General features: G+C 36.8%; 4 protein-coding genes across 4 annotated transcripts; 1 reads left to right on the top strand and 3 right to left on the bottom strand.

Moving 5' to 3' along the window:
- The first annotated feature begins 10,995 nt into the window (after nucleotides 1-10,995).
- LOC122444092 (olfactory receptor 4F3/4F16/4F29) lies at nucleotides 10,996-11,963 on the top strand. Its single transcript, XM_043472894.1, has one exon. The coding sequence runs from the start codon at nucleotides 11,009-11,011 to the stop codon at nucleotides 11,945-11,947; it is 939 nt and encodes a 312-aa protein (XP_043328829.1). The 5' UTR covers nucleotides 10,996-11,008; the 3' UTR covers nucleotides 11,948-11,963.
- Nucleotides 11,964-41,173: 29,210 nt separating this feature from the next.
- On the bottom strand, nucleotides 41,174-44,702 carry LOC122444271 (olfactory receptor 4F17-like). Its single transcript, XM_043473005.1, has 2 exons — nucleotides 44,664-44,702; nucleotides 41,174-42,242 (listed from the first exon to the last, which is right to left on the bottom strand). Exons 1-2 carry the CDS (start codon nucleotides 44,700-44,702, stop codon nucleotides 41,271-41,273), a joined length of 1,011 nt encoding a protein of 336 aa, XP_043328940.1. The 3' UTR covers nucleotides 41,174-41,270.
- Nucleotides 44,703-47,259: 2,557 nt separating this feature from the next.
- LOC122444341 (olfactory receptor 4F6-like) lies at nucleotides 47,260-48,198 on the bottom strand. The gene has a single exon (XM_043473044.1). The coding sequence runs from the start codon at nucleotides 48,196-48,198 to the stop codon at nucleotides 47,260-47,262; it is 939 nt and encodes a 312-aa protein (XP_043328979.1).
- Nucleotides 48,199-63,943: 15,745 nt separating this feature from the next.
- On the bottom strand, nucleotides 63,944-64,882 carry LOC122444091 (olfactory receptor 4F15-like). Its single transcript, XM_043472893.1, has one exon. It carries the CDS (start codon nucleotides 64,880-64,882, stop codon nucleotides 63,944-63,946), a length of 939 nt encoding a protein of 312 aa, XP_043328828.1.
- Between the last annotated feature and the right edge of the window lie 7,207 nt (nucleotides 64,883-72,089).

Raw genomic sequence — 72,089 nt, 5'->3', positions numbered from 1 at the left:
TGGACTGTATAGCCTGCCGGGCTCCTCTGTTCATGGGATTCTCCAGGCAAGAATACTGAAGTGGATTGCCATGCCCTCCTCCAGGGGATCTTCTTGACCCAGGGACTGAACCCACGTTTCTTAAGTCCTGCATTGGCAGACAGGTTCTTTACCACTAGAACCATGTGGAAAGCCCCAACATCCAGTCCAGATTCCTTCAAATCTGCTCTGTACACAGGGACCCAAGTGATAGTCATAAATATCTAGTCTGTTCATGTCATCCTCCTTGGAGGAAGATTTTAAATTTTCCTTGTCTTCTCATTCTCCTAGAAACAGTATCCCACTACTTATTTCAGCCTTATCCTATATAAATCTCCCCTCATTTTCTCTCAATGTATTTCCAGGTTTCACTTCCAGTGCTCACTCTGGCCTCAAGGGGAAGCACAGATTGTTCCCCCTTCAGGGATCTTTTGTCTTCCATTCATAGTCAACATCTATTTATCATTTAGATTTTAGTTCCAGTTCCTTCTTCAGGAAATCTTTACTGACTTTGTTGCTTACATCAAATCCTTCTATTACAACATGACAGTGTAATTTTCATGTTTGCAATTTTGCATTTCTTTCTGTGGTTGTTTAACTAATATCTGCCTCTGTCTCTAGTATATAAAACCTCAAGATGAGGGAACTATCAATCATTTGCACTGGGCACACTTCTGGCAATGGGGTAGTCAATAAATATTAGGATAAGTAAATGAATTAATTTTATGCATCCTTTTGAATACTTTTAGTGTATTAAAATTTCTCTCTATATGATGTTTTATTTCTTTGTGTGTGTGTTTTCTTTTAATAACTTTGAAGGTTTATACTGAGTTTTAATTACTCATTATATATAACATAGGTAATGCTGTGACTTCATGTTACCTCAAAGATAGTACCCATTGACTCCTCACTGTGGGCTTTTGTGCCTCAGATTGTAAAGAATCTACCTGCAATGCCAGAGACCCAGGTTCAATCACTGGGTTGGAAAGAAGGAAATGGAGAAGGAAATGGCTTCTCACTATAGTAGAAATTAGTATACATGCCTTTCATCTTTTACCCACCCCCCTATCCGTTTCCCCTTCATCACTCAATTTTATTTGATTTCTTAATTCTTAGTTCTTTTAATCATTACCCCTATACTTTAAAATAATAATTAATCACCCTTAAAGTAATTTTGAATCCCTCCTACTATGAAAGATAAAGAAATCAGAATATTTCAGTAGAAATATTTTTGTTTTTAATTTTTGTTACTAATATAATTATTTTTTCAAAATATATTTTCCAGTTTTATTACTATATAACTGACATGTAACTAATTACTCTTCATACTGTCATAGTTTGTGACATTTGTATTCTGTTCTTTAACCATAGTCCCCAGGATTCCCAGGACTGTTTAATATTAAACTTCTTAATTTACTATTACCATATCTGTTCATTTTTTGAATAGTGAAGTTTAGTCTCTATTTTATTCAGTAAGGCCTCATGAGAACTCTGTTTCCTAAGCTTTCTTTTTTTTTTTTTTAAGTTTCTTTATTTTGTGCACACGAGGTTTGATAACCAGTTGGATTTGCCTTGATGTGACCCATGCAATATTCCCCCCCCCTCCCTGGTTTCTGATAAGCCATTTAGTCTGTAAATTCAATGTTTCTTTTGTTTTGGAGAAGTGTTCTTTTGCTTTTATTTTAAATAATTTCTATAATAAACATGAACTCTTTAAGAAACACTAATTTTTAATTTGTTGGATATTATTTTAATCTATATTTTCTTTAATTCTTTTAAACTCTATTCTTTTTAGAATATTTAAGCTCCCACTTTTTTCTTCTGTTAGTGATCTTCATTTCTTTCACACTTTCATTTTGTTATTTACTTTTTGAAATTTCCAGTTTATTTTTCATCACTTCATACTTTCTGTCATTTATTTAATTTGACTCATATTTTCTAAATGTCATTTCAGAAAGAAGATATCTTTACATTTTCATTGAAAATTTACTTATAATTTTCACTAGTTCATGGCATAACCTTCTATTATGTGTTTGCTGTATATCTTATGTCATTTTCCCTTTTCTTTCTTATTGAAGTATATTCATACAGGTCATCATTATTTTATAATAGAATCATTATGCTATGAAATATAATTTTTATCATCATTAATCTATTAATATACTAGATATTTGAAAGGATATCATGAAGGAGGAGGTGGGAGTGATTGTGATATATGATAGAAGGCAATTGAGTTTTGGAATGTTGTTTTCAAAATACCTCTCATTTGTTAGTATGACTCAAGCCTGGGCTGCTGGTCTAACTACTGACTCAGAGTGGTCATATTTGTTAATATTTATCATATATCTTATGATTTGTCTGTTTCTTCTCATTATATAATGGCAATTGCCAATGTCTGGATGCTTTCCCCCACTTCTTGCCATGCTATACACATGGCCTAACTATTTCAAAGGTGCTGTATCTGTATCTTTCTCTTTAAGTTCCATTACCCCATCACTTTCTAATGTGAGGGTTCACACATTCTGATACTCCTGTTCAAAGTGATGATCACTGGTTTTATTCTCAACATAGCTACCTCTTTTTGAGACTACTGAACTTCCTGACTGATTCAAGATCTTTAGAGGCATGCATTTTCTTTGGTGTTCATTCTTGTCCTATTTCAATTTTTATGGCATGTGGTTTTACTTTACATGTCATGCCTTGGAATTGTAGGTAGATTTCCTGGTTTTTGTAAGAATGGAGTTCACATTTATATTTCATCTCATTATTTAAAGAAAGAGAGGGAGAAGCATCTCAAGACTGGAATCTTAGACTGAAACTCTGAATTTATTTACATAATTGAGGTTGACCTACAGTTTTATCTGTTATGCATGCCTAAAATTTGGATTCAAGATCCTGTGCTTCATGAATGTGTTGGGTAATGTCGACTTTTTTATAATTTAAGAAAGAAAGAGAAGAAAAATTAAGAAAGTCCTAACTTCATATATAGCTCAAGCTTATAATATCTATATAGTATCAATAATTTTTCTGAGATTATGTGGTAACAGTTATATCTACTTCACAATATGGTTCTGGGGCTTCAATAGAATATGTATTAAAGTATTATTTTTGAAGTCAATTTAAATCTCATTTCCTTATATATTCTCTTCACTTTCTTTTTCATGGAATATTGTGTGGTTTTATTGCTGTGTAATATTCTTCATACTTAATATATTCTGTGTTTAAGTTGAATATTATTGTGGTAATCAACATTTTAAAGGACAAATTAAAATGTTACTCTGGAATTCAACTTTAACCATCATAAAGTAAATATTTAAAGTAGCTTTAAAAGATGGTCAGTACTTGTTTGTCATAAGAAACCTGAAGGTCTCATTTCTCGTCATTAACAGCTTCTCTGCTTGGCTACAGTGGGAAATCAAAACGACCATAGGTGATAATTCGCAGATCTCTGCAGCACCACTTGGTCACTAACCCCTGGGGTTGTAATTAGCTGTTGCTCTGACTGTTTATATAACTATTTTTGTGTGTCTGTAATGATACTGCATAGGATCTGGTTGATTTTGGGAGAACTATATCTATGTGACTTCTTAATGATGCTGTTCTCTTAGTTCCCTTGACAAAACAGGTAGGTGGGAAGGACAAAAATAAAATCCATAGTGAGAAAACTACTGAGCCAAGGTTCTTGTTCCAGGAATGCAAAAACTGAGTTTTCCTCAGCTTGTGGTGATGTTAACCTTCTCTGTGGCAGTTTTCTGCTGGCGCTAGAGAAGGAGAGTGGATCGGGAATTAGGCTCATGAAGAAGACTCACGTGTATGGACAGTTAGGGTATGAGTAAGAGGAAGTACACAGCAACACTTCAAAGAATGATAATAAAGCCATACAAGAATACCATGGAAGACTCAATTTATTGTATGACTACAAGTTTCCCAAGTGATGGTCCTCATTTTAAAATATTTATTTTTTTGGTCTCATGTGCTTTTCTTTCTGGCCTGTGGTTTATGGTCAGGCTTGACTGTCTGGTGGTACTGTCCAGTGACCAGAAACCTTTTACACCTTTGTAACCTCCTTCTTCACTTGCCATTTCACTTCTCAGCCCTTTTCACCCTAATAGTTAAAGTGTTTTTTTGGTTGATTTCAAGCTGCTGAGCATTGCTGGTGTGTGTTAAAACAGAGTAGTTTGTAAGTTCTCTGCAATCTTTGTTATCCAGCCCCTAATGGGTACCTTTAATTAACTCTATCTTAAACAACTCTACCTCATCTATTCTATTGTTCACACCTTAATGAACCCATTTGATGTTTATAATGTGTACCTATGATATACCAGGCTGAAATCACCCAGTTGCAAAGTAGAAACTTATGTCAGATGATATCTCAGTTTTCTTATATTACTTCTCTTTTTATCATCCCCCTTTCTTCACTGTTATAGCATTTCTCTACTCCCTCCTTTTGTTCTGTTTTCATCCTTCGTTCTTGATTCACTGTTGCATTTTGGCTTCTCTGGCTCACAGCTAATTGTCCTCCTGTCTCCTTGACTGTTCTGCCTAACTCATTGGCTCCTTTGCTTCCTTCAGACTGTCAGTGTGATGTTTTACATGGTGGGATCTTTACTTTATTTCCTTTTTATTTTTTTCCTCTATACTCTTTCCCTCAAAAAATGTACTCACTCTTATACATACATTTATTACACTTACATGGATTACTATGCAGTTATGTCTTGAATCTATGCTTGTTTCCATGTATCCTGTCTGATATTTCCACCTGGACATCTCACTAACAGCATTTTTTGACTCTCTCCTTTTGCTCTCTGTTTTCATCCTTTGTTCTTGATTCACTGTTTTGGCTTCTCTGGCTCACAGCCAGTTGTCCTCCTCTCTCCATGAATGTTCTGCCTAACTCATTGGCTCCTTTGCTTCCTTTCACACTGTCAGTGTGGCTTGCTTAATGTAAATGTCACTTGCTTAATGTAAATGTGATAATCTCTTTTCTCCATCATCACAAATCCATGTCCAACTATCTTCTTTTTAAAAATGAATCCATGACTATTCTATTCATGCATACATCTTGGTGTCATCTTTGACTTCTCTCTCTTTCATGTTCACATCAACTTTAATCAGTCACCAATTCCTTTGGGTTTTTACTTACCAGTATTTCTGTCTTCTGTACTTATATTCGTATAGATAAAAGTATAGTCCTGATGCTTCTCCATGGCCTCCCTGATCTGTTTATTTCATCATTTTCTTAAGGGATTCCCTACTTCCATTGTTTTTTTTTTTTTGTTTGTTTGTTTTGTTTTGTTTTTACCTCCAATTGACCTATTCCAGTTATGGTTGGAGTATTTTCCCTAATGACTGACCTAATCATCAGTTCCTTGCTCCCAATCCTTCATTGTCTCCCTACTTAATAATTCTTAAATAGATTAGTTCTCAGTGTCAGGCAGAAACTAATCTTTACCAGTTTTCTCCTCTTCTCCAAAGCAACATTTATGCTGTAGACAAACTGCATGCTTCACTGTTAACTCAATGAATACCAAACTTACCTGCTTTTAATATTTTGTTGTTGTTGTTCAGTTGCTAAGTTGTGTTTGACTCTTGCCACCCTATGTACCATAGCATATCAAGCTTCCCTGTCCTTTAGTATCTCCTGGAGTTTGCTCAAATCCATGTCCATTGAGTTGGTGATGCTATCTAACCATCTCATTGTCTGCCACCCTCTTCTTTTGACTTCAATCTTTCAGCATCAAGGTCTTTTTCAGTGAGTCATCTCTGAATCAAGTGATCAAAGTATTGGAGCTTCAGCATCAGTCCTTCCAATGAATATCCAGGGTTGATTTCCTTTAGGATTGACTGGTTTGATCTTGCAATCCAAGGGACCATCTTCTTTAAATGAAATTTTAGTTCCTATGTTTGTGTATTATAATATTTACCATCTCTAAAGCTATACACAAATGTCACATTTGCTGTGCTGCCTTTTCTCATCACTGTAGTTACTTTCCCCACTCTTCTCATATATTAGAGAATCTGTTCATGTCTGTGACCTCCTCACACAATGATGTATATTTATATACATATTAGATAAGGATCGAAGTTGTACAACATTGGCCTTTCTTGAGACCTGGCACATAGAAAGCAAATCCATTTTAAATTAGCAAATAAATAAGTGAGAAATTAAGAATGAGAATAGAATATAAGACTTTGGTCTTAAGTAAGCATCTGACTTTATAATGCACCTAAACGACCTATGTTTTCTCAAATTGCATAGTTAAATTGGAGGTCAAAACTAAAGAATTCAATATGCCTATTGAAAAAGGCAGTTTGGAGAATATTGTATTCTCCTGAACAACTGGTACTGTATAGTTTGGCTTCCTTGCCTCAGCTCAATACATATCTGCTTTGTATAGACACAGACTTTAGAAATGCCTCAAAGCACCTGCCCTTCTTCTTTCTTCCTTCTGACTCACTTTTATCCTTAAACATTAAAGAAATAGCCAGTATTGTCTGAAGCGGTCAGGAAAAATTTAACTTTTTTAATGTGAGGAATTGAAATTTATGACTTTGGATTATGGGGATGGCAGTAGTGAAAGGGTCACAGCCTGAGCAGAGCACTGAGCTTCTTCCTGCATCCTTCGGGCTAATATTGGTTAACATCTCGCCTGGAAAGTACAGTTATTTGGGAAATATACTTAAGTGATTGAGTACAAGTGTAGACATAAAAATTTATAAAACAAGGTCTAGGTTCAATACGTTAGAATAATGAATGATTCAGATACTCGGTAATGTTGTCGATCCTTGAAAGCCACGATGTGACTAGTCCTTACTATACAATAAGTACTATTTATCGTGTCATGCTGTGTGCTAGGTACTGAGGCAGGTATGTTTACATACATATATCATTTACTTCCCACAACACCCTGCTAGGGAGGTATTATTATCTCTATGCTAATAATGACAAAACTGAAGCTCAGAGAGGTCAGATAACTTTATCATTCTCACACAGCAAGTGAGCAGCTGAGCCTCAATGAAAGAAAAAAAAAAAACCCTGGTTGACGTCAGAGCCCAAGCCATTAACTCTTCTACTGTAAGGCATGAAAGGAAATATGTGAAGTTTTGTATTTTTGGGACTGAAGAAGATAGAGGTGAAAATCTGGAAATTGTTTCTGGATTTTTGATATGAGCATGTATCCATGTGATAAATCCATGTTATAGAAGAACCACGTGTTGAAAACAACTGTACTCTAACCTGCAGTAGTAGAAGCTGACAGGGCAGAGAGCCCTCCCGGGATAGTAGAATGTACAGAAAATGTACTTAGGGGAGAATTTCATATATCTGCTGCGTATTGTCCTGTACACCTTTTTCTGCTTAATATTTGCTAGACTCCTCAAGTCATAATAAGAGCTGAATTTCTACTGTGAGTTACATGTGTGTATCATTGTGCAGCATAAAAGGCAACCTGTCCATCCATTATCAAGTGTGATTTTCATAGAAACTTTGTGAGCCTGACAGGGCAGGTGATAGAAGCATCTGCCTTCCTTAAATGCAATCCACTGTTGCAAAGTCAGGAGCAGCCCTGAATCAGTGAATTAAAGGTGAGAGGGTGATATTCTCCTTAACTGAACTGGGTTCTCAGAAATACAGGCTACGGTATTTTGTACTCTCTGAACTCTGATGTGCTCTTTCTCTTTTCTCCTCTTGCTTCTTTTTTGTCATTTTACACATCTTTTCTAATTTCCCCTCTATCCAACTTTAAGATATTTTAAATATTTTAAATTTATTCATTCTCCTATTTTACTTTTCTGTACATCTCAGATTATTCCATATACTTCTGAAAATAAGTTGAGTGCTGACTCTAGATATGGAGATGAAATGTTAGCTAATCCAAATGAGAAAAATGTTGTAAAGCCTTCTCACTGGGAGACTACTCGTCATGACTCCTATAAGTTTTTAAATGAGAAACTTTCCCTTAAGCATGTTGAAACTATTGAAAAAGATGGCAGAGAGAATCAAGAATAAAACAAAAAGAATAATAAAGATCATTGACCTGTAGTCATGGCTTTAATAAGGCTGTTGTTAATATAACCTCACAGTTGAGAACTATTTGTTGACTTCTGTAATGCATCTGGGTATATTATATGAGCTATATACACATGAATAATGGTAGGTAATATTAAAAGGCACCTTGATATTATGTTATTCAAGGTATTCCTTTCTCTTTCTATTTAGCTTTCACTAATTCTTATAGAGTCAAATCAATATCTATACCCTGGGGGCAGCCTTCCCCACCTGCTATTGCTGACACTAGTAATCTTCTATTATTGAATGTCTAAAACACATTCCAGATATTTATCTTGCTATTCACTTGACATGTGTTATATCCACATTAGACAGGATTTGTTATGTGTTCAATTCATGTTTTTTCAACTGTTTTTCCCAGCTCTTTGATTTATAGGAATTGGTAAAAAACAAACAAACAAAAAAAAAAACAAACCAAGCTCTTATGAACAAAATTGTCAATAATAGCTAGTATGTTTACATTATAGCTAGTGAGTTTAATTGACCTTTTTTAAGGATAATAAAATTTAGGAAGACTAAAAGAAAGGTCTCCTTAGAGACAACAACTTAAGTGTTTTACAGTTGTAATGACCAGTTGCATAACCAGCAAAAAAGACACATCAGTACAGAAATATATTAGCAGTGAATAATCACTTTCTCAAATATAATTTTCTATTTTACTAGTCAAATGATCTTTAGCTAGGCAGTCACTTTATATATTTTATTTATGATTACACTAATTATATAATTTAATGTTAATAATGGACATTGTATGGAAATAGTGTTTTGTGGATTTTTATCCTGCTTGATTATTTTCTCCAGAGTCTATCTTTCTCAGAATAAAGAGTCAAGAGCTCTTGGTTCTGGTCCCCAATTCTAGTTGTGTGAACCTGGTTGGAGTCTCATGTTTTTCATGTGATTGATAATCAACTTGGGCAAAATGGCCCATAAATAATTCCATGAAAACTTTCCATCCACACTGAGTGCATATTCTTTTCCTCACCAAAGCTTTGAAGGTTTTTCAACAATTACTAAGCTTCTTGCCCCCATCCTGCCCCCACCATGCCTCCATTACTTTCCCATGTATGTCCATCCTATCAGTCCTCTCCCCTGCTGATTCTCTCTGCTCTGATGAGCAGGAGATAGTGGGTATTCCCTGCCTACTACTGCAAGCCTCAGGTTTATGGCAACACTGTGCACCTTGAGACTGTGGACCACTGGACTGGGATGCGATAGCATAGTCAGTGTATGTAGATGAGAGTAGGAAAGACATTCATGCCGGTGGTGGTGACCCAGAATTGGGGTCCAACATAGTGACAGCTTCTGTCATGTTTGCAGACTGGGATGAATGAGGGCATCAGTCAGATGGCCCTTTGAATGAGAAGGTCTGGAGCTGTACTTCAAAAAATGGATATAAGTATAGCTGTTCTATTGCTTTTCATTAGGTCTGAAAATAATTAACCTCTAGTAGGTGTTTTCAGGGACTACTTTCTACTATAGGGAGTGATTGACATGGGTGTCTGGACACAGAGAAACACAAAACTATTGTCTGCTCACTCTCCACCTCACATATAAATACTATAAGTATTAAAGAACTAAATTCTGTGTCATGTTTATATAGTATGCTGCTGCTGCTGCTGCTAAATTGCTTCAGTGGTGTCAGACCCTGTGCAACCCCATAGACAGCAGCCCACCAGGCTCCTCTGTCCCTGGGATTCTCCAGACAAGAATACTGGAGTGGGTTGCCATTTCTTTCTCCTTATATATAGTATGATTTAAGATCAAAAAGAAATCTTATTTGCCCTCCTAAAATGTGACTTATATTTGATATTCCTATTTTATAATTGTAGATCAAAAGTATGAAATACAAATTGCCTTTAAGATTAAATAACTGAACAGATCCCCAAGCCAAGTAAGCAGGATAATATCAGCTATTAGAAGAGGTAACCATGCAGGCAGTGCTGAGTACTTTTAAGGATAGAGGGTTCTCAGTGGACTTAAAGGTAACAACAAACTGAGGCACTGATGAATTACAACTTAATATCTTAACTGTTTCAAGTGCTGACATTAGTACCTTCACATGTATGGACAGAAAGCAAATGTTTTCAGAGATATTTTATGTCATCTGTGACTTTAGGAATATACCTTATTAGAAACTGCAGAAATCACTCAAATACAAATTTATTAGGCCTGGAGAAAGCCTTTCACACTTAGCTGCTGTATGCTCCATTATGAAAGCCTTACTGAGTACTGAGTCCAGTTTAGGGATTTGTAGTCATAAAAAATTATGTGGAAACTAGAGGCACCCAGAATAGCCATGAATATGATAAAATGTGATGCAAAACTGTGTTTGTTTTATTTACTAGACTCTGAATACATTTCCTGTCCTGTTGTACTTTCAGGGCCTCCATTTTTACATATCCTAGTATTTTTATTTATTTAGTCTTAATCTACAGTCTATCCTAATTCAGTGTCTATGCATGTCTTATGTCCCGTTCACTCCAGGTGACAATTGACCAGTCAATGTTTTCCTCTCATCACCACTTTTTGTGAATTGTGAGAAAAGTGGATTATGAGAATATACATAAAAGCATGATGGGATATTTTGGAAATGTGGAATAATCAGTATCAGAAGAGATTTAAACAGCTCTGATGAAGTCATGGACACACATGAATTTTTGTTCTTGTCTAATGTGTTAATTTGAGAGCAGAGCATTGAAGTGTGAGTATTGATGATGTTTGAAGTATGTTGCAGCCCACACTTTGTGATGCTATAATGTTAATTATTATTTTTGTTTGTATATTTGATGAACTGGATAATTACATACTTTTCATTCATTATGAGAACATTGAAAAATCAGAAATCATCTTCTCCATAATCACACTTTCGTCCTCATTTTCATAGTTATCAGTATTTCAGCGGCAGCCCTGTTGGCTGGATCGATGGATGGAGGGAATCACTCGGTGGTGTCTGAGTTTGTGTTTCTGGGACTCACTCACTCATGGGGGATCCAGCTGCTCCTCCTGGTCTTTTCCTCTGTGCTCTATGCGGCAAGCATGACTGGGAACATCCTCATTGTGTTTTCTGTGACCACCGATCCTCACTTACATTCCCCCATGTACTTCCTACTGGCCAACCTCTCCTTCATTGACTTGGGAGCCTGCTCTGTCACTTCTCCCAAGATGATCTGTGACCTTTTCAGAAAGCGTAAAGTCATTTCCTCTGGAGGCTGCATTGCTCAGATCTTCTTCATCCATGTCATTGGTGGGGTGGAGATGGTGCTGCTCATCGCCATGGCCTTTGACAGATATGTTGCCATATGTAAGCCTCTCCACTATCTGAGCATCATGAGCCCAAGGATGTGCATTTTGTTTTTGGCTGCTGCCTGGGCCCTTGGTGTCAGCCACTCACTGTTCCAACTAGCATTTATTGTTAATTTGCCCTTCTGTGGTCCTAATGTATTGGACAGCTTTTACTGTGATCTCCCTCGGCTCCTCAGACTTGCCTGTACAGATACTTACAGACTTCAGTTCATGGTCACTGTCAATAGTGGGTTTATCTGTGTTAGTTCCTTCTTTATACTCCTCATCTCCTATATCTTCATCCTGTTAACTGTTTGGAAACGCTCCTCAGGTGGTTTATCCAAGGCCCTCTCCACTTTGTCAGCTCACATCACTGTGGTTATTTTGTTCTTTGGTCCAACCATGTTTGTCTATACATGGCCACACCCCAATTCCCAAATGGACAAGTTTCTTGCTATTTTTGATGCGATTCTCACTCCTTTCTTGAATCCAGTTATTTATACACTCAGGAATAAAGAGATGAAAGCAGCAATGAAGAGAGTATGCAAAAAGCTAGTGATTTATGGGACGATTTCATAAATGACGTGATAAAGTCTTCTCACTTACCCTAAGGTAGCTTTATGTTTCTGTCTTTGGTATTTTAGATCAGGAAATTGAAGCATCAAATTTTGCTTTTTGAGTGTTGTCAGATCTGTAACATATTTCTAAAATGATAAATGATAAATATATTTATTCCTGTGAGCCATTAAACACTATACCTCTGTATCTATGTAAGTCTCATTTAATTACTTTCAGCAGTGTTTTCAGTTTTTGGTGAATAAGACTTGCATATCTTATTTTGAGATTCATCCTAAAATTTCCATATTTTTGATATGGTTATAAATTTTACTTTTGGGGTTTAATGTAGAATTATTTGTTGTTAACATATAGAAACACAGCAGACTTTTGTTCATTAACATTATGTCCTACACATTTGCAAAACATTACTTCTATTAGTTTTTTACAGATTAAGCAGGATTTTCTTCATAGATGATCATTTCATTAGCAAATAAAGACATTTTTCATCTTTTATTCTGGTGTGGATTTAATTTATTCATTTTTCTTGCCTTATTACACTTAGCAAAGTCAAATGGTACAGTGTTAAATAGAAGTGGTTGCATTGGACATCATTGACTTGTTCTTACTCTTTTGAAAAAAGCCTTCAGTCTTTCATCATTAAATATGATGCCAGTTGTTGGTTTTTAGATGCGCTGTTGATATGATTTTTTTCTTAAAAATATTTTATAGAATTTACCCAATGAAGTCATTTGGGGTAGGAGTTTTCTCTGGAGAAATATTTTCAACTAGAAATTTGATTTTTGGTAGTTTGTCTCTTCTAAGAAACTTTTACGTTCATCTTGTGTTTTCAGATTTTTTTTGGAATAAGTTCTTTATAATATTTTCTTACTATCTAATTAAAATATCTGTAAGATTTGCAATGTTTTTCTCTCTCACTGTGTATATTGGTAGCTTGTATTTTTATTCTTTTTTAAAAAAATGTTTTCTAAATTGTCTTTCCTCTTTTTTTATCTTATCAGCATGGCTAGAAGTTTTTCATCTTTCGTGATGTTCTTCCATTTTCATTTCACTGATTTTTCTCTATTGTTTTGTTTTCTCTTTTCTTAATTTTCATTTTTATTGTTTATATTCTCCTTTATTTTTCTAGTTTAGGGGGAAACCATAGTCATTCATAATGAGACCTTTCTTCTTTTCTAATACATGATTGTAATTGTTTTAATTTCCCTCTAAGCCACTGCTTTAACTGTTTCACATAATTTTTTACATATCTTGTTTCCTGTCATTCAGTTCAAAATACTTTCTAATTTTTAATTTGAAACACATGAGTTATAATTTCCATGGAAAATTTCCAGATATCATTCCATTATTGAGTTTAATTCATTTGCCTTTTAGTCAGTAACCTAGTTTGCATGATTTGAATATTTTTAAATTTATGGAGACTTGTCTTATGGTGCATAGGACAGCAGGTTCCTATCTTTCCTCATATTGAGTGCTGAACAACCTACAGAGCCTGGTCTTTTGGGACAGCTCAGAACCTAAGAAAGGGGAGGGCATTCACTTACAGCTGGTGCTGCCCTGTGAGACTGGAGATAAACATAGAACTGAAATTTTTACTCCAGGAAGGAGAAAAGGAAGCAAAGGGAGCCTAATTCTTAGAAATTCAGAGTGTCTTCTGGGTGAAGCGAACAACAGAGGATGAGATGGTTGGTGGCACCACCAACTCAATGGACACTGAGTAAACTCCAGGAGTTGGTGATGGACAGGGAGGCCTGGTGTGCTGCAGTCCATGGGGTCGCAGAGTCGGGCACGACTGAGTGACTGAAATGAACTGAATATCTATTTTGCTCACACTAAGTGCTAAGATACTGGAAGAGCTCAGTCTTCTGGACCAGCTAATAAGAAAGAAAAGGGGTGAATGTCATCCAACAGCTGGCATTGTTCTGTGAAATTGGAAAAAAGCAGAAAACTGTGGCTTTTCCTCCAGGGGACTAGGCAGGAACTAATGGGAACGTCGTCCTCAAGCTTAAAGCACACAATCTAAGGAATTGGTCTCTGCTGGGAGCCAGAACACGAGATCCCACCCATGACAAGGTCATGAGGAGAAGACCTGACAAGCAAGGCAGATCAGGACCTCAGGGATTTCGAAAAGCTGCCAGGGCGCTCACCTTAAAGATGATCTCTGTCTTTCTGATGCTTGCTATATTAGACTACTCCCTAATTTCTGTGACACAGGTAGAAGGCCTTCCCCGATCTCTCTCCAAACAGAATCAACTTAGAACTTTAATCAATATGTCCCCCGGATGGTGGTATCCTATAAGATTATCCAGGATGAAAGGAGTGTTTCAGTTTAGACCCCTTTGCTGGCATTCTAGCCTGCTTGGCAAATGCGTACTAATGCACATGACTGCTCACAACACCTTAATCATGAACAGCATAAAGAACCCACATAAAGGCCCTAATGGTCACAGAGCCCTTCGGGGGTGAGGAAGCCCTATTAGAGAACATAAAAATATTATTCTAAAAGTGGTTATAGTTAAAGATTTAGAAAAATAAGAGTTTAGAATTGTTAATTTTAACCAGGAATGCTAAACAGGGGCTGCCTCACCAGAGTTGCAGAGTCTTTGTGTTGTAAACCTTTTAGATAAATTTAACTGATAACTCCTGCAAAAGGACTGACCTTTGTGTTCATTAAAGAATAGATTACAGGAAAACAGCTTTGCATTCACCTAGGTCATAAAATGTCAATAGGCCCCGAGGCCAGAAGATAATGTATAAGACTCTCACAAAGAAGTTGCAGGAAACACCCTGGTTTCGTGAAGGACAAGCTGATGTAATATTAAACTATCTTCCCCTTAAAAATGTACTAACTTAGAATATAAAATCTACGGTAAAAAAATAAAGATTTGCCAGACTCTGCTGCACCCCCCGTCTGGTCACTCTCTCTCTCTCTGTCATTCTCTCTCTCTCTCTTTCTCTCACCTACGCCGTTCATCCTGAGGGTACCCCTGGATCCTGCCGAGGCTGGACCCCAGCAGGTCTCTATCTTCATATTGAGTGCTTCTGACTCTATGGGCTAGCTGAAACAATCCCATAAAGCCTGGGAGAGAAAGCTGTTTCTTCAAATGATTAAATAACAAAGTGAATCTACAAGGGAACATAAAGAATCATGAAACATGATACAATTCAAGGAAGAAAACAAACTTCTAGCAACTCGTTTCAAAGAAATGGATATTTGTGAATTGCTGACAAATAATTCAAAATAATCATCCTAAATAAACTTAGTGAACTATAAGAGAACATGGTAGACAACCAAATGAAATTAAGAAAGCAATACATAAATAGAATATCAACAGAGATAGATGTAATAGAGAAAAGGACCAAACAGAAATACTGGTGCTAAAGAATACAGTAACTAAAAGGAAAAATTCCTAGAGAGGTTCAAACACAGATTTGATCAAGCAGAGAAAAGGATCAGTAAATTTGAAAATAGGTCATTTGAACTTATTCTGACAGAGAAACAAAAATTAAAAGAATAAAAAGAGCGAAGAAGGCCAAATGGACTATGAGACTACATCAGAAGAAGCGGTATAACACTGTGAGATACCCAGCAGGAGTAGAAAGAAAAAGGGGCAGAAAGCATATTTAAATAAATAATGGCTGAAAACTTCCCAAATGTGTGGAAGAAAATGGACATCCAGAATCATGGGACCCAAAGGGATACAAATAGGTTAAAAGTAAAAAGATTTACACTAAGGTTTACATTAGAAGCATCTTGTTAAATGTCAAGGACAAAAAGAAAACTTTGAAAGCAGAGTTAGGAACTTGGCTTATCTCAGTCAAGGAAGCCTCCGTAGGACTGTTGATGGATTTTTCAGTAGAACATTTGCAGGCCAGGAGAAAAGGGAATGAGTATATTCCAGGCACTAAAGATTAAAACTGCCAAATGAAAATACTACACTTGATAAAGCTGTCCTTCAAAAATGAAGAGATAGACTATCTCAGATAAAACAAAGTAGAGAGAGTTCATCACCACTAGATTTGCCTTACAAGAAATGCTAAAGAGAGTTCTTTAAGGTGAAACAAAGGAATTATTTAGCAAGATGAAAAATGTGAAAGTGTAAAACTCACTGGTAAAAGTAAATATATAGTCAAGTACAGAATATGCTAATACTGTACGGTGATGCATAAATAGTTTTCAACTCTATCATGAAAATTAAAAGGTGAAAGCAATAAACATAACTAACTATAGTAACTTAATGGATACTCTTAATATAAAAATATTTGTGAAACTGATAACATAAAGTATGTCAGCTGGAAGGTGGAAGTAAAAGTGAAGAACTTTTGTATGTAATCAAAGTTGTCATCAACGTAAAATAGACTGTTACAACTGTAAGATGTGTTTTGAAAGCCTCATAGTGGGGATTTAATTGCTCAGTCGTGTCCAACTCTTTGTGACCCCATGGACTGTAGCCTGCCAGGCTCCTCTGTCCATGGGATTTTCCAGGCAAGAATATTGGAGTGGGTTGCCATTTCCTTCTCTAAAGCCTCATAGTAAACAGAGATTTAAAAAAAAAAAAAAAAACTGTAGGGGATACACAAAGTATGAAGAGAAGAGAATCAAAGCACACTGCTACAAAAGAGATCAAATCACGAAGGAACATAGTAGTAGAAGAGGAAGCAAAGGAACTACAAAACAGTCAGAAAAAATGAAAAAAAAAAGGCAATAATAAGTCCTTGTGCATGCATGCTTATTCACTTCAGTCATGTCTGACTCTTTGCAACCCTATGGACCATAGCCCACCAGTTTCCTCTGTCTATGGGATTCTCCAGACAAGAATTCTGGAGTGGGTTGCCATTTTCCCCTCCAGGAGATCTTCCTGACCCATAGATTGAACCAGAGTCTCCTGTATCTCTTGCATTGCAGGCAGATTCTTTACTATTGAGCCACCAGGGAAGCCCTAATAAATCCTCACTTAGCTACAACTACTTTATATGTAAATGGATTAAATTCTTCAATTAAAAGATACAGAGTGACTGAATGGATATAAAGCAAGATACACCTCTGTGCTGCTATAGGTGACTCATTTGAACTTTGAGGACACGACATAGGTTGAAAGTGAGGAGTGGAAAAACATAGTCCTTAAAAGTATAACCAAAACAGCATAGGAGGGGCTAATCTTATATCAGACAAAATAGACTTAAATTAAAAAAACTGTCACAATAAAGAAGGCTATTATACTATAATTAAGGAGTCAATTCATTAAGAGGATATAACAAATATAGTTCTATATGTATCCTACATCAGAAAATCTAGAGGCACATAGCATATATAGAAAGATCTGAAGGGGAAAAGAACAATAGAATAGTAGTAGGGGTCTTCAATATCCCACTCTCAACAATGGATGGATCATTCAGATATAAATCAATACGGAAATAAAGGAGTTGCACAATACCATGGAACAAATGGGCTTAACAGACATATACAGAGAATTTCATTCAACAATAGCAGAGGATACATTCTTCTCAAGTGCAAACAGGACATTCTCCAGGACAAGATCATACATTAACCTTCAAAACAATTCTTAGAAAATTTAATAATATTGAATTTGTTTCAAGTATGCTTTCTGACAAAAATAGTATGAAACTTTGAATAAAAGAAGGAAAATTCCCACAAATATATGGCAATTAAACAACACATTCCTAAACAACCAATGGGTCAAAAAAATAATCAAAAGGGAAATAAAATCATAAGCTGAGACCAAAGAAAAAGGAAAAAGACATTCAACAGGCCAAAACTTATAAATTGCAACATAAGCAGTTCTAAGAAGGAATTTATATGATAAACGCCTACCTTGAAAAAAGAAAGATCTCAAATCACAATTTAACTTTACACCTTGAGGAATTGTAAAAAAAGAACAGAGTGCAAAGTTAGCACAAAGGAGGAAATAACAAAGATGATTGGAAATAAATGAGAGAACAGAAAAATAATAGACAAAAAATCAAACAAATTAAGAGCTAGTTCTTTTTAAAAAAAGATGAACAAAGCTGGCTTTTAGCTAGAATTACCAAGAAAAAGAGAGGGGGCTCAAATAAAATTATCAATGAAAAACAGACATTACAAATGATACCACAGAAATACAAAGGATCTTAGTTATTACTATGATAAAATATATGCCAACAAATTGCATAACCTACAAGAAATGGATAAATTCCTAGAAACATGACCTATCAAGAATGAATCATGAAGAATAAAAATCTGAACAGGTTAATAATGAGTCAGAAGATTAAATCAACAATTAAAAATTTTTGAATAAAGAGAAACCCAGGATTGAAAACTTCTTGAGCCATTCAATTATACTAAACATTTAATGAAGGATTAATATGAAAAAAAGAAAGAGCATCATAAGTAGATGATTATAATGAAAAATATGGGAGAATTAGAAATACTAGTAGCTAGAAGCATTAAAAATTAAAAATAATAAAGAAGGATTAATATCAGCCCTTCTCAAACTTCTCCAAAAAACTGAAGATGGGTAAACACTCCTAGAATTATTTTATGAGGGCAGTGTTACTGGGTGTTAATGGATGGGTGGTTCAACACACAGTTAATAAATGTGACCTATTACAATAACAGAATGAAGGATAAAAACAACATGCTCACCTTAGAAACAAAAAGCATTTGACATAATATAATATCCTTTCCTGATAAAAACTCTCAACAAGTTAGGGGGATTTTTAAGGCAGTGAAACTATTCTGTATGATACTATAAAGATCATTATATTAATACATGTTAGCCCATAGAATGTACAACCCCAGGAGTAAACCTAAATATAACCTATGCACTTTGGTTCATAATGGTGTCAGTGTTCTTCACTGAGTGCAACAAAGCATAGCACAAAGATGTGAATGCTTGGGAAATGTGTGTGTGTGTATTTAGGAGTTATGTGGAAACTACTTTCTGCCCACTTTTGATGTGATCTAAAAGTGTAAAAACATAAAGTCTATTGATTAAAAAAATAGAAACCAGTAACTCAGTTGGTAAACAATGCTCAAGCTCATGGTAGGAAGTATCACTAGATGTTTGGACAGATACACAGAGGCAGTTCAAGCATGACCTAAACTGGGTCTTGCATTGTTCTTGTTCTACAGGTGACCAATGAAAAGGACTTTCTGGTTAGGTTTCAAAATAAGACGGCCCAGAATTTAGCCATATTTCACTAGAAGTAGGAGAAGGGGATGACAGAGGATGAGATGGCTGGATGGCATCACCGGCTCGATGGACATGGGTTTGGGTGAACTCTGCGAGTTGGTGATGGACAGGGAGACCTGGCATAATGCAGTTCATGGGGTCGCAAAGAGTCGGACACAACTGGGCGACTGAACTGAATATTTATTTGGAGAGAGTACTTAAATATATAGCTATATATTTGCTTGTTACCATTGCTCAGTAGTTTAGTCATTTCCGACTCTTTGTGACCCCATGGACTATAGGCTGCCAGACTCTCTTCTTCATGGAATTTCCCAGGCAAGCATATTGGAGTTAGTTGCCATTTCCTTCTCCAGGGGATCTTCCTGACCAAGGCATTAAACGTGCATCTTCTGCATTGGCAGGCGGGTTCTTTACCACTGAGCCACCAGGGAAGGAGGCAAACATGACTAAGCTACTGAGCATGCACGCTTACGACCACTTCTTGTTGTTCAGTCTCTCAGTCATGTCTGGCTCTTTGCAACCCCATGGAGTGCAGCATGCCAGGCTTCCCTGTCCTTCACCATCTCCCGGAGCATGTTCAAACTCATGTGCATTGAGTCAGTGATGCCATCCAACGATCTCGTTCTCTGTCGTCCCCTTCTCCTCCCGCCTTCTTTCCCAGCGTCTTTCGCAGCATCAGGGTCTTTTCTAATGAGTCGCCTCTTCACATTGGGTAGCCAAAGTATTGGAGCTTCAGCTTCAGTATCAGCATCAGTCCTTCCAATGACCATTAAGTGAAAATCGCTCAGTTGTGTCTGACTCTTTATGACTATACAGTCCATGGTATTCTCCAGGCCAGAATACTGAAGTGGTCAGTCTTTCCCTTCTCAAGGGGATCTTCCCAACCCATAGATCAAACCCAGGTCTCCTGCATTCTGGGCAGATTCTTAACCCGCTAAGCCACCAAGGAAGCCCAAGAATACTGGAGTGGGTAGTCTATCCTTTCTCCAGTGGATCTTCCTGAGCCAGGAATTGAGTCTGGGTCTCCTGCTTTGCAGGCAGATTCTTTACCAGCTGAGGTACCAGGGAATCCCCCAGTGACCCTAAGTGAAAGTGAAAGTGAAGTCACTCAGTCGTGTCCGACTCTTTGTGACCCTATGGACTGTAGCCCACCAGGTTCCTCCGTCCATGGAATTTTCTAGGCAAGAGTATTGGAGTGGTTGCCATTTCCTTCTCCAGGGGATCTTCCCGACCCGGGGATCGAACCCGGGTCTCCCACATTGCGGGCAGACGCTTTACTGTCTGAGCCAGCAGGGAATCAGCAAACCTCAATAACTTGACTGGGTAACTCTGAGAAGTGTAGTCTGCCCCTTGGTGGTGGCATATGGGTGCTTGATTATTCTAACACTAGGACTGGGATCTTGTAGGATAATGCCAGTGCCAGTGTCTTTCAGTGGTATGTAAAGAATGCTTTGTGAGAGTACATAACTTCTGTTAGACTTTGCCTGGTGGGAAAAAAAAAAAGTTAGTGGGACACTAACAAATATGGTTAGTGAAAGAGCTAATATTGTTTTATTAGGATATAATCTTTCTTTTTTTTTTTTTTTAGGATATAATCTTTCTTAAATTTGTTTTCAGTTGTCAAGATGTTTTCAGTTGTAAGAATGACAACCAACAAATACTACTGGTATTTGTACTGAGACCAAGAGATGTTAGATATTTTGATGGTGGATAAAAGGGACAGTTCAATGAAACAAAGAAGTCATTGTGTAGTAAATGCCCAAGTACTTACTAACTATGATGAATCATCTACAAAAAAGTCCCATTTATTTTTTCTTTCTCTATCAGCTGCTTCAGAGAAAACTCTCTGTAAAGTTTTAGGTGCGGTTACAGAGAGAAAGTAATGTGGTAGGAGTTTGTGTCCTGGGCATTTAGATAATTTTCTCAGGAACCTATGTTTTCAAGATGTGTTCAGCCATAGTCTTGAATGGATGCTGCTGTGCACATCCAGCTCTATAGCTTGGCGGGTTGCACTGCTGAGTTCATGAGGGGAAGCTCAGATTACATAGCATCTTGGTTACACTTGTTCAAGTGTGCAGTTTCTATGGAGGCCCAGAAGAAAGCCAGAAGTTCTTACTTGAAAGTAGATTTAGTGTCTACAGAATATAGCATATGTGTGCTCCCAAAGCCTAAAGATATGGGATTGTGATTTCACCTTTAAGAACTTACCAAATGTATTCTTTAGTGTTCCTATATATAATAGATGGTTTATAATATTTTCTGGATCATTGTCAGAGGAGCTTTTAAAGCAAATTGGAGCAGTTGTAGAAGCATCTGTGATCTAGGCCTTATTCAAGCTGGAAATGTTTTGGGTTACTTAATTCTTAGAATGGAATATCATGCCAAAATGAGGTATATGTTACCTCCAAAATATTAAGTGACACAGAAAATTGTGTCTAGTTCCTAGTGGTAGACACAATAGTACAAAATGTGGCAAATTGTCCACTTTGTATATCTTGATCTGCCCAGACCACTCTACCTTTAGAAACTACTGAAGTGTCAGCTCCCTGAATATTTTTGAGATTTCTTTTCCACCCATGACTTACGGGCTTCCCTGATAGCTCAGTTGGTAAAGAATCTGCCTGCAATGTGGGAGACCTGGGTTTGATCCCTCAGTTGGGAACATCCCCTGGAGAAGGGAAAGGCTACCCACTCTAGTATTCTGGCCTGGAGAATTCCATGGACTGTATAGTTTATGGAGTTGCAAAGAATCAGACACGACTGAGCGACTTTCACTTCACTATGACTTACATATATTTCTTACCAAGGTATCTAGAGTAGTTACTATTGAAACTTTCTGCTTAGCAAGTTCAATTGACATATTAACAATATAATGAGGTATTGTGATGGTTTTTGGAATAGAAAAGCAATGAAGCTCCTTGTGGATTAGATAATAACATAGGACTTGGATTGTTGGTATACCTTGAAATAGGATAGTGAAGGTTTATTTGGCTCTGGCTGTTAAAAGCAAATTGGTTATGATGATTTTGCTAAAAAGGTATAGAAAAAAAATTGCTGGATTAATGGCTGCATACTAGATCAAGGCAGTTAAATGCAATTGGAACAGACGCTGTAATTAAGTCATCACTTGATTAATGTCTTTCTCCAAGATCCTCTTGTCTTCTTCCAGGGCAAATGGGTGATCTGAGTAAGAATATTATAGAAATCACCATCTCTGCCTTCTTTCAAGTCTGTGATGGTGTCATCTCAAAATTTGCTCTAGGAATTTGGTAATGTTTCTACTTTAATCTTTTGGTATGTAGAGATAGTTCTAGTGGCTTATATTAGGTCACTGATACTATAATAGCTCATATCCCATGTAGTGGAGAACCAACATAAAGATTCTTCCATTTATTGAGTATGTTCTTTCAATGATGAACTCTTGAGCTCTTGAAATAACCACAGAATGAGGTGGGAACCACTGAGTCATTTCTGAGACAGATCTGAGCAAACTTTTGTTCACCATTTGATCTCTATCAGGCCCTTCTCTGACTGGTGTACCATAGTAGTAGTCTTCAAGAATTAGTGTAAATCCAAAGCCAGTGTCCAGTAATTCTCTAAAAGTCTGGTTATTTTTCCTTCCTCGGTGTACAATCATCTTGGTAAATGATTGTAACTTCAAAGAAAGCTATGAGAAATATTTATAGTATACTCCCCCCTCATCCCCAGTACTAAGCTTCTTGTTTAAGGAGACCCAGTCTGCTCTTTATTCAGTGGGCTTTGTTTTTGTAACTGGCTTGTCTGAAAACTTGTTGAAATGCTGTGAATCTCTGTCTCTATTGTTCTCATTTGAGTCAAATTTATGTTCATCTGACTTACAGATTTTCTGCTCATACAAATCAAGTAAGACTTTAATAGGCTACTTACCTATTTAAGCTCTAGAGACACCATGGTTAATTATCCAATGCCAAAGGTTTTGTCAGGTCATACTATTTTAATTTCTGCTTTTATTCTGTTGCCTATTTCAGTCCTTATACACACTTTATGTCTGGCATTTATGGCCACTGTCCCCATAGTACCTCATCATCCACATTGAATTCAGGGACTGACGTTCAAAGGCAGCATTATCCTTCCTAGCCTACAGCAAATAGCAGTCATAGAGCTTTTCCAAAATGCTAGGACTCCTTTCACAAATTTATTTCTTAACAGCCTTGATAAAGGGCATTTCATCTGGGTTCTTATGGGGAACATGGTTGGAGATGAGTGAGCAGCATTGTAATCTCTGTCAGACTCTGAATACCTTCTTTTATAGTAAACTAAAAAGTTTCTGCTGATCAACCCGATTCTATATATGGTAGCTTTGGGTAAACTAAATAAAGAAAACCATTTAAAGTCTCTTTAACAAACGATACTGGAAAAACTGGAGAACCATTCAAAAATATGCAGAAATATGATATTGGACCCCTGTCTTATACCACTTACTGAAATTAGCTCAAAATTAAAGACTTAAACTATAAAATTATTAGAAGAGAACAAAGAGTAGAAGATTCTTGACATTGGTCTTGGCAGCAGTTTTCTGGATAGGACACAAACAATACAAGCAACAAAAGCAAAATTAAATGGAACTACATCAAACTAAAAATCTTCTTTACAGGAAAAGAAAAGCATTGAAAAAATAAACTCTGGAATGGGAGAAAATGTTTGTAATTTATGTAACTGACAAGATGTTAATGTCTTAAATATGTAAAGAACTCACAAAATTCAGTAGCAAAACCCAAACAATCTAATTAAAACTGAGCAGAGGATCTGAACAGACATTTTTCCAAAGGAGACACCCAGATGGCTAATAAATACTTGAAAATGTGCTCAGCATCAGTAATCAAGGAAAAGCAAATCAACCCATAATGAGATTACCTTACATCTGTTAGAGTAGCTATCATCAAAAAGTCAAGAGATGGTGGAAATGTGGATAAATGGGAATGTTTGTGTATTTTTGGTGGGAAAGTAAATTGGTTCAGCCACTGTAGAAAGCAGTGTAGAGGTTCCTTAGAAGCTTTAAAATAGAACTATCATGTAATCCAGCAATTCTACTTCTGGGTATTTATTCAAAGGAAATAAAAACTTTAAAATAATTCAAAAAGATATGTGCACAATTTACAGTAGCTAAGATATTAAAGCAACCTAAGTATCCACTGATAGATGTCTGGATAAAGAAAATATGGCATACACACACACAATGGAAAGTTATTCAGCCATAAAAAGGAAATCTTGCCATTTGTGATAACTTGGATGGACCTTGAGGACATTATGCTAGGTGAACTAAGACAATGAAAGAGAATGAAAGAACTAAGACAGTGAAACACAATATAATCTCACTTATATGTGGGATCTAAAAACAACACCCCCAAACAACAGCAAGAACAAAATCTAAACCCAGAACAAACTCATAGATACAGAAAACAAATTGCTGATTCCCAGAGGCAGAGAGTAGGCAAAATGGGTGACAGTCATCAAAAATATGAACTTTCTAATTTTCAAAATTTTTACAAAGTCTTTCGCAGAAATGCATTAACTGATACACTAACAAGTGTTAAAGTAGTTCCTGTCTTTCCCAAAAGGACTATAAAAACTGCAAGGTTTTTAGGATTTAAGGCATGGATAGAAATACTCAACCCAAGTGTTTCTAAGTCACCTTCCACTGTCTCAAATGATGCTGTACTTGAACAGCTCAGGCAAAAGGTCTTAGAATGTCATCTGTGTTTGTATCAAGTTATGTTACATCCAGAGTAAATGCATAAAATAAAAAAATATGAAGAATAGCATGGTGACTATAGTTAATGATGTTGTATAATTGTAAGTCGCTAAGAGAGTAGACCTCAAAAGTTCTCAGAAGAAAAAAAATTGTGGACTTCCCTGGTGGTCCAGTGGTTAAGTATTCTCCTGCCCATGGGGACATGGGTTCGATCCCTGGTCTGGGAGAATTTCACACACTGCAGAGCAACTAAGCCCGTGCTACTGAGCCGCAGCTGCTGAAACCTACTCACTCTAGAGCCAATGCAAAGCAACCACTGAGGCTGGGTGCCGTAGCTACAGAAGCCCACACACCCTGGAGTCTGTGCTCTGCCACTGCAGAGCAGTGAAGAAAACCCACTGCAGTGAGAAGCCCACACACCACTGCTAGAGAAAGCCTTTGTGTGGCAATGAAAGCCCAGTGCAGCTGTAAATAAATAAATAAAAATTTTTAAAAAAGAAGAAAAGTACATAGTGGTGGATGTTAAAATGTATTGTGGTGATCATTTTGCAGTATATGCAAATATGGAATCATCATGTTCTGTACCTGAGACTAATAGAATGTTATATGTCTGTTATATCTTAAAGAAGAATGTATTATCTATATTGGTTTTGTGTTATCTGAAATTAGTTTTCTGATTAGATTAGATTTAAAAGTATTGCTGAACCTGTTGTCAGCAGTTAAAGGGGATACTGATAGTCCTTAGCATACAGTGGCAAAAGAGTTACATCAGTTTTCACATGTAGTCACTTGCAGTCAGGTGTGCATTGAGAACAAGGCTTTGGATGATCAACTAATTGCTGTTGCAGAATAGTTTAGTAAAAATAAGGAGCATAATGAATTTTTAAGTGTACTGGATATCTTGGGGAAAGAAAATAATGAGTTTAAGGCTTTAAATTCCCATCTCAAGACCAAGTAAAGAACCAGAAAGCCTCTGCTCAGTCACTTCAGTCAACGTCTGACTTTTTGCAACCCCATGGATTGTAGCTCACCAGGCTCTTCTGTCCTTGGGATTATCCTGGCAACAGTATGGGGTGGGTTGCCATTTCCTCCTTCAGAGGATCTTTCTGACCCAGGGATCAAAGCTGCATCTCCTGCATTAGCAGCAGATTCTTTACCCCTGAGCCACCTGGGAAGTCCCAGAAAGTCTCTATGACTGATCTAAAATAAACTTATCTTTTGTAGCTGCATTTTCATGTCATCTAAGGGAAAAATTTAACTTAAAGGCAAATGAATTCAAAACCTCATACTGTCTCTTATTAAGGTTATGGAGTCGGCTGAGAAGAGGTAAAGTCTTGAAAATCAAGATGGGAGATAATGGTAAATCCCAATAAATTAGGAAAACTGAATTCTTAAGTTCTCCCAGTCTTTACCATATGTATATCAATAGAAACTGGATCATATGTATGGGAATGGATCCTAAGGGTGTTGGAACAGGATGAAAGTAATATAATTTTGAATCAGGTTACATATAGTGGTATTACTGCACTATGTAATGATTCTGTATTCAAAGAGTTAGTTCAGATGGCTGAAGATCACTGTAATAGTTTACTTTATTTGATTGACCACAAACTTAGACTCAACTCTAGCAAAATGAGGTTGACCTGCCAAAAAACCTCCTTCAGTTCAGTTCAGTTCAGTCGCTCAGTCGTGTCCGACTCTTTGCAACCCCATGAAACCTCCTTAGCTTACTGTAAACAAAGGCATCCAAAGGTTTAGAATTAGTGGTGTAATTGTTGATGCAATTTTCCTTCCCTATTGTTTTTATTCAATTACTGTTCAAGGGCTGTCTTTGGCTCCATGACCAGAAGAAAAAAAAAATCCTAGTAAGGCAAGGGAATAGTAATTTACAGAAAGAGATGTCAGTCCCAAGTGACCCATTAACCACTTTTCCCCTTAATTACCCTGGGAAAACCAAAATGATTCTGGGAGACAGTTCTCATAATAGACTGATTTCTGGACGGCAATACCAAATCTCTGAAGTTCTACTTGGTCACTTCCCAAGCACAATTAGTGCTTTAATTAGCTGCCTTTACCATGGTAGCATTTTATGTCACTCTTTGCACAGGGGAGAATTATGCAACAGCTTTCTGAGTAGTTCTGACTCCCTGAAGATAAAGTTGCCTTATGAACTGCAACAGCGGAAAAAAATTTCCCATGCTTATTGTGTTTCAGTATTAAAAATATACATAAACTCACTAGAGTCAATGGTAGTTGAAGATAGGTCTCCAGACAAAGTTGGTTAGGTTTTGTGCTGTCACTCATTCACCTTGCTTCAATTTTTGATTTTATTCACTATGAGTTTCAAAATAAAGCAATGCAGAGAATGGCACAAAACAAGTTTATTGCTTAATCAATTTTTATAAAGTAATCATCACTCAAGTCAGAATATAGAACTCCCAGCTACCCCATCTCAGAAATCTTCTCTATGACTCATAAAAATTACAACCATCTTTCCCCTCAAAAGGAACCATGGTAATGTTAGGCTCCCATACATTTTTTATAGCTTTATCTTTGAAATGTGCTCGCGTTCTATTTGTGTTGCCCAGGTTTTTTCACTTGACATGTCACTTGACATGTGTTCCTAATATCTTCTAATAGATTGCCCACCAATCTTTTCCTCTTCCTTATGCTTTATTTGGTGAAATACTTGACCTTTCTGACACTTAATCTACTGCATTCTGTGCCTTATTTGTTATCAGTTAATTGATCATAGGCACATAGGTTTATTTCTGAGTCCTCTATGCTATTTCCTTGATCTGTGTGTCTGTTTTTGTACTGATAACCATGTTGTTTTGATTACTGTAAATGTGTAGTATAGCTTGAAGTCAAGAGTGTGATACCTCCAGTTTTTTTCCCCTCAAGATTGCTTTGGCAATTGGGGTATTTTGTGATTCCATATAAATTTAAGAATTATTTATTCTAATTCAGTGAAAAATGTCTTGGGTATTTTGATAGGGGTTGCATTAAATCTGTAGATTTCTTTTCATAGTATGGACTTTTAACAATCTTATTCTTTCAGTCGAAGAGCATGGGGTATTTTTTCATTTTTTTGTATCATTTTCAATATCCTTCACTAGTGTTTCATAGTTTTCAGAGTATAGATCTTTCACTGCCTTGGTTAAGTTTATTCCTAGGTATGTTATTCTTTTTGATGCAATATAAAATGGGATTATTTTTGTTTTCTCTTTCTGATAGTTCATTATTAGTGTATAGGAAAGCAACAGATTTCTGTATATTAATCTTGTATCCTGAAAACTTTCTGAATTTATTTATTAGGTCTAATAGGTTTTTGGTGGAGACTTTGGGTTTTATATAAATAGTATGATATCTGCAAAGAGTGACAGTTTAACTTTTCCTTTCCATTTTGGACACCTCTTATTTGTTTTCTAATTGCCGTGGCTAGGACTTCCAATATTATATTGAATAAAAGTGGTGAGAATTGGTATTCTTGCCTAGATCCTGATCTTAGAGGAAATACTTTCATTTTTTATCATTGAGTATGATGTTGGCTGTAGGTTTGTCATGTTCTGTACTGTGCATAGTCGCTTAGTTGTGTCCAACTCTTTGTGAACCCATGGACTGTAGCCTGCCAGGCTTCTCTGTCCGTGGGGATTCTCCAGGCAAGAATACTGGAGTGGGTGGCCATGCCCTCCTCCAGGGGATCTTTCCAACCCAGGGATAGAACCCAGGTCTCCCACAGTGCAGGCAGATTCTTTACCATCTGAGCCACCAGGGAAGCCCAAGAATACTGAAGTGGGTAGCCTATACCTTCTCCAGGGTATTTTCCTGACCCAGGAATTGAACCAGTGTCTCCTGCATTGCAGGCTACCAGGGAAGCCCATGGTGTGTCATATATGGCCTTTATTATGTTGAAATGTGTTGCCTCATTACATACTTCATTGAGAGATTTTTATTATACTAGATGTTGAATTTTGTCAAAACTTCTGTCTGTCTCTATCGGGATATTCATGTGATCTTTATCCTTCAGTTTCTTAATGTGGCGTGTCCTACTAATTTGTAAGTAATGATGCATTCTTGCATCTGTGGAGTAAGCCCACATGGCTATGGCATATGATCCTTTTAATTTTTGTAGAATTCAGTTTGCTAATAGTCTCAGTTTGCTGAGGAGTTTATGTCTATTTTCATGAGAGATATTGGCTTGCATTTTCTTTTTTTATATTATCTTTGGTTTTGGTATCAGAGTGATGCTGACCCCTTAGAATGAGTCCCAAAGCCTTCTTTCATATTCAAGTTTTTGGAATGGCGAAAGAAGGATAGGCATTATTTCTTCTTTAAATGTCAGGTCGAATTACCTGTGAAGATCTGATCCTGGACTTTTTTTTTCTTTAACTGAACCAATTTCATTACTGGCAACTGAAACATTCATATTTTGTATTTCTTCCTGAATTCAGTACTGGGAAATTGTACATTTCTAGTAATTTGTCAGGTTACTCTAAGTTGTCTATTTTATTGGCATATAGTTGTTCACAGTACTTCATATGAAACTTTGTATTTTGTGGTGTCAGTTGTAACTTCTCTTTTATTTCTCTCTTTTGTTTCTTGATTGGTCTAGCTAAAGGGTGATCAATTTTATTGTCTTAAAAAAACCCTGCTCTTAAATTCATTGATATTTGTATTGTTTTTTTTTTTTTTGAAGTCTCTATGTATTTCTACTCTGATCTTTATTTTCTTTCTCCTGCTAACTTTGTGCTTTGTTTTCTTTTTTTAGGCCCTTTAGGTTTAAGGTTGGGCTGATTATTTTTTTCTTGTCTCCTGAAGTAGATTTGTATTAATATAAACTTCCTTCTTTGAACTGATTTTGCTGTGTCCCATAGATTTTGCATCATTGTTTTAACCATTTTTAATTTTCTCAAAGTATTTTCTTATTTCCTCTCTGATATCTTTGGTGACCTATTGGTTGTTTAGTAGCATATTGTTTAGCCTCCATGTGTTTGTATTTTTTTGTTGTTGTTGAAGTTTTTCTCTTGTTGATTTCTATTCTTGTGGCATTGTGATGAGAAAGATGCTTGATATGCTTTTAATCTTCTTAAATTTACTGAAACTTGTTTTGTGGCCTAGCATGTATTCTGTCCTGAAGAATGTTCCCTACGCCCTTAAAAACAACGTATATTCAGTTGATATGTAAGAATGCTTGCTATATATCTGTTAAGTTCAACTGAGCAAACTTGTCTTCAAGGATTAGTGTTTCCTTATTGATTTTCTGTTTGGATGATCTGTCCAATGATGTAAATGGGACACTGAAGTCTCTTACAATTATTTGTTACTATCAGTTTCTACCTTCATGTTTTTTAATGTTCGCTTATGCAGTTAGGTGCTCCTATGTTGGGTGCATATATATTTATGATTATTATTGTTGTTATTAAACTTAAAAAATTTTCTTTTAAATTTAAGTTTTTTTGATGTGGACAATTTTAAAAGTCTTTTTGAATTTGTTACAATATTGCTTCTGTTTTATGTTTTGGTTTTTGTCTGAGAGGCATGTGGGATCTTAGCTCCTTGACCAGAGACTGAACAGGCACCCCCTGCATTGTGAGGCAAAGTCTTAACCACTGGATTGTCAAGGAAGTCCTTTTGTTTTTTAACTAGTTAGATTGACCCCCATCATTATGTAATGTCTTTTTTTGTTTCCTGTTTTAAACTGTATGTTGTCTGATAAGGGTTGATATCCCAGGTTTCTTTTCATTTCCATTTGCATGGAATTCCTTATCCATCACCTCACTTTCAGTTTGTATGTGTCTTGAGATTTGAAGTGAGCGCCTGGTGGGCATTACGTATGTGTCTTGATTTTTTTTATCCATTCAGCCATTATCTTTTGATTAGAGCATCTAGTCTGTATACATTTATAGAATTATGGATAGGTGTGTATTTATTGCCATTTATTTTATTTATTTTATTTTTTTATTTTTATTTTTATTTTTTTCATTTATTTTTATTAGTTGGAGGCTAATTACTTTACAATATTGTAGTGGGTTTTGTCATACATTGACATGAATCAGCCATGGATTTACATGTATTCCCCATCCCAATCCCCCCTCCCACCTCCCTCTCTACCCAATCCCTCTGGGTCTTCCCAGTGCACCCGGCCCGAGCACTTGTCTCATGCATCCCACCTGGGCTGGTGATCTGTTTCACCATAGATAATATACATGTTTAGATGCTGTTCTCTCGAAACATCCCACCCTTGCCTTCTCCCACAGAGTCCAAAAGTCTGTTCTGTACATCTGTGTCTCTTTTTCTGTTTTGCATATAGGGTATCATTACCATCTTTCTAAATTCCATATATATGTGTTAGTAGGCTGTAATGTTCTTTATCTTTTTGGCTTACTTCACTCTGTATAATGGGCTCCAGTTTCATCCATCTCATTAGAACTGATTCAAATGAATTCTTTTTAACGGCTGAGTAATATTCCATGGTGTCTATGTACCACAGCTTCCTTATCCATTCATCTGCTGATGGGCATCTAGGTTGCTTCCATGTCCTGGCTATTATAAACAGTGCTGTGATGAACATTGGGGTGCACGTATCTCTTTCAGATCTGGTTTCCTCGGTGTATATACCCAGAAGTGGGATTGCTGGGTCATATGGCAGTTCTATTTCCAGTTTTTTAAGAAACCTCCACACTGTTCTCCATAGTGGCTGTACTAGTTTGCATTCCCACCAACAGTGTAAGAGGGTTCCCTTTTCTCCACACCCTCTCCAGCATTTATTGCTTGTAGACTTTTGGATAACAGCCATCCTGACTGGCGTGTAATGGTACCTCATTGTGGTTTTGATTTGCATTTCTCTATAATGAGTGATGTTGAGCATCTTTTCATGTGTTTGTTAGCCATCTGTATGTCTTCTTCGGAGAAATGTCTGTTTAGTTCTTTGGCCCATTTTTTGATTGGGTCATTTATTTTTCTGGAATTGAGCTGCAGGAGTTGCTTGTATATTTCTGAGATTAATCCTTTGTCTGTTGCTTCGTTTGCTATTATTTTCTCCCAATCTGACGGCTGTCTTTTCACCTTGCTTATAGTTTCCTTTGTTGTGCAAAAAAATTAAAAAAATTTCTTTTGGGGTTGCTTTTCACTTCTTTTATGTTCTCTTCTTCTTTTGTTTTTTCCCCTTGTGCTTTGATAACTACCTTTAATATATTTGGATTCCCTTCTGCTTTTTTATGCGTTTATCTGTTACAGATCTTTGGCTAATTGTTACCAGAAAGTTTTGTATAACTTTAAGTAGTTATATGTTTTAATATATATAAATATGAATATTTATATATAAGACTTTATATAGTAAAGTTCCTGACCACTGAAGTTCAAAAGCATTCTAACTCCTTCTCTGACATTTAATGTTTTTGATATTGTATTTTACATCTCTTTGTTTGGTACATTCTTTAACTTCTCATTGTGAATGAAAGTGCTTTCTCTACTATTTTTTACCTTTCATACTACCTTTATAAGTGTTTGATCTACCGCTTTTTCTGTATGTTTGCTTTTACCAATGAGCTTTTTCCTTTGTAAAATTTCATATTTCTAATTGTGCTATCTTCCACTTAAAGAAGTCCCTTTAACCTTGTGAAGTTGGTTTAGTGATGGTTACCTCTTTTGGCTTTTGCCTGTCTGTAAAACTATCCTTCAAATCCAAATGGTAGCATTTCTGTGCAGACTATAAATTGAAGATTTTTTCCTTTCATCACTTTAAATATATTCTGCATTTCCTCCTGAACTGCAAAGTTTCTGCTGAAAAGTAGGCTGTCAGTCTTATGAGAGTTCTGTTATATTGAATACATAAAGAGTTGCATTTTCCTTACTGTTTTTACTATTCTTCCTTCAACTTTTATTTTACCGTTTAAATTGCAATGTGTATTGATTTGGTTCTTTTTCGGTTGTGCTTACTTCGGACTCTCTGAATTTGGTTGACTGCTTCCTTTCTTATGTTAGGGAAGCTTTCAGGTATTATCAAATAAGTTCCCTGCCCCTTTCTTTCTCTCTCTCTTCTCCTTCTAGGGCCTCTTTAGTGCAAATGTTTGTATGCCCGGTGTTGTCCCAGAAGTGTCTTAAACTGTCTCCAGTTTTAAAAAGCTTTTTTCCCTGTTTAGATTGAGTTTTTTTTTTTCCCCCTCACTATTCTGTCTTCCAGTTCTGTTCCTCTGTATTATCTATAATCTACAGTTTATTCCTTCTCATGTATTTTTTTTACTTGGATTATTCTATTCTTTAGATCATTTGGATTCTTTATATATTCTAATTCTTTGTTAACCTTTTCCCTGTGTTTATCCATTCTTCAACCATTTTGTTGAGTATCTTGTGGTCTTTACCTTATAATCTTTATTGAAAGATTGCTTATCTCTACTTCAATTAGTTTTCCTCTGTAGTTTTATCTTGTTCCTTCATTTGGGACATATTTTTTGTCACCTCATTTTACCTAATTCTCTGTGCTTATTTGTATATATTAGGTAGCATCTTGGAGAAGTGGCCTTGTGTAGGAGATATCCTATGGTGCTCATAGCATCCCTCTGGTCACCAGAGTCATATAATCTCAACTATGTGTGCTGAGTAAGCAGGCCTTACTGTTGTGGTGGGGCTAATACTGTGCGTGCACTGATGGGTAGGACTGGTCCCTGGGATGGTTACTCAATTCTGCCTTGTGCAGGGACTTCGGGGAAAAGGTGGTTTCCTGGCAAAATTTACTATCTGGAGTGTCCCAGGGCTAGTGCTGGTGTGCTAATGTGCTGGTGGGAGGTAGTCTATATGGAGGGCTCCAAAATAGTGCTTCCCAGCACCACTGTCCTTATGATAAAATAAGCTCCCGGAAATGGCTGTCACCAGCATCTGTGCATCTAGGGGGAGTCCCATCAGTTTTCTGTCTCTCTGGGAGACTTCTACGAGGTCAGTGGAATCTGACTCAGGCTGCTTTTCAATCGTTGCTTCTACTCAGAGCATATGATATTTTGCATGTGCCCTTTAAGAAACTGGACCTCAGTTTCCCACAGCCCTTTGGCTTTCCCATGTTTAAACCCTGCCCACCTTCAAAGCCTGATGATTTGGGAGCTCATCTTTGTGGTGTAGTACCCCCTGAATGGGCAGTTTGATATTAGGCTCAGATGTCTCATTATTTGGGAGAACCTCTGCAGTTATGGTTACGCTTTCATTTGTGGGCTGCCTACCTGGATGTGTGGGTCTTCATTCTACTGTATCTCTGCCCCTCCTGTCTCATTGTGGTTTAATCTTTATTTAGATGTGGAGAAAATCTTTTCTGCTAGTCTTCAGATCATTCTCATCCATAGCAATTCTATAAATAGTTGTACTTTTGCTGTGCTCCTAGGAAGAGGTAAGCTCAGGGTCTTCCTATTCTGCCATCTTGGCCGTCTTCCTTCAGTATGTAATCTTTCATATACTACTTCTTTCACTCTCCGTATTATTTGAGGTTCATTCACACGTAGCACTTATCACTACCTTATTCCTTTTTATGGTTGCTGCTGCTGCTGCTGCTAAGTCGCTTCAGGTGTGTCCTACTCTGTGCGACCCCTTAGACGGCAGCCCACCAGGCTCCCCCATCCCTGGGATTCTCCAGGCAAGAACACTGGAGTGGGTTGCCATTTCCTTCTCCAATGCATGAAAGTGAAAAGTGAAAGTGAAGCTGCTTAGTCGAGACCGACTCTTAGCGACCCCATGGACTGCAGCCTACCAGGCTCCTCTGTCCATGGGATTTTCCAGGCAAGAGTACTGGAGTGGGTTGCCATTGCCTTCTCCTTTTATGGTTGAGTAATATTCTATTGTATGGGTATATCACAATTTATTTATCTATTCATCTGCTAATGGATATTTGGATGATTTCTATCTTTTGGCTATTGATGATAGTGCTGCTATGAGTGTGTGTGTATTTGTGTGTGAATTTTTGTTTGAGTATATGTTTTCACTTCTTATGGGTATATATCTTTGAGTGGAATTACTGGGTCATATGCTAACTCTATTTTTAACATTTGAGAAACTGCAAAATACTTTTCAGAGTAGCTTCACCACTTTACATCTTCATGTGTATGAAGGTTCCAGTTACTTCACATCCTTCATATTTTCTGGCTTTTTTACCTCTCCTTTTTTTTTTTTTTTTGATTATGGACTCATTGTGGGTGTAAAGTGACATCTGTGGTTTTAATGTGAATTTTCCTGATAACTATTGATGTTGAGCATATTTTCATGTGTTTCCTGGCCATTGTTTATCTCCTCTGGAGAAATGCCTATTCAAGTTCTTTGTTGATTTTCTAATTTTTATTTATCTTTCTGTTGCTGCATTGTAAATTCTTTTATATATTTTGGATACCAGAGCTTTATCAGAGATAAGTACTTTCCCTCTGCCCTAAGCTGTCAATTTAATTGATGATGGTCTTATAAAAAGTTTATAATTTCGAAGTCAAATCTCTTTTTTCTTTTCTTTGCTTTCTTTTTTTTTTCTTTTGCTTTCCCTTTTATATCTAGGAAGTCATTGCCTGTACACGGCCATGATTTATTCCTATATTCTCTTCTAGGAGTTGTATGGTTTTAGTCTTATATTTAAGCCACTGATACAATTTGAATTAAATTTTGCATGTGGTGTGAGGTAGGCATTCAACTTCATTTTTCTTGGCAATTGAACATCCAGTTGTCCCAGCACCTTTTGTTTCAGCTATTGTACTTTTTGTGTGTGTGCTCAGTCATGTCCGACTCTTTGTGGCCACATGGACTGTAGCCTGCCAGGCTCCTCTGTCCATGAAATTCTCCAGGCAAGGATACTGGAGTGGGTAGCTATTCCCTACTCTAGGGAATCTTCCCAACCCAGGGGCCAAACTTGTGTCTCTTGCATCTCCTGCATTGGCAGGCAGATTCTTTACCACTAGTTACACCTGGGAAGCTCCATTATACTTTTTGGCTTCTTTTTATAAATTCTGTATCTTTACTGATAATCTTGATGTGATCTATTATTCTCTTAGTTTTCATTTAAAACCATTTGTTTAAAGTCTTAATCTAGTAAGTCAAATGTTTTATTTTCTCAGAGATAGTGTCTATTTATTTCATCATACATGGAACATACTTTTTTATTTGTAGGCTTCTTATTTTTTTAAATTAGATCTTCTGGATATTATAATTCAGTAACTTGGAAATCAGATTCTTTCCCCTCCTCAAGGTTTATTTTTGTCAATTTCTGTAGGATTCATCTGGGATTGTTTGTTTGTTTGTTGCTCAGTGACTTCTAGACTATTTTGTACCTTCTGTATTCTTTGTTATGTTTGTTCTCTGAAGTGTCTATATCTCTAGCTTATTTTCAGCTAGTGATATTTTGAACACCAAGAGCCAAGAAAAAAATTAAGAAAAGACAACAGAAAATAAGAAAAGTAAGAAAAATGAAAACACTTCCAGTCTTTCGTGGTTGATTGTTTGCTGAGGCATTCCTTCAATATTTGGGTTATATAAAACTCTGCCTTACCCTTCATTTTCTGTTTGTATGAGAAAGTAGCCAGAGCTAAAATCTAAGAATCTTCCAGGTATTTTCTGAATATGTATTTTGTGTGACATGTATAAAGTGTTAGTCATTCAGTCATGTCTGACTCTTTGTGACTCCATGGGTTGTATCCTGCCAGGCTCCTATATCCATGGAATTCTCCAGGCAAAAATACTTGAGTGGGTATACTTCCCTTCTCCAGGGGATCTTCCCAACCCAGGATCAAACCTGGGTTTCCTGCATTGCAGGTGGATTCTTTACCATCTGAGCCATCAGGCTTTCTGAATTCCCCAATATAAAGGTGTTGTTTTGACTACCTTTATTTTAAAAAAACCCCGCTCCTACTTTTTCCTTCCAGGCTTTTAGGGATGGGCTCAATTGTCCCACATGGCTATGGGGTTTTCGTTTGCCTTACAATGTTTTTGAAGAATTCTTGCCCCTCTTTCACCTTGAGTGACTTCTGAATTAGGTGAAACAAATTTAAAAGGTTTACATAATTTTTTTAGGTGGCTTTCAGACAGGTTAGAAAAAGAAAACACAGTTCTTTGACATTAAGGTCTGTTCTGCCACCTCTGGAGTCAAAGACTGTAATCTCATTCAGCTATGGGCCATCATCTTCACAAAAATGCTAAGCTAGGAAAGAGTATGCTGCTGCTGCTGCTAAGTCGCTTCGGTTGTGTCCGAATCTGTGCGACCCCATAGACGGCAGCCCACCAGACTCCCCCGTCCCTGGGATTCTCCAGGCAGGAACACTGGAGTGGGTTGCCATTTCCTTCTCCAATGCATGAAAGTGAAAAGTGAAAGTGAAGTCACTCAGTCGTGTCCCACTCGTAGCAACCCCATGGACTGCAGCCCACCAGACTCCTCCGTCCATGGGATTTTCCAGGCAAGAGTACTGAAGTGGGGTGCCATTGCCTTCTCCGGGAAAGGGTATGATGAAAGGGCAAATAAAAATGCCACAAATATATTCTGTCATTTTTAAGTTGCTTTTTTCTTTATTCAATGTTTACTTATTGGCTATGAGCTTCTGACTACTTTCCAGAATTCTGAAAATGTTGATTCTAATAATTTTTTGCTTAAAATGTCAGTGTTTCTATAGAGTAATATGTCCCTGGAGCTCTCTTCTGCCATTTACTCTGAAGTCACTCCCTTCCCCCCCTTTTCTTAATCTATCAAATGTCTGGTCTTCCTCTTTCAATTTTAAGAGTTCTTTCTGCATTTAGTAATATTGGTTCATTATCTGTGATATATGTTGTAATGTTTACCCCAGTTTGTCTTCTGTATTCTGAATTTGCGTTTGCTTTTAAAAAATATTTTGGGTTGCAGACTTTGTTATTATAATCTATCATTAAAAGTCACATCTGTATTTAGTGTCATAGAAAGATTTCCATTATATTTAAAACTTTTAGGAATTTACTCATATTTTGTACTTCATGTTTTGCATTTGTATTTCAGATCTATTAGCAGTTAATTCTTGTGTATGGTATGAGAAAGGAAGCCTACTGTACTAATTTTATATACAGGATTTTGACTGTGATAATCATGAGTAAACTGTTGATAATGTTTGCTCTTGTACTATTTTTATTTAATTTGGGTACAATTTTTGCTGTTTCATGAAAAAATTGGAAGCAATTTTCATTTTTCTATTTTTTGGAGCACTTTGTTTTCAGTTAGACTGTCTGAATCTGCCTGCAATCCAGGAGACCCTGGTTTGATTCCTGGGTTGGGAACATCACCTGGAGAAGGGATAGGCTACCTGTTCCAGGATTCATGGCCTTCCCTGGTGGCTCAGATGGTAAAGAATCTGTCTGCAGTGTGGGAGACCTGGGTTTGATCCCTGGGTTGGGAAGATCCTCTGGAGGAGGGCATGGCAACCCACTCCAGTATTCTTGCCTGGAGAATCCCATGGACAGAAAAACCTGGCGGTCTTACGGTCCTGGGTTCACAAAGAGTTGGATACGACTGAGTGACTAAGCACAAGACAGCACATCTGATTTCTAAATGTTTTGTAGAATTCTCGGTGGAACCATCTAAACCTGATGTGTGTGTGTACGCGTGTGTGTGTGTGATATTTGTGTGTTATAATTCTCTGATAAATTTCTGTGTTATTTCTATGGAAATTAGCACTTTTAAGTATTATATTTATACTGCAGTCGGTAGTAAAGTATTATCCTGAAATATTTATCCCTTTCATAAAGCTTTCAAATTTATTTATATAGATGTGTACAGCATTGTTTTTAGTGACCTTTATTTGCTGATTTTTAATCATTATTTTCTCTTATTTATTAACTACTTTTGTGCATTATTTCTTCCTATCTTTTATGAAACTATCTAATGGACTGTCTAATTTGTATGTTTGTTTAAAACAAGATTTTTGATTTACAAATTTGATACATTTTTGGTTCTTTATTTTATTGATTTTTACTTTGTTTTCTTTTTGTTTCTCCTTTGCTTTTAATTTGAGGTGGTAATTTAACTCATTTCTTTAATTCTCTCATTTTTCATCAATGTGTGTGTATATGACTCTTATCATATACATGATACATGTATATGAATTTTTCTCATATACATATGAGTTTTATCATATACATGTGAGTTTTCTCTTATCACTGCTTTAAATATATCTCATTTATCTTTGTATGTACTGCTTTATTATCACTATTTAGAAAATTTGCTTTTTTCTCTGTATTTCCACTTTCATCCTAGTATTTTTTAAGTGCAAGTTTCTAAATTTCAAGATTTTTCTTCATTTCTCAACTTTATTTCCAGCTTCTAGTTTTACTGCATTTTAATAAAAACTCCAGGGTTAGATGGTTTTCATTGGTAAATTCTACCCAAATTTAAAGAATTAATGCCAATCTTCTTAAACTTTTAAAAAAAAAAATGAAGAAGAGGGAATGAATGCTCCTAAACTTATAGATCGGAATTACCCTGATACTAAAGCCGGATAAGGACACTGCAAGAAATGAAAGCCACAGACAATATTACTGAAGACATATAAATGCAAAAATTCTCAACAGAAATTAGCTAACTGAAATCAACAGCACATAAAACTAAAAAGCTTGTGCATAATAAGGAAAACAGGCAAAGAGTGAAAGGATGGGAGAAAATATTTTTATAGCATATTTCTGATAAGGAGTTAAAATCATTCAACTCAATAGCTAAAAACAAAACAAAACAGAAAAAAAAAAACCTGATTAAAATTGGGCAAAGACTTGAATAGATATTTCTCCAAAGCAGATCTACAAATAGCCAGCAGGTGTATGATTAGTGAAGAAAGTGTAAAGGATGTGAAGAAAAGGAAATCCTGTCACACTGTTGATGGGTATGTGAGTTGGTATAGACATTATTGAAAATAGCATGGAAGTTTTTCCAAGATTAAACATTTATCTACCATATGACCCAGCAGTTCTTCTGGATATTAATCCATGGGATATAAACTTGAAAGTGAAAGTCGCTCAGTTGTGTCCAACTCTTTTGTGACCCCATGGGTATGCATAGTCCATGGAATTCTCTAGGCTAGAATACTGGAATGGGTAGCCATTCCCTTCTCCAGGAGATCTTCCCAACCCAGGGATTAAACCCAAGTCTCCTTCATTGCAGGTGGATTGTTTACCAGCTGAGTCACAAGGGAAGCCCAAGAATACTGGAGTGTAGCCTATTACTTCTCCAGCAGATCTTCCTGACCAAGGAATTGAACCAGGGTCTCCTGCTTTGCAAGTGGATTCTTTACCAACTGGGCTAATGCTTAAAGTCATGATTGGTATGGGATAGGTAGAGTTGAACCCATCTCTTTTTAACTTCAAAGTCTGTGCTTGTGAAAGCTAACCATGAAAAGTGACAAGGATGAATCCAAATGATACACAGTATGCCAACATGTTGAGAGACTTGGATCTCTCTAAATGGTTTTATTGCTATGGGCTGTTGTATACCATAGGATGTCATGTGCCTACAAGACAAATTTAATATTGGCAGACTCGCTTTTGCTGCCATTCTTTTTTTTAAAAATAAGATTTATTTATTTATTTATGATGGTTCTGGGTCTTTGTTGCTGCATCTGGGTTTTCTCTAGTTGTGGTGAGCAGGCTTCTCATTGCAGTGGTTTCTCTTGTAGTGGAGCATGGGCTTAGGAATGGGCTTCAGTACTTGTAGCCCGTGGGCTCAGTAATTGCAGGTCATGGGCTCTAGAGCACAGGCTCAGTAGCTGTGGAACTTGGGCTTAACTGTCCCACGGCATATAGGATCCTCCCAGATCAAGAATAGAACCTATGTCCCCTGCATTGACAGATGAACTCTTCACCATTGATGTACTAGGGAAGCCCCTCTTCCTGTCTTTCTTAATAATACACTCATGGATTATGGGTTGTTACAATGATAGTAGTTAAACAGTTATAATGGGAGGAGTTTCTTTTTTAAACCTCTTAAAAGTTGACATATATATTATTATCACTAAGCATATAAATATTTTTTAAATTAGGTGTATAGCATTTGCTTCTTGATGTTTTTAGGTAAAATGAGCCAAATAGAAATTTTAAAAAAATCCGAAGTCAACCTAGTTTCTATCTTTCTCTGTTTTACCCTCAGGACCATCCAAGAAGGCACAGGAGTGTACAAACGTTAACACATTTATGCTTTTAATTGTTAGGAGAATTAGTGAGATCATATTTTCAAAGTAAAATGTTAAATTTGCCTCTGTATTCAAAAATATAACAAGATTGTCAAAGAATAAAATGAGGTTGTGTATGTAAATATTCTTTGACAGTTGATACAGAATATGAAATGGAAGATATCATTTTTCATTAGATTTTCTAAATAACTTACTGATACTATATAATATGTCATTATCTCAGTTTAATCTCACAGATTAATTTTATAAGAGATCTAAGACTTTATCCTAGAATTGATATTCCATTTTTTCAGCCGTCTCATTGCAGTCTTCATGTCTTTGTTCCTCAGTGTGTATATAATTGGGTTCAAAAAAGGAGTGACCACAGAACAAAAGACAGCAAGGAATTTGTCTAGTGACTTGATGGGGAATGGCCAGGCATAAATGAAGATAGATGGTCCGAAGAACAAAAGAACTACTGTGATATGAGCAGTTAAAGTAGACAGAGCCTTGGATGACCTCTCTGAAGGGAGATGCTGGATGGTCACTAAGATGACAGTGTATGAGATGATTAGGAGAAAAAAAGAACACACGGTGAGCACACCACTGTTAGCAATGACCATGATATCCAACCTATAGCTATCTGTGCAGGCAAGTTTGATGACCCTAGGAAGGTCGCAATAAAAGCTGTCTACCTCATTGGGACCACAGAAAGGTAAGTTCACTGCAAAGGCCAACTGGCTCACTGAGTGGAGAAAGCCAGTTCCCCACGCAGCAGCCACAAAGCCAACACATACATTGCCACGCATAATTGTAGTGTAGCGAAGGGGTTTACAGATTGCTATGTATCTGTCAAAGGCCATGGCTATAAGGATCACCAGCTCACTCCCACCAAAGAAATGAAGGAGAAATATCTGAGCAAGGCAGCCCTTGAATGAGATGACCTTACATTTACTGAAAAAATCAGCAATCATCTTGGGGGCTGTGACTGAAGACAGACACAGGTCAATGAATGAGAGGTTGGCCAGCAGGAAGTACATGGGGGAGTGAAGGTGGGAATCAGAAGTCACAGTTATGACAATAAGAAGGTTTCCAAACACAATTCCTACATAGAATACAAAAAAGAACACAAATAGGAAAATCTGGAGTCCCTGAGAATTGGAGAGTCCCAGAAAAATGAACTCAGTCACCGTGGAGTGATTTGTTTCGCTTATTGATTCATTCCAGGAAATATCCTCTGTAGTTACCTTGAATGGAGTGAGAAGAAAGTGAGAAATATTATATTCAAATTCAGAGCCCCAATTTGTGTCATTATGTTCACACTCAGGATGATGACATTCTGTGCTTTGTTACATAAAGGCATTTAAAATGCCTACAATCTAAACTAAATTTTATCACACACTCTTTGCCTGAATACGCTTTATGGTCCAGTTGTCGAAGCTTTAGTGTTTTCACTTATGTTAGGCTTATTCCTAATAAAATGCTTTTTTTCATGTTACCCTTTCTGCCAGATTAAATTTATACCCTGACCATGCATTTATGTTCTCTTTCACTGAACTCTAAAACAGTTCATATTCTCTGGACCATATCATAGCTCTTAAATACATAAAAAACTCTATGATTGTCACATCTACAAAGGCTTTTCATGACATGCATTTTTGAGAAGGTATTTTTAGTAGCCCAATAGTTCATCACAATAATCTTGTATACAGTTATTGGAAACTTCTCTATTAAACTAAAACAAATCCTCATTCACAATTTAATTGTGAGGCAATCATAGTGTATGTATGGGTTTTGTGTGCATCTGTGGATCTTGAATTCATCCTCTTTAAGACTTCTTTTGTCGTTTTGTAAATGCAAATACTAATTCTATCCCTTTTTATGGTTATTATGAATTTCAACTGAAATACTAAATATAAAATATTTTGCAGTTTTTGTATTTGGTAATTACACAGTAGGTTTAGATGATTATTAGTAGTGAGAGTTATCACCTCTGATTCATGGAAAAACCCTGGCTCCTCAATAATCATTTAAAAGTATACTTGTATTCTAAAAATAATTATCATAGCAAGATTTAGTTTCCCTATCTTTTAAATGACTGCATTGGATCAATATTTTTCTAAATCCCCTCTAATCCAATACTCTATCAGGATTGAGGGAGGGACATAATTTAAAAATAATTGTCATAATCTCTCAGGAGCTTGGATAGCAATATGAAAACTAAGACAGATGTAGAGATTCAGTCTTATGGGAACTTTACATTTATGAGAATTCTGAAAGAGAAACTAGGAATTATAAGAATTTATAGAGGATAGAATTGATATTTAACATTTGGTAATATGAAAATGCTTAGAAGAAAGAGTTATGCCAAAATAAAATTAAAGATGAAAAATAGAAGAAAAGAATAACAACACAAAAATAAGGTTTAAAAATGAGAGAAAGAAGTTAAAAGCAAGAGAATGTCACTGCAGAGGATGCAAGCTTGATCCCTGATGGGGGAACTTAGGATTTCACATGCTGTGTGGGGTGGCCAAAAAAGTTTAAAAAACAAAACAAAATTAAAAAAAATAAAAATTTGACAGTGAGGAAAATATTTGCTGAGATAAAATGTGAAGAAATTTTAATAGGAAATGAAATTGGAAAAGGATTCTAGAATGCCTACTATAGGATTCTTGTTTTATTATGTTGACATGAAAAACTGTTGCAGAATTATGAGCAATTGTTTAATCAATTTCTAACAAATGGTAAGCAGTTAATAATAGCCATTATAAAAAGTAGTAATAACAGGACATGTGTCAACACATGTATAAGATAAAAAAAAATGATGCTAATTTTTTTATTCTGAGTAATTATTTATTTATTCTGAGTAATGTGAACACTGTCACAGCTTTAACTCTGATAATAGCTATAATAAGATCTAGCATAGCAATGTATAACATATAGGTCATTTTTAGAAGAAGTAATACATTTGGAAGGAAATAAAGGATGATGATAATAAAATGTAGAGGTATTGTTGGAATATCTTTGTAAGTTGCTACCTGAAAGTAAAGAGCCTGAAGAGTGGTCTTTGGATGTAAGTTGCAAAAGTCATTTCATATATATATTGGAGATTCCAGAAGTTTTGCAGTAAGTGAAGTAGAAAATGGAATGGTAGCTTGAAGGGGAAGCTATAAAAGAGAGGAGAGGAAATTGGCGGGTCTTAAGGAGTCATGAAAGGATAGGGTATGGCTCATCAAATTTCTTGGGGGAGTAGTATTATGTTTTCTCTACTTAATCAGTTATTCTACAGTCCTTGGAAATTGCATTTTTTTCTTCATTATCCATTCCATAGCCCTATCCTCAAGCTCCATATTACTGTTTTTAAAATCCTATAAATATTTAGCAATTATAATTTACTTCCAAATATAAAGAGGTGCCTAGTAGTAAAACAAGTCATAAATAGTCATTTTAGTCCCCTTCTGCTTAGCACAAATATAATCATACTTGTCATTGACAATAAAGAGCATGGGATTCCTATTGTGAGATCATTTCTGACATAACTGGTTGATTTGGATGTTTCTTTAAAGTCAAGGAATGTGATTTAGTATTTTCTTTGGATATTTACTGATGTGGAATCATTTCACTGAGAGAAGAGGACAAACTGGATAGTTATGTCAGTATAGGTTTACCGAAGTGTTATCATTTGCAGTGAAAAGATTTTCTACCATGGTAACAAGTAAGAATTCAGATATACTGTTCTTCAGCAAAATGAATTTTTCTTTTCACTAACCTCAGGATTCTTCCATGTTTCCTGAAAAATGCACATAAAATTGAATTCTGTAGAATGGGTTATTACTAATAGAAGCATTTTATTGTCAATACAAATGCTACAGTTTGGTTAATTCTGCTAATATATTTCACTTTCACATTCTACCTACCTCCTTCATAACTGGAAGACATTACAGCAATTTTCAGAGCAAGGTGTGTAGACTTTTCTTTTATTTGCACTTTCTCATGAAGTATACAATTTCCAAGAGAAGAAAATTTATATAAACTATCCTCCTTAGCAAATGACTTCATTAATTAAGAACCATTTATGGAAGTGACCAGAGGCAGATGAAGAGATCTGAAAGTAGTCACCCTGAACTTTGGGTATTGAGACTACTTATAGTCTCACAAGCTTTCCCCTGAGGAAATACACAAAATCTTCTTGATTTAAGGGCTAATGTCAGTTTCTTGGCTAACTCAGGTACTTCTATGACTCTCGCTGAATCTAAAGGTAAATTTTTAAAGAAACATAGTAAAACAAATTGATAAAATTGTGCAATTAAAATTCAGACATGTTAAGAAGGAAACAAATAATGATGTTTTAGATTTCATAGAAAGCAGATAGCTTAAAATTTGTGGATAAAATATAGGAAAAATACCTTGACAAATAATAAGTCTAAGTTCTTATTATTTATCATTTTTACTGAGTAGCTTTAATTACCATACAGTGGTTAAAACTGAACTGACTTATTACAGTTATGTTCCTTAAATCAGTCATAGAAAGAATCCAAATGCTCTCTCAGCTGTGCTCCATGACCATCAGACTTTCCAGATTTTACCTGAATGTTGCCAATCATCTTTGTCCTAAGAGCCCTTACTTAAAAATGAACACATTAAAGAAGCTGAGATCTGAATGGAGTATCCTCCTCTAGTAAATAAGTCCCTTCAAATACTTACAGAAGTGTAGATACTTTTAAAGAATTAATCAAGATATGCTTTGAAAACAAATATTGAAAAAAACTGGAAAATAGGCAAAATTTTGCATAATATAAAATACTAGAGTCTATTTCTAAAACAATATTGTACGAAATACATTATCAAAGTCTAAAAGCAATTTTAAGTCTTAATGTAGTGTCATAGTGTTGACCTTCCTATTTATCTAATTAAAATACAATTATGATGAGAATTGCTTCTTCCTCAATTTTAATGTCTACTGGTTTACATAAATGTATATTTTATCTTTGGATCTACGTAATTTCTATAAGAAATATTAATTGATTTCCAAAGATGCTTGTTATCAAATGGAAGATACTGATGAAGTTAACTTGCATGTATAGGTGTATATATATATATATATATATATACACACATATGTATATATGTATGTGTAATACATATATACACAGACATATATACACATATACACATGTATATATGTGTGTACATATGTGTGTATGTATATATCCATATGTACATATATACATATGTATATATGCATGTATTAGTTAAGTGGCTCAGTCATGTCCAACTCTTTGTGACCCCTTGGACTGTAGCCCACCAGGCTCCTCCATCCATGGGATTCTCCAGGCAAGAATACTGGAGTGGGTTGCCATTTCCTTCTCCAGGGGATCTTCTTGACCCAGGGATCGAACCCAGGTCTCCTGCATTGCAGGCAGATGCTTTAACCTCTGAGCCACCAGGGAAGCCCTATATGTATCTATATATGTATGTGTATATATATGTATGTGTATATATATATATATGTATGTATGTGTGTGTATATATATGTATATGTGTATATATGTATGTATATGCATGCATGTATGTATATACACATATATACATGTATATATACATGTACATATACACATATACATATCTATATGTAGATGTAAAATATCCACATGAATATTAAATGCAGTCATTAGTGGTAACTACAGTTTAGGTTTGGAGTTTAGATAGAAATATAAGCTACAACTCTATGTAAATGAAATTCCTTGATTCAATACCTTCTTTTTTATGTATTTTATCTATTTTATGTATATTTTGTGTATTTTTTGTATTTTCATTTTTTTTTATAATTTTATTTGTTTATTTTTGGTTGTGCTTGGTCTTCGTTGCTGTGTGGACTTTTCTCTAGTTGAGGCTATCCGGGGCTACTCTCCAGTTGTGGTTCATGGGCTTCTCATTGCTGTGGCTTCTCTTGTTGCAGAGCACAGGCTCTAGGGCATGCAGGCTTCAGTAGTTGCAGCATGTGGGCTCTAGAGCACAGCCTCAGCAGTTGTGGTCAATGAGCTTAGTTGCTCTGCAGCATGTGGGATCCTCCTGGATCAGGGATCAAACCCATGTCCCCTGCATTGGCAGGTGGACTCTTTACTACTGAACCACTAGTGAAGCACCAACTTCTCAGTTTTTAAAAGCAATAATGAAAATGAGCACATTCTATAGTGTTCATGGTGACCACGAGGGTCTTGATGATCCATGACATTCATCTTGTGCTCTCATCAATGAAATCTCTCATGTCACTTCCCTAAAATTTACAAGGTGTTGACTTAGCCTTGTCATCACCACCTTCATATCTCTGTTCCTTAAAGTATATATGGCAGGATTTAAGACGGGGGTGACAACAAAGTCCACAATGGCAAAAAATGTATCCAGTGACTTTGTAGGGAAAGGCCATACATAGAGAAACATGCATGGAAGGAAAAACAAAAACACTACAGTGATGTGAGCTGACAGAGTGAAGAACGCCTTGGATAAATGCTTTGAAGAATGTTGTCGGACAGTGATCAGAATAAAGATGTATGATATAATTAATAGAAAGAAGGTGCCCATAGATATGAAGCCACTGTTGGCAGTGACTACAAATTCTAGTTTGTAAGTATCTATGCATGCAAGCTTAATAACCCGAGGAAAATCACAATAAAAGCTCCCCACATTATTAGGTCCACAGAAGGGTAAATTTATGACAAAGACAAACTGAGACACAGCATGAGTCACTCCAGTTATCCAAGCAGCAACTACTAAAAACATGCACATTTTGGGATTCATAATAGTTACATAATGGAGAGGCTTGCAGATTGCTATGTACCTGTCATATGCCATGGCTATGAGCAGCATCATCTCCACTCCTCCTGTGACATGGATAAGGAACATTTGTAGCATGCAGTTGTGGAAGGAAATGATTTGACAGTGACTGAAAAGATCAGAGATCATCCTAGGAACTGTGGTGGATGAAAGGGCTAGGTCAATGAGTGATAGGTTGGCCAACAGAACATACATGGGTGTATGTAAGTGGGAATCAAAAATCACTGTGAACACAATGAAGAGGTTTCCCAGGATAATCCCCAAATACAATACAGAGAAGAAGAGAAAAAGTAAAAACTGCATCCCTAAGGATTGTGTAAGTCCCACTAACACAAATTCAGTTACCACAGAGCCATTTACTTGGTCCATTGAATCATAAAGAAGAGAGGACTGTCAAGTGACCTGCAACAAAAGAAAGGTGGGATCAACTTAATACAACTGAAATGTTGTGTTAAATGTTGATAATATAAAATTGGTCCTTTTGCTTAATTGATAATAGACTACTTACAAAATAAAGGGAACCAGGGCATAAAATATTGAGTACAACAAAGCTGCACTCAGAGACAATCTTTCGCTTTAAATGATCATATTTATTTAAATATGTGAGCAGTCAGACAATTTATGGTGTTAGAAAAGAATGTATAGCATAAACTCAAGGAATACAGATGAAGTAAAATAATAAAAGTTAAAAACAAAAATACTGAATCCCAGAAAATTGGAAGAGGGTATAAGAGCATATAAAATGATTAAAAAAATAGATAACCTTTTAATCAATATAATCATGAACAATAAAGTTAAATTGAACTTAGAAATGAATATGAAAAGTGTTAGTCACTCAGTTATGTTCAACTCTTGGTGACCTCTGCAGCCCACCAGGCTCCTCTGTGCATGAAATCCCCCAGGCAAGAATACTGGAGTGGGTTGACATTTTCTTCTCCAGAGGATCTCCCTGATCCAGGGATTGAACCTGGATCTCCTGTATTGCAGGCAGATTCTTTACCATCTGAGCCACCACACAGAAATGAGTATAGACATGCATAATAACTGTTAAGATACCTCTGAAGGTTATTTCCAACATGTACTTAAAAACAATCTACCTTAAAAATCTTATGTGAATTTGAAGTACCATAGACAGATAAAAGATTGGTATCTTCATAATATTTATAAAAAGTGAAAATTGTTTAATAAAACCTCTGAGGCCTAATAGATAAATGGGCAAATGATATGAAGAGAGAATTCAGAAAAGTAAACTATTTATGTATTTTTGCATATATATACACATATATCTTTCTCAGAAATAAAATAAAATATAAAGCTATTATTTTTCTATTAAGTTAAAAACATTTTATAGTTATTGTTGTCAAAACCTACACTCATTGAAATAGGCACATTCATACACCACTGATAGAAATATAGACTAATCTAAAATTAAGAAAATATTTTGAAATGGTACTGATGAATATAGCAGAGAAGGGACTTGACACACAGAGGGAAGGTGAGGGTAGGACGAGTTGAGAAAGTAGCATGGACATATATACACTGTCACGTGTAAATTATATAGTGCGATGTTGCTATATAACACAGGGACCCCAGCCTGGTGCTCCTTGATGACCTAGAGGTGGGGGTTCGGGGGAGTGGAGGGAGGTCAAGAGCGTGCATGAGTATGGCAGAAACCGACACAACAAGATAAAGCAATTTTCCACCAATTTAAAAAGAAACTAAAGATTATTAAATAAAATATTTTGAAATCATGTGTCAAGAAGCTTGAATCTGTACCACCCGGTGCAGTAGTACTCCTTGTGGAATTCTATTTGTATCAAAAAAGATTTTTGCACAAATATGTTTGTCATACTTTACAGTTGAAAAAACTTTGAACAATTTAGATGTCAAACATTAGGTTTAATTCTGTTATGAAGGAAAATATTATAGTTATCAAAATAAGTGTTAATAGAAATTTATAATAGCACTAGTGAGAATTTTATTTATAATATTAAGTGCAAGAAAAGTAAACAGATTGCATAGTACAGTAGTTGACTTTTATTTTTTAGAACTTGAAAAATCCTTTAGATTTTAATTATCTTTCAGTATAGCTATCATATTTATATTAGATTTTTTGATAAAAACATCCAAGAGCACAGAGAGCTCAAGGATGATTTATTAAGAAGGTTTAAAAGCAAAGATTAACTTGTAATTAATAGAAGACTAGCTGGGGAAGTAAAGGACTCTAATACTTCTCTCATCCAATTAGATATTTTCATAAACTTCAGAACTGATTAATAGATGATAGTATTAGGGCAGAATATAGCTAAGTAAGTATAGTGTCCTGGTGGATCTGGATTTTGATGGTGGAAATAGGGAAGTTTTGATTAACTTCCTATTTCAGCAATATACTATTCTTTCTGTTGCCTCTTGATTAATTTTTCTATTGACTTCTACCTTCTCTCACCTAGATGTTCTAAACACCCTTCCTAGCATTTTCTGAAAACTATGTTTAACCATTTTAAATTTATTCATTCAATTATCAATGGACTTCATATCCATATTTAAATCACCCAGGTCACAGGGGTGTAAGGACAAAGAATTTGGGGAGTGGAATGGAATCTGGGAAGCATTATAGAGTTCAGAAAGTCATCCCTAGAAGATTTCATGGCAATACCCTCTATTCTGCTGAGCAGAAGGTGTTTGTTGACTTCCTGATCTCACCATTCAATTCACTGTCTTGGAGTAATAAAGCTGAAGCTTAAGAATCATGTTGACTGCTTATGATCAAAGATTTTATCCTATAAAACTAACATAAAACATATAAACTCAATTCTTTAAGATTCCGTCATTGTTAAAGTGGGTGCTTCATCTTATAAAAACAATTGAAGTTTTCTCTAAATTGATTTGTCATATTTGAAAATTTCCACCTGTATTAGCTTAGTACTGCTGAAATGGTGCTTGTCTTGGAGTGTGAGTGATAATTAAGTTTTTTAAAGAGGAAAATACAATACTCTTTGAGTCTATTAGCCTAAAGACTACAAGATTACATTTAAAAATGTAATTAAATTTATTGACAATCTTTAATTATGCTAAAATGGTATAATTACAATATAAAACATAGAGCTATAAGCATAGTAGTGTGGTGAAGTCAGTCAGTAACATGTCTAAGGAATAGGCAGGAAAGAAGATCTAAAGAAGAGGAAGAATGAAAATAGATTAGAAAGGGAGTGAAGGAAGGCAGTGGATGGAATAATAAGAATAATAAGAATTCTAAAGGACACATAAAGAGGATAAAATGATAATTAAAAGAGACATTGGTGCAATGTTGCACATCTTTGCTTAAATTGCCTGTCATTGTTTACATTAACACACATCAATACATTATGAACACCTAAGAGTGTGAGCTTTATTTGCATTTCCATTCACTATTTTAGTACTTTTTCCCTGAAAGGATGGAAAGTAATAATAAAATTTTAGGGAAAATAGTCACTGATATGAAGAAAAGTTAAGACTTTAGGCAAATAAATAATGGATGTGGCAGAGGGGTTTGACAGCACAGAGTGGGTATAGTTTTGGCATGGTGGTTCAGCTGACAGGTCCACCTCTAAAAAATTAGGAAGTAACTGATTAAAAACACCCATTTAACCTCCAGTCAGTATTTTGCTTTTCTTATTTATAATATTTATAGCTTTTTGTAAAATGTAAAAATTAAAGTTCATTACGTAGGTACACTTTCTGCTTTGTCTAACACTGTGTCACTTGACTAAAACAGGCTGGCACATATAAAAATCTCAAAGAATATTTGAAGAGTAAATTGTCCAGAAGTAATCACTGAATTGCTCATGTAAGGGGAGAAGGCAATGGCACCCTACTCCAGTACTCTTGCCTGGAAAATCCCATGGACGGAGGAGCCTGGCGGGCTGCAGTCCATGGGGTCGTTAGGAGTTGGACACGACTGAGCGACTTCACTTTCACTATTAATTTTCATGCATTGGAGAAGGAAATGGCAACCCACTCCAGTGTTCTTGCCTGGAGAATCCCAGGGACGGGGGAGCCTGGTGGGCTGCTGTCTATGGGGTCGCACAGGGTTGGACATGACTGAAGCGACTTAGCAGCAGCAGCAGATCATGTTAGAAACAAAATAGAAGTCCTCACAAATATATAGAGAAATTGAACTTAACAATACCTTCTCCACAAGTTTGTGCTTCCTAATGATAACCTAATTATATATGTTGGATGCATGAGACAAGTGCTCAGGGCTGGTGCACTGGGAAGACCCAGAGGGATGGGATGGGGAGGGAGATGGGAGGGGGGATCGGGATGGGGAACACATGTAAATCCATGGCTGATTCATGTCAGTGAATACGTATATATATACATATATATGTATATATATATATAATCAGGAGTATTTAAGATAAGTGAAGAAGGGCCCACCCATTCTGTTATAAGCATCTAGAATTAACATGTATCATTATTCAAGAAATCCTGATGACCTGAGAATGCTTGTTTGGAGAAAAAGACCACATACTTGGTTTCTCTGCCTTCTTAGGAAACACTGGTGACTGTGTGAAGTTCCCAGGAGTTCTTCAGAAGCCAAGTCCCCTTAGAACTTGCTATCTCTCCTATTAGAGATTTAAAATTTATCAGTTATCCAATGCCTGGAGGGACAAATCTTTAAACAAAAGAAGATTATTAGAATGATACATCTTTATAAAAGTGGGAAAGAACTCTGAGATTATCTTGCCCAGTTATTTCATTCTACAGATGGAAAACAACCCAGTGAGGTTAAATGCCCAGTGTATTTGCAGCAATACATTCAGAGCCAGCACTAGAAGTCAGCCTAACTCAGTCCAATGACCTCCTCAGTTATGATCTACACCTGCTTGTAGAAAAAGTCATTAAAAAGCTAGACTGTTTATATTTGATAGTGTCACACCAAATTGGAAGAGTCCTATTCATCCCTGAGTTTTCTTTCCTTTTAAAATAAATTGAGCCGTCCCTTTCTGAAAGACTATTTTTTTTACCCTGTTGGGTATTGCTCTTCCTTATCCCCTCTCCTATTTCTTCAAACAACGTGGCCAGTTCTTGAATAGTTCTCTTTCAGAATTTGCAACCAGCATCTCCTTTGTACCATCCTCTGGCACAACACCAGAATCTTCTTTGAATCTGAGCATATGCTCTCAGCCTAGGCATTGGCTGGAGCCTTCAAATTCAGAGGAAAGTAATAATGAAGGAGAGGGAATCACAGTAGAATCCTGGAGGCTGAGGACTGAGATTTCCTTTTGTTTAAAAACAGAATTTGGTCCTTAAATAGGGTAGGAATACGTGAGTACAGAAGTCTGTCTTGCACAATGGAAAAAGAAGTTTAAAATGAATTGGAAAGCACAAAAGCCAGAAACGTGAATCTTGAAAAATCTTCACATTAAGAAGAGGAGTTAAAAATATCAAAAGGTATATGTGTGTGTGTAATTAATTTTACAAGACAATGCAATTCAATGATTGAAATTTGATCATAGAAAAGAGAAGGTATAGGATGAAAGGACAAACACATTTCAAAGGAGAAAATGACACAATATTTTACAGGGGAGCAGAAATGGAAGGAACGTTGATGGTTATGGGGAGAGGGAAGCAACCGTGACAGGGGCAGTTTTGTAATTTAAAAGTGTCTTTCTTACTTGCCTGTTCAGTCACAGGGTGGATATTTTTAGGAGAAGAGAAAGTCAGAGAGTGTACTCTTTATCTGTAAATAAGCACTCCCACCCCACTCAAAGACAAAGCTATATATAAGTTTCTCCATAATGAGAAATAACCTAATTAGCTGCATAAGAGAGTGACCCGCTGCTGCTGCAAAGATGGTCAATACTCAGCCCATTGTTAGATTCTCTTGGGGACTAAATCTTTGAGTCACATTGGTTTCCCCAAGAGAGAAATATTGAAAAAGTTTTCTGGTGATGAAACAGAGGGAAAGAAGAAAGATTTTTTAAAAAAAAATATTATTGGGATATAGTTGAGTTACAGTGTTATATTAGTTTCAGCTGTACAGCAAAGTGAACCTGTTTTACAGGAAGGTTTTGATATAACATATTGGATTGTGTAAAAAAATTCCTCTTTATGGTGGATGATCTTGCTTTGAGTGACTGAGATGAAGGTGTGAAAATATATCCTGAGAAACAAGATATTCATAGTACCAGACTTGAAGAAATAAATCTAAACCCTTGATAGGTAAAGATAATTCTCATAATTCATAATAGAATAATTTTCCTGTTTTTAATTATGGCAGATGTTTACCTGTGACTCTACTTGTGCTCATGAACTGCGGACTACTGGGGATGAAGGCCTTAAATGGTTTTAAACTTTATTTTTCCTGACTTGACTGGATACAAGTAAATTTTGGGTTTGTTGGATCAATGTCTGAAGAGAAAAAAATGTAGGGAGTTATTCTGAGTTGTCTGTAAGAGGAGCATGTTTACCTGAGAAGGAGATAATTATTCAGACAACCTGTAACAATCATCAAGATTAGCCTAGCAGATTTCTCTGAAAAAGACTGACTTTATCTTTGATATGTACATAAAAAAATTTGATCTCCAGGTTACCATGGTGGCCTCAAGGTTTCAAAGCTCTATTTTTGTTTTGAGTTGTATATCATTTTCTCCTGCTCAGAAACTGTATACTCTAGAAGAGCAACAGAGTTATGGCTTGTCTAAATTAATTTCTGTAAAATAGTGACATTCCAAATTAGTGGAAAATTTCTCCTGATCCCTCCCCCACACCCAGGGCTTGCCGGTAACACTGTGAGCAGTATGTGTGTGTGCTGTGCCTACTTGCTCAGTTGTGTCTGACTCTGCGACCCCATGGACTGTAGCCCGCCAGGCTCCTCTGTCCATGGGGATTCTCCAGGCAAGAATACTGGAGGGGGTTACCATGCCCTCCTTCAGGCGACCTTCCCAACCCAGGGATCGAACCCGAGTCTCTCACACTGCAGGCGGATTCTTTACCATCTGAGCCTCCAGAGAAGCGCTGTGAGCAGTGCAGAACTCCGTAAATTAAATCTTTCTACCATGCCCGTGGAACGGCTGTGCTTTTGTTCTAAGGGAGGAGATCGGGGTTCCAGGGAAAACAGCATACTAAGATGAATGAGGGAGAATATAGGCAGAAACAGAGTCCTAGGGAGCTGGCAGCTAGGCACAGAGCATCTCCTGGGGCTATGTGAGGTTCTCTCCTGGGGCATGCATCACAGGTTAGTTGGCAGTGGAGAAACCTCAGTCCCAGTAGAAGATCGGAAATTGTTAATGTAGAGTTCTTGAGACCTGGGAGTATCAGAGAGGCCTGAGACCAGTGATTCACAGGCTGAGATTGGCTCAAGATTTGACTCGACCAAGCCTGTAAAAAGAACTCACTGGTATATTTCACAATAGATTTCAGTTCTACTTGAGGAGATAGAGGCAGAAAAAAATTAATTAAGGAGAGAAGAGTGAAAAAAAAAAAGGGGGGAGGATTTCTTTAAATCTGTGATCTTTGACCAAAAGTAAAAAGAAATCCCAATTGCTATGCAACAAATTATTCACGTTGTTAATTTTTATTCTTTGTTGGAGTTTATAAATTAATTAATTTTTATTTTTTAAATAAATTTTTTTTGGAGTATAGTTGCTGTATAATCTTGTGTTAGTTTCTACTGTACAGTGAAGTGAATCAGCTATCCATATGCATATATCCCCTCTTTTTTGGATTCCCTTCTCATTTGTATCAACACAGAGCACTGAGTTGAGTTCCTTGTGCTATATAGTAGGCTCTCATTAGTTATCTATGTTATACATAGTAATGTATATATGTCATTCCCAATCTCCCAATTCATCCCACCCTCCTTGCCCCCTTCATGTCCATACATTTGTTTTATATGTCTGCGTCTCTGTTTCTGCTAATAGGTTCACCTGTACCATTTTGTCTAGATTCCATAGTTCAGTTCAGTCACACAGTTGTGTCCGACTCTTTGTGACCCCATGGACTGCAGCACGCCAGACTTTCCCTGTCCATCGCCAACTCCCAAAGCTTGCTAAAACTCACGTCCACAGAGGCAGTGATGCTATCTAACCATCTCATCCTCTGTCATCACCTTTTCCTCCTGCCTTAAATCTTTCCCAGCATCAGAGTCTTTTCTTTTCTTTTCTTTTTCTTTTTTCTTTCTTTATTTATTTTCATTTATTTTTATTAGTTGGAGGCTAATTACTCTACAATACTGCACTGGTTTTTGCCATACACTGACATGAATCAGCCATGGATTTACATGTGTTCCCCATCCTGATCCCCCCTCCCATCTCCCTCCCCATCCCATCCCTCTGGGTCTTCCCAGTGCACCAGCCCTGAGCACTTGTCTCATGCATCCAACCTGGGCTGGAGATCTGTTTCACCCTTGATAGTATACTTATTTCAATGCTGTTCTCTCAGAGCATCCCACCCTCACCTTCTCCCACAGAGTCCAAAAGTCTGTTCTGTACATCTGTGTCTCTTTTTCTGTTTTGCATATAGGGTTATCATTACCATCTTTTTAAATTCCATATATATTCATTAGTATACTGTATTGGTCTTTATCTTTCTGGCTTACTTCACTCTGTATAATGAGCTCCAATTTCATCCATCTCATTACAACTGATTCAAATGAATTCTTTTGAATGGCTGAGTAATATTCCATGGTGTCTATGTACTACAGCTTCCTTATCCATTCATCTGCTGATGGACATCTAGGTTGCTTCCATGTCCTGGCTATTATAAACAGTGCTGCAATGAACATTGGGGTACACATGTCTCTTTCAGTTCTGGTTTCCTCAGTGTGTATGCCCAAGAGTGGGATTGCTGGGTCATATGGCAGTTCTATTTCCAGTTTTTTTTTTTTTTTTAACTTTTTAATTTTATTTTATTTTTATTTTTTTTTATTAGTTGGAGGCTAATTACTTCACAACATTTCAGTGGGTTTTTTCATACATTGATATGAATCAGCCATAGATTCTCCATAGTGGCTCTACTAGTTTGCATTCCCACCAACAGTGTAAGAGGGTTCCCTTTTGTCCACACCCTCTCCAGCATTTATTGCTTATAGACTTTTGGATAGCAGCCATCCTGACTGGCATGTAATGGTACCTCGTTGTGGTTTGGATTTGCATTTCTCTGATAATGAGTGATGTTGAGCATCTTTTCATGTGTTTGTTAGCCATCTGTATGTCTTCTTTGGAGAAATGTCTGTTTAGTTCTTTGGTCCATTTTTTGATTGGGTCATTTATTTTTCTGGAATTGAGCTGCAGGAGTTGCTTGTATATTTTTGAGATTAATCCTTTGTTGCTTCGTTTTCTATTATTTTCTCCCATTCTGAAGGCTGTCTTTTCACCTTGCTTATAGTTTCCTTTGTTGTGCAAAAGCTTTTAAGTGTCATTAGGTCCCATTTGTTTAGTTTTGCTTTTATTTCCAATATTCTGGGAGGTGGGTCATAGAGGATCTTGCTGTGATTTATGTCAGAGAGTGTTTTGCCTATGTTCTCCTCTAGGAGTTTTGTAGTTTCTGGTCTTACATTTAGATCTTTAATCCATTTTGAGTTTATTTTTGTGTGTGGTGTTAGAAAGTGTTCTAGTTTCATTCTTTTGCAAGTGGTGGACCAGTTTTCCCAGCACCACTTTTTTTTTTTTATTAGTTGGAGGCTAATTACTTCACAACATTTCAGTGGGTTTTGTCATACATTGATATGAATCAGCCATAGCCCAGCACCACTTTTTAAACAGGTTGTCTTTTTTCCATTGTATATCCTTGCCTCCTTTGTCAAAGATAAGGTGTCCATAGGGACGTGGATTTATCTCTGGGCTTTCTATTCTGTTCCATTGATCTATATTTCTGTCTTTGTGCCAGTACCATACTGTCTTGATGACTGTGGTTTTGTTGTAGAGCCTGAAGTCAGATTCTTCTTTTTTTTTTTCCATTTTTTTTTATTATTTGGAGGCTAATTACTTTACAATATTAAACCACTACAATATTGTAAAGTAATTCACCTCGGGATGCATGAGACAAGTCAGACTTTTCAAATGAGCTAATACTTCGCATCAGGTGGCCAAAGTATTGGAGCTTCAGCTTCAGCATCAGTCCTTCGAATGAATATTCAGGACTGATTTCCTTTAGGATTTGATCTCCTTGCAGTCTAAGGGACTCTCAACAGTCTTCTCCAACACCACAGTTCAAAAGCATCAATTCCTCGGCACTCAGCTTGCTTTGTAGTCCAACTCTCACATCCATACATGAACTGGGAAAACCATAGCTTTGACTAGATGGGCCTTTTTTGGCAAAGTAATGTCTCTGCTTTTTAATATGCTGTCTAGGTTTGTCATAGCTTTTCTTCCAAGGAGCAAGCATCTTTTAATTTCATGGCTGCAGTCACCATTTGCAGTGATTTAGGAGCCCAAGAAAATAAAGTCTCTTACTGTTTCCATTGTTTCTCCATCTATTTGCCATGGAGTGATGGAACCAGATGCCATTAGCTTTGTTCATGGTGATGCTTCCTAAAGCCCACTTGACTTTGCATTCCAAGGTGTCGGATTCTAGGTGACTGATCACAGCATCGTGATTATCAGGGTCATTAAGATTTTTTTGGTATAGTTCTTCTCTGCATTCTTGCCATCTCTTCTTAATATCTTCTGCTTCTGTTAGGTCCATACCATTTCTGTCCTTTATTGAACCCATCTTTGCTTGAAATTTTCCCTTGATATCTCTGATTTTCTTGAAGAGATCTCTAGTCTTTCCCATTCTATTATTTTCTTTATTTCTTTGCATTGATCACTGAAGAAGGTTTTCTTTTTCTTTTTTTTTAAATTTTTTTATTAGTTGGAGGCTAATTACTTCACAACATTTCAGTGGGTTTTGTCATACATTGACATGAATCAGCCATAGATTTACACTTATTCCCCATCCCGATCCCCCCTCCCACCTCCCTCTCCACCCGATTCCTCTGGGTCTTCCCAGTGTACCAGGTTCGAGCACTTGTCTCATGCATCCCACCTGGGCTGGTGATCTGTTTCACCATAGATAGTATACATGCTGTTCTTTTGAAACATCCCACCCTCACCTTCTCCCACAGAGTTCAAAAGTCTGTTCTGTATTTCTGTGTCTCTTTTTCTGTTTTGCATATAGGGTTATCGTTACCATCTTTCTAAATTCCATATATATGTGTTAGTATGCTGTAATGTTCTTTATCTTTCTGGCTTACTTCACTCTGTATAAGGGGCTCCAGTTTCATCCATCTCATTAGGACTGGTTCAAATGAATTCTTTTTGACGGCTGAGTAATATTCCGTGGTGTATATGTACCACAGCTTCCTTATCCATTCATCTGCTGATGGACATCTAGGTTGCTTCCATGTCCTGGCTATTATAAACAGTGCTGCAATGAACATTGGGGTGCACGTGTCTCTTTCAGATCTGGTTTCCTCAGTGTGTATGCCCAGAAGTGGGATTGCTGGGTCATATGGCAGTTCTATTTCCAGTTTTTTAAGGAATCTCCACACTGTTTTCCATAGTGGCTGTACTAGTTTGCATTCCCACCAACAGTGTAAGAGGGTTCCCTTTTCTCCACACCCTCTCCAGCATTTATTGCTTGTAGACTTTTGGATAGCAGCCATCCTGACTGGTGTGTAATGGTACCTCTACTACAAAGCCACAGTCATCAAGACAGTGTGGTACTGGCACAAAGACAGAAATGTAGACCAATAGAACAGAATAGAAAGCCCAGAGATAAATCCACGAACCTATGGACACCTTATCTTTGACAAAGGAGGCAAGGATATACAATGGAAAAAAGACAACCTCTTTAACAAGTGGTGCTGGGAAAACTGGTCAACCACTTGTAAAAGAATGAAACTAGAACACTTTCTAACACCATACACAAAAATAAACTCAAAATGGATTAAAGATCTAAATGTAAGACCAGAAACTATAAAACTCCTAGAGGAGAACATAGGCAAAACACTCTCCGACATAAATCACAGCAAGATCCTCTATGACCCACCTCCCAGAATATTGGAAATAAAAGCAAAACTAAACAAATGGGATCTAATGAAACTTAAAAGCTTTTGCACTACAAAGGAAACTATAAGTAAGGTGAAAAGACAGCCGTCAGATTGGGAGAAAATAATAGCAAATGAAGAAACAGACAAAGGATTAATCTCAAAAATATACAAGCAACTCCTGCAGCTCAATTCCAGAAAAATAAATGACCCAATCAAAAAATGGGCCAGAGAACTAAACAGACATTTCTCCAAAGAAGACATACAGATGGCTAACAAACACATGAAAAGGTGCTCAACATCACTCATTATTAGAGAAATGCAAATGAAGAAGGTTTTCTTATTTCTCTTTGCTATCCTTCGGAACTCTGCATTCAAATGGGTATATCTTTCCTTTTCTCCTTTGCCTTTAGCTTCTCTTCTTTTCTCAGCTATCTGTAAGGCCTTCTCAGAAAACCATTTTGCCTTTTTGCATTTCTTTTTCTTGGGGATGATTTTGATTCTTGTCTCCTGTACAATGTCATGAACCTCTGTCCATAGTTCTTCAGGCACTCTGTATATCAGATCTAGTCTCTTGAATCTATTTGTCACTTCCACTGTATAATCAAAAGGGATTTGATTTAGGTCATACCTGAATAGTCTAGTGGTTTCCCCTACTTTCTTCAGTTTACGTCTGAATTTGGCAACAAGGAGTTAATGATCTGAGCCATAGTCAGCTCTCGGTCTTGTTTTGGCTGGCTGTGTACAGAGCTTCTCCATCTTTGGCTGCAAATAATATAATCAATCTGATTTCAGTGTTGGCCAGCTGGTGATGTCCATGTGTAGAGTCTTCTTTTGTGTTGTTGGAAGAGGGTGTTTGCTGTGACCAGTGCGTTCTCTTGGCAAAACTTTGTTAGGCTTTGTCCTTCTTCATTTTGTACTCCAAGGTCAAATTTACCTGTTACTTCAGGTATCTCTTGACTTCCTACTTTTGCATTCCAGTCCCCTATAATGAAAAGGACATCTTTTTTTGGGTGTTAGTTCTAGAAGGTCTTGTAGGTCTTCATAGAACCATTCAACTCCAGCTTCTTTAGCATTACTGGTTGGGGCATAGACTTGGATTACTGTGATATTGAATGGTTTGCCTTGGAAACGAACAGAGATCATTCTGTTGTTTTTAAAATTGCACCCAAGTACTGCATTTTGGACTCTTCTGTTGACTATGGATGGTTACTCCTTTTCTTGTAAGGGATTCTTACCTACAGTAGTAGATACAATGGTCATCTGAATTAAATTCGCCCATTCCAGTCCATTTTATTTCACTGATTCCTAAAATGTCAATGTTCACTCTTGCCATCTCTTGTTTGACCACTTCTAATTTACCTTGATTCATAGACCTAACTAACCCAGGTTCCCATGCAATATTGCTCTTTACCGCATCAGACTTTACTTTCATTACCAGTCACATCCACAACTGCGTGTTGTGTTTGCTTTGGCTCCGTCTCTTCATTCTTTCTGGAGTTATTTCTCCACTCTTCTCCAGTAGCATATTGGGAACCTACCGACCTGGGAGTTCATCTTTCAGTGTCCTATCTTTTTGCCTTTTCATACTGTTTATGGGGTTCTCAAGGCAAGAAAACTGAAGTGGCTTGCCATTCCTTTCTTCAGTGGACCATGTTTTGTCAAAACTCTCCACCATGACCCGTCTGTCTTGGGTGGTCCTACATGGCATGGCTCATAGTTTCATTGAGTTAGGCAAGGCTGTGGTCCATGTGATCAGTTTGATTAGTTTTCTGTGACTATCGTTTTCATTCTGTCTCCCCTCTGAGGGATAAGGATAAGAGGTTTATGGAATCTTTCTGATGGGAGAGACTTCTGATGGGTGAGACCATGCTCAGTAAATTCCACATATATGCGTTAATATAGGATTTTTGTTTTTCTCGTTCTGACCTCACTCTGTATTTAATGACAAGTGTTTATTGATTGTTTTCTATACTGTTGCTACTGATACTGATGTTTGGCAGTGAATATGATGGCAGCATTAAATAGCTCCTCCTCTCATGAAACTTAAGTGTAATGAGGAAGACTTACATTGAATAAGAAATCATGAGTGTCACTAATGTTACAAAAGTGGTAATAGGGAGCGCTATAATAATACATAATGAGAAGAGAGTTCTTGGACCCAGGTCCTGGGAATTATTCCCTGGTAAAATGTTGCTGAAACTGAGATTTGAAGAATAAGTAGATGTTACTAGGTGAAGCATGAAAGACAAGTGTTTCAGATAGTATGATTCATCAGTGCAAAGCCTCAGAGATGAGAGAGTTTGACATTTCCAGGCCAGTTAAAAAAACCACCAAATTGGCTCTGAAATTAAACGGAAAGAGCATGTTGTTCTCAGAGGCAGGAGACATGGTGGAAACCAGGTCTCTGGTGGCCTGATAAACTTTGAAAGAGAGGTGAGGTTTTAATTTAAGTTCTATGACAGTTATGTTAAAGTCATTGAGCAAAACAACTACATGCTTAGATTTATATTTTTTAAAATCTCTCTACTGAAATGAAGATAATGGGATAGATTTGAAGCATGAAGACCACATAGTTGACTTAAAATTCTATTCTAAAAAATAATATGTGATGGTTTCAACAAGAATGGTGACATTGTAGAAGAAAATAAGGGGAGGTATATAAAAATGTTTATAAGGTGGAATTTATAGACTTGTTGATTTATTGAATATTGAGGATCAGAGTGAGGGAGGAGCTCGTTATTGCTACTGGGCAAGTGTTTGAGCCATTTATTGTGACTTTGAAAGAACAGGAGATTTGAGGTGGAGCCATGGGAATGGATGCAACCTAGGGACAGAATATAAAGTGAGAACAGGTTAAAGATGCAATTCTGAGGAATCTTAAGTTTGTCGGTTGAACAAATGAGGGAAATTCAGCAAACAGATGCTGGGAAGAAATTACCCAAGAGGTAGTAGGAAAACCAGGAGATTATAGTGATTTAGAGGCCCAGTAGGATATTTGAAGGAAGGAGTTATCAGTAATAATTAAGTTAAAAATAAATTCCTGTCCAGATGAATAAGAAAATATTTAAAAGAAGTATTATTGTCTTATTTATACAGAGGAGACAGAGATGTTACTGTCCATTCCTGTAACTTTAACAAAGTCTTTATTCTGGGTGTAGAAATCCTCAATTAAATTGATTATGCCTCAAACTTTTTGGCTTTCTATTATTTCAAGGCTATCAAACACAGATACATAAACTCTTGCATGGGGCCGTGGGGTGGAGGGGGGGATGGCACTTGTGGTGGTGGTGGGGTGGTGATTTGACAGATCAGGAAACCATATTCAAGGACCTCTAAATACACATTCTTGGGTGATTGTTATCCTGTGAAGCAACTATTAATTATATGTCTTTTTGAAAGAATAAACTGAACTGGTTGAATATTAGAACGTCTTCATATTCAGAATAACAGAGAAGCAGAAAAATAGTGTAAAAATATTTGGTCTGAATTCATCTAAAATATTGATAGTGTTAAGGAAATTCTGTACATGCAATCACTGAAATCTAAACAGAAAATTGAAATGGCATCCTAAACTGAAAAAACTCAGGGTATAGTCAAGTCTTGAATTCAGGGCTAAACATAAATAATAACAGTTGATTTTATTCTTACTGTAAATTAAGATAAAATTAAAATAGAAAATTAAAAGTATATACTTTATAATTTACCCAAACATACATTTTAGATACTTAATCTATTAGCTTACCATGAGATATATTTGTCAATTTTTGAGGTATTTATTTATATTTGAGAGTAATTACACCCAGCAAGTACTAGGAAATGGCACCAGAAAATGGTATTTGAAAGTTAAGTTTAAACCTGGAGGTCAGCTTAGTTTTCTCTTCTCATCTCTCTTCTCCATGAAAGTAGATGAAGTCAACTTATTCCCTGTGATTGGCAAAATAAAGTCAACTCAAACTTGACAATCAATTTCTACAGGTGCATCTTTGTTGAACTGTCATTCAAAATAATAATTCTTAACCATAATAATGATGATAGTCACATGATTCTGTTTTTGGTGAGCTTGAAGCATCTTGTGCTCTAGATCTGCTCCATTCATTATGAGATCCTACTGGAACCTACAATCCGTTTGCCCAGTCTCCTCATGGCAATTCTCATGTCTTTGTTTCTCAATGTATAAATGGCAGGATTCAAGATAGGGGTGATGGCAAAGTCAACAATGAACAAATACTTATCCAGTGATGTTGTAGGGAAAGGCCACACATAGAGAAACATACATGGCATAAAAAACAAAATTACTACAGTGATGTGAGCTGACAATGTGACAAATGCTTTGGATAAATCTCCTGAAGAACGTTTCCAGACAGTGACCAAAATGAAAATGTAGGATATAATTAAAGAGAAGAAGGTAGCCATGGATATAAACCCACTGTTAGCAATAATTACAAACTCTAGCTTGTAAGTGTCTACACAAGCAAGTTTCATGACCCGAGGAAAGTCACAGTAAAAGCTGTCTACTTTATTGGGACCACAAAAGGGCAAGTTTATGACAAAAACAAATTGAGATACAGCATGGATTATCCCCACTATCCAGGCAACCACTACAAAGGAAACACACATTTTGGAGCTCATAATTGTCAGGTAGTGGAGAGGCTTACAGATTGCAGTATACCTGTCAAATGCCATGGCTATGAGCAGTACCATCTCAGCTCCACCCATGACATGAATGAAAAATATCTGTGTCATACATTTTGGAAAAGAAATGATGTTGCAGTTAGTGAAAAGATCGGAGATCATTTTGGGTACTGTGGTAGAGGAAAGACCTAGATCAAGTAGGGAGAGATTGGCCAACAGGAAGTACATGGGGGAGTGTAAATGAGAGTCAATAATTACTGTGAACACAATGAAGAGGTTTCCCAGGATAATTCCCATGTAGAAAACAAAGAAGAACCAAAAAAGAAAAAGATGCATTTTCCATGAATTTGAAAGTCCGATTAGTACAAATTCAGATACCACAGAGTCATTTACTCCATCCATTGACTCAATCAGGGAAGAAGCTGAAGTATTCTGAAGGTAGAAAATAAGAAAGAATTGAGAAACATGGGTACCAAAGATTAATACCTTATTTATCCATCAATGATTATGTGGAAAACATGTTGTAAATGCCAAAATATGAAGTGAGAAGAAATACAGAGAGGGGCCAGTTAAAGGAAGATAATTGAATATGAATAGGGGAAAAGAGATAACAAAAGTAAGACCATAAAGACAAGGAAAGAAATCATGTGGGAATATGACAGGTAAAATGGAGGAATTAGGAATAAAGAGTAACATTTTCATAGGGGAGAGCTTTCCCAAGCTTGTGCTGTGCTTAGTTGCTCAGTCGTGTCCAACTCTTTGTGACCCCTTGGACTGTAGCCCGCCAGCCTCCTCTGTCCATGGGGATTCTCCAGGCAAGAACACTGGAGTGAGTTGTCATGCCCTCCTCCAGAGAATCTTCCCAACCCAGGCATTGAACCTAGGTCTCCTGCATTGCAGGCAGATTCTTTACCATCTAATCTACCAGGGAAACCCAGTTCTGGCTTCTTCAGTCTTGTTCATACATATTTAGCATAACATCTTCCATGTCATGAATAATCAGCATATCTGAAGTATGCAAACTCTTAATCACATTTGTCCACATGGGCATTAATCACACGCAGAATAGTTACCAACCAATGAGGGCATCAATGTTGAACTTAAGATGGTAGCATAAAATGAAAAGGTTTACTTCCCTAATCATTTACACTTGGAGAATTAAGGTACAGTTTAAATCAAAGGAAACTCCAAAGAAGGAGTGTCTAAAAACCCCAAAAGAGGGCTTTTGAGTACGTTGATAAGCTTGAGAGAGATTTTGTGCTTTGAGAGTTGTGCTCTAGGATTGGTTTTCCCTGGTGACTCAGACGGTAGTGATTGGCAATTCACATGTGAAACTGAGAAACAATGATGTCTTCACTGAAACAAAATATTTAGTCATGATACACTAAGAAAATGTAAAAACTGCAGACCATGAAGGTAACAATAGCTTGTCTTTCAAGTATTTGAAGCTTAGGTCTGCTAAAATGCTATCTGAAGGTGAATGAAACGGTTACCAACAACTTTTTAATAGAAAATATCTATTATCACTACAAATAAATGGAAACATTGATGACATCCATGTATAACACATATTTAAATCCATTTATTATCCAATCTAAAGAGACAAAATAGAAGTATATTAAAGGAGATAAGCTATGAAACAGGGGAAACAGATTAATTCTTTTTGGCTCCAAAATCACTGCAGATGGTGACTGCAGCCATGAAATTAAAAGACACTTGCTCCTTGGAAGAAAAGTTATGACCAAACTAGACAGCATATTAAAAAGCAGAGACATTACTTTGCTGACAAAGGTCCGTCTAGTCAAAGCTATTGTTTTTCCAGTAGTTGTGTATGGATGTAAGAGTTGGACTACAAAGAAAACTGAGTGCCGGAGAATTGATGCTTTTGAACTGTGGTGTTGGAGAAGACTGTTGAGAGTCCCTTGGACTGCAAGGAGATCCAACCAGTCCATTCTAAAGGAAATCAGTCCTGAATATTCATTGGAAGGATGGATGTTGAAGCTGAAACTCCAATACTTTGACCACCTGATGCGAAAAACTGACTCATTTGAGAAGACCCTGATGCTGGTAAAGATTGAAGGCAGGAGGAGAAGGGGATAACAGAGGGTGAGATGGTAGGATGGCATCACCGACTCAATGGACATGAGTATGAGTAAACTCCAGGAGTTGGTGATGGACAGGGAGGCCTGGAGAGCTGCAGTCCATGGGGTCACAAAGAGTTGGACATGACTGAGCAACTAAACTGAACTGAAGCTATGAAAAGGCATACAGAAACAGGAAATTGATAAGACTATTACCAAAATGAATGTGGCCATTATAAATGATGAAAAATTATTTTTTGTTATGTCCACTAAATTATTGACAAAAAATGGTTACAAATGAGTGTCTTATGTGATGTGCTATTAATATTATACATTACAAACATATGTTCACATATACAATAATGTCTCAAGAAGATAACTTTGGATAATGACACTTCAGGTAATTTAAAAAATTTGAATATCTATATTTTATATTTTTCTAATTGTGGTAAAAAATGAAAAGAAAATGAAAGCAACAGGGGAGGAAGAGGGGCAATAAAATGAAAAAGAAGAACACTGAGATTTATGGAGGTAGTGAAGTGTGCCTATATGTGGTGGTTAGAGTATTATTATGATTTTTGACACTAGTTTTATGGTTTTATTAGCCTTAGTTAAACCACCATTTCTTGGTTGGTGAATGACAATTACTGGAAGTACATGAAGAAAACTCTGGATGTTCTGTGTCAAATTTGGACCAGATATGAACATGATTGCTTCTCTAGAGAAATGCTAATATATGTGACATTCTATAGAATCCTGGTTTGTTCGTTATTTGGAATAGATAAGTCATGCACTGAAAACAGTGGGACAGCACTAATAACTCTCCCACTTTTGCTTGTCAATTAAAATTTATTCTTTCCAATAGTCCCTTATATTTTCCAGAGCAGATAAGATTGAGTGAAGAAATATGTCTAAAAAGAAAAGGTAAAAAGGCAAAGTGCATAGTGAAATCAAACTTTCTCATAACTCTACATATACTATGCTGTATTGATTTATCTGTTTAAAACTTATCAGGAATTGGTTCTAACATTTAGCTACTAATTCTGAAATACTGAGTTCTTGCTTATAGGGAAGAGTATATCCAAACAAGTTTAAAAATATTTATTTCTTTTGCTTTCTTAGAAAGCGTTAAAGACTCAGAACTTCTCCAGAGGCAGCGTCTCATGAGTTGGTTGCAATCTCTGTTGGATATTTTGGCTTTAACATTTAGTACATGGAAACCTTTTCAAAATATTTTTTTCAAGCAAAAAGTCAGGTAGAATGTAGGTATTCTGACTTTAGTAATTAAAAATTCCCTCTCCTCTAAGGAGCCAAGAGAAATTATAACCACCTTAAGACTGAGAAGATAAAGAAGGAAAGCTGTTCAGAACTCAGTTCTTCACTGATATACCATATTGATTATTTTTTCTTTTAATTTCTACCCTTAACCACCTTAGCTCACTGGTTATAGAATACTTAAAGAACTAATGGACACAAGTTCTATAAAGCCATGTTCATTCTTATCATTCTTTCTCTAATTCGTAATCCACTCATCACTAATATCATTGAGTGGTTTATCAAATATGCCAAATGGAGGGAACTCACTGAATCAACTTTTTCATATGAGGGCAAATATTCACTTCAAATGGTGTAATCTGTTTGAAGCATGGACGGGAATGGAATGGGCAAGATATGGGCATTTTCAGTCTCCACAATGGGAAACGTGGGGACTTCATCATATAAGATGATGAAGAAGATCTTGAGAGATACAAGAACCTTGAGATACTAACTCACCAAAGAGCCATCATAAATATTGGTCCCTTCTTCAGGCATAATATAATCTAGTGAAGAATGGTGTCGAAAGGATTGGGAATAATTGGAACTGGAGAAAAGAAAGAAAGTGCTAGAGAAATATGAGATTGCTGTGATATGGTTCAGTATTAGGTAAATTTTTATGACCTACCTCTTCTTTTCTAGGATGTACAGATGCACTTGTTGAAACACAATAATTTTGATTTCTGCTTTGTAGTATAATCACCTCTAGGACAAAAATATATGTTTTTCCCAGTGAGATTATAGTTAATTAGTAGCACTAGGTTTTGGGGACCCATTGACATTCTGAGATCCCTAGTAACCGGTGTTTTATTGATTTCTCCTGGGAACCAGGCCTGCAAGTGGTGTTAATTTTCCCAAGAGAAAAAATATCAGAAGTGTTACTTGGTGATGAGAAGTAAGAAAAGAAAAAAGATATAAGACTATTTCCTTCATATTGAGAGATATAATATGCTGAATGGCTAAGAAATAAGTACCATTTAGAACAGAAAATGTGGAACCACAAACTCACTTACAGTTACTGAGATGGGGAAGGGTAAGAAGTCATTCACAATTCTTCCTGACACTCTTGTTCATTGACCGGGAGAGAATGAGGTTCATTTATCAATATTTTTTTCAAGAGACAAGCCTTAGGCTTTATGCATGGGGCATATTCTCATAACCATTCCTGATTTATTCCCATTCAGTGCTTTTTGTCTATTAACTGACATATCATTGTCCAACAGATACATGAAAAGATATTAGCCATCACTAAGGAAATGTGAATCAAAACCACAATGGTATCACCTCACATCTGTCAGAATGACTATTATTATAAAGATATGAAATAAAAAAGTGATGACATGAATTTGAAGAAAAGGGAACCCATGTGTACTCTTTTGTGGGAATGTAAATTATGCAAACTCTATAGAGGTTTCTAAAAATTAAAACTATCATATAATCCATATATGACTTCAAATACAATGATAAATCAAAACCAGAAGAAACAAAAACACTAATGAAAACGATATCTGCACCTTCATGTGCATAGCCGAAGTTTTCACGATAGTCAAGATATGGAAACAACTTAAATGTCCACTGATGGATGGGTAGATAAAGAAATTGTGGTACACACAGCTGGCCCTCCATATCTCCAGTTCCATATGTGAAGGTTCAACCAACTACAGATCAAAAATGTTGAAAAAATTTCCAGAAAGTTCCATTAAGCAAAATTTTAATTTGCCAAATGCAGGCATATATTTACATAGCATTTATATTCTATTAGATGTTATAAGTAGTCTAGAAGATTTCAAGTATAAGGAAGAGTGTATGTAGTGTATTTGTTAGTCACTCAGTTGTGTCTGACTCCTGCGACCCCATGGGCTGTATGTAGCCCACAAGGCTCCTCTGTCCATGAAATTCTCCAGGCAAGAATACTGGAGTGAGTTGTCATTTCCTGCTCCAGAGGATCTTCCTGACCCAGGGACAGAACCCTGGTCTCCTGCATTGCAGGCAGATGCTTTACCATCTGAGCTGCTAGGAAGCAAAGGTAGCTTTCAGTAAATCTTTTCAGATATACCCTCAACTGTTTAACTCTCCTGGCAATGGACAACAACGCACATATGTATAAGATAAATAAAAGGAACAAGGTCCTCTGATCTCTGCAACAACACTCCTCTTACTGCAGATAAACTAAGGGATGACAAGTTGCCATAGGCTCATCATGGAAGTCTGAAAGCTCTTTGTATTTCTCTCTTTTCTCTTCCATGTCTCCCCCTCTTTTGTTTAAATATCCCTGAGATAATTTTGCAGTGTAAACTGAGGAGGAAGATGTGCCTGAAGTCTCTGCTAAATGCACAATAAAGATTGGACCAGTCTCCTGTGTGAGTTTTCAGATACAGAATAAGTTTCTGGACTGAGTCCATTTCTAACATGACTCTAGATGAAAACTGATATCCTGCAATAGGTTTTTTCACAGGGAAGAAAAATGAGGGGATTTCTTTTGGGTATGAATGATCAGATTCTGAGTAAGCTGTTTCCTCCGCAGAAGATTTTCCTCAGGGGTTACATGCAGAAGTCTTTCCCCAGAAGGAGTTCTTAGAGGTTGAACTCTTAAGTGTGGAACTACGTAAGTTTTCTGAGTCAACCCACATCTGTCACATTGACAGGGTTTCTCCCATTATGAACCCTTTGATTCTCAGTAAGGGATGAGCTGCGACTGAAGGCCTTTCCACACTCATTACACTCATAGAGCTTCTCTCTGGTGTGGCTGATGGAGTGTTGAATATGGCTTGTGCTCCACTAGAAGACCTTCCCACACTCCACGCATTTGTAGGGCTTCTCTCCACTGTGAATCTGCTGGTGGCTGGTGAGGTATGACCTGCGGTTGAAGGCTTTCCCACATTCTGTGCCCTGGTAGGGCTTCTCTTCACTGTGGATGGTGAAGCGCCAACTGAGTCCTGACTGATTGCTAAAGGCCTTCCCACATTCTTTGCATTCCTAGGGTTTCTCTCCAGTGTGGGCCCTTTTATGTAAGATAAAAGTGGAGCAGTAGATGAAGGCCTTTCCACACTCAATGCATACACAGGGCTTCTCCCCTCTGTGGATCCGCTGGTGCTTGTTGAAGTATGGCTTGTGGTAGAAGACCTTCCCACACTTGAGGCACTTGTAGGGCTTCTCCCCGGTATGGATGATGGAGTGTTGAATGAGTCTGGTGCTGTGACAGAAGCCCTTCCCACACTTGCCTCTCCCTGGTGTGGATCTGCTGGTGCGTCGTGAGCTGTGACCTGTGGTGGAAGACCTTCCCATACTCCATGCACTGAAAGAGCTTCTCTCCCATGTGGATGATGTGGTGTCACAGGAAACCTGTCTTGTGTTGGAAGGCCTTCCCATACTCGCTGCCCTCATAGGGCTTCTTACCGGTATGTATCCGCTGGTGTGTCATGAGCTGTGACCTGCGGTGGAAGGCTTTCCCACATTCCATGCACTCTAAGGGCTTCTCTCCCATGTGGATGATGTGATGCCATAGGATACTTTTCTTATCTCAGAAGGCTTTCCCACACTTGTGTAGGTTGTATGCAAATCCCTTAAACAACTATATGACTTTATTTAAGGAATTTGAGCATCTTCAGGTTTTTTTTATCTGTGGCGGAATCCTGGACACTGTGGATTACAAGGCTGTTGTTGAGTCACTAAGTCATGTCTGACTGCATCCCCATGGCCTGTAGCACATCAGGCTCCTCTGCCCTCCACTATTGCCCGGTGTCTGCTCAAATTCATGTTCTTTGAGTTGGTGATGCTATCTAATCATCTCATCCTCTGTTTCCCCCTTCTTTTGTCTTCAGTCTTTCCTAGCATCATGGTCTTTTCCAATGAATTAGATCTTCGTATCAGGTGGTGAAAGTACTGGAGCTTCAACCTCAGCTGAAGTTATTTTAACGAATATTCAGTGTTGATTTTCTTTAGGATTGACTGGTTTGATCTCCTTGAAGTCCAAGGGACACTCAAGTGCCTTCTCTAGCACTACAGTTCAAAAACATCTTTTCTTTGGTGTTCAACCTTCTTCATGATCCAACTCACACACTATGCATGACTACTGGAAAAGCCATGGTTTTGACTATATGGACCTTTGTTGGCAGTGATGTCTCTACTTTTTAAAACACTGTCTATGTTTGTCATAGCTTTTCTTCTAAGAAGCAAACATCTTTTAATTTCATGTCTGCAGTCTCTGTCCATAG

The sequence above is a fragment of the Cervus canadensis genome, chromosome 6, assembly GCF_019320065.1.
Source record: "Cervus canadensis isolate Bull #8, Minnesota chromosome 6, ASM1932006v1, whole genome shotgun sequence".
Lineage (NCBI taxonomy): Eukaryota > Metazoa > Chordata > Mammalia > Artiodactyla > Cervidae > Cervus > Cervus canadensis.
The sequence above is the reverse complement of the archived record's forward strand: the minus strand, read 5'-3'. Positions and strand labels throughout refer to the sequence as shown.

Bases quoted from the DNA above. Each gene is read 5' to 3' on its own strand.
- LOC122444092 (XM_043472894.1), top strand. From the start codon at position 11,009: ATGGATGGAGGGAATCACTCGGTGGTGTCTGAGTTTGTGTTTCTGGGA.
- LOC122444271 (XM_043473005.1), bottom strand. From the start codon at position 44,702: ATGGTAGAAAATCTTTTCACTGCAAATGATAACACTTCG. The intron at 42,243-44,663 runs GTAAACCTATAC...ACTCCATTCAAG, and splicing joins CTGCAAATGATAACACTTCG to GTAACTACAGAGGATATTTC.
- LOC122444341 (XM_043473044.1), bottom strand. From the start codon at position 48,198: ATGGACCAAGTAAATGGCTCTGTGGTAACTGAATTTGTGTTAGTGGGA.
- LOC122444091 (XM_043472893.1), bottom strand. From the start codon at position 64,882: ATGGATGGAGTAAATGACTCTGTGGTATCTGAATTTGTACTAATCGGA.